We start from the raw sequence: 61,607 nt of genomic DNA, 5'->3' as shown, positions 1-61,607 counted from the left end.
ATCTCAAAAGTTTTAATTTTATTACATTTGTTGCTTAGTAAAAAGATAAAAACTTGTTAGGATAGTGTGTTTCATACACCTAAATACAATGATCATGCATTTCTTTGTTTGTGCTAAGTTTTAAGTGTGTTATACGAGAGTCAGGTTCCTAACAAGTCATTTGAAAGTTATTAAAATGTTTTTAAAATTGAAGAATCTTGAAAATAATTAGGATAAGAAGTGAAAAATAATATTGTAAAAGTGGTTTTGATATAAGAAGAAGAATAAAATGTGAATTTCCTATTTTATCCCTCAAATTTTGAATATTTTTTAATTTTTTCGTCAAATTTAATGGTCAGGGACTAAACTCGCCACTTCGCGAATAACTGAGGGACTAAACTCGCATACACTCATAACTCAGGGACTGAGTTTACACTACCCCTATAACTCAGGGACTAAAGATGCCATTTTCCCTTAATTTTATGTTAATAATTTCTCTGTATTAATGTTAATGAACATTGCTACTTTCATTGTCATATAGTATCTTGCCTGCCTGATGTGAAAAGCAACATAGTCAACTCTGTACAGCTTCATCAATTAATATGTTTTGTTTCTAATGAAAATTATGTGTGTATGATGGTAATTTGGTTGACTTAACAAAATTTTGTGAAGAAAAAGTCAAGAGGGAGTACAGAACCTCAATGGACAGCTTGGGACACTTGCAGAAATACTAGGTAAAATCATCTGCAGTCTGCAAACTCAGGCATTGGTTTAGGACTTTTTAGGTGCCTAACTAACAGGAAACACTTTAAAGTCAATGGTCATTAATAAAGAAGTACCCTTCACAGCAGTTAGGGCATCCCAGAACTTCAATCACCATATATGAAATGCATGTTTGAAAGAAAGACATGCTAACACAGAATCGAGCAGCTATAGAACATAATGAAAGATAAGTCCTCAAGAGTGATCGAAAGCACGAAAATGATCAACATTGGCATTGAAATTGACAAAATTGTTCTAGTTCCTAACATTGAAAGTCGTTGCTGAAATTTAAACAATGTAACTCCAAAACTGAATGATGCTATAAACTGGCTACAACCTTCACACCCGTGAGGAGTACGGGAGGGAAATTCCAAATTACCATTATCACGAGGGAGGCACACAAACTAAGAGTCGGCAATGGTGACTTCAACCTCGACCCCAGGTTCTATAGTAATTGACGTAATCTGTTTGACTACTTCTGGGGAGCTGAAGAGGTCAATCACCCTCTTGTGAACACGAAGTTCAAACCTGTCCCAAGTGTTAGTACCTGTAAAAGAAAATGCATAACTACAAGCCTCCATTCCAGAATCTTTTTACCATAAAATAATTGCTATAGATCACTTCCCATCAAGAATACACATGTAATCTATGGTCGTATTTAAAGAACGTGAATTCAAGATAAATGTACAGTCCATCTGATCTTGCAACAATAGTACCTTCTCCACAGGGAGACTTCCTAGTGGTAATGTGAAGAACTTTGGTGGGCATCCTCACGGGTCCCTTGACCCTAAGTCTTTTGTCCTTAGCACCTCGAACCAAATCACCGCAAACTGTTTAATATATTAACCAAACAGAAAGGAAAATCATTCAACTGAGTAAATTAGATCAATACAACTATGCCTCAGCTAAATGCAGTAACTAGAGAAATAAAATTGTTCCTCCTACAACAACCACCAGGGCTTTAACATAACCCACAACAGTTTACTTTGGATTTTGACAGTATTACTGCATAAAGTCCATCTTTTTAGTTTTTACACCACCACCAAGTCTATGACAAAGAGCTTCCATAGAAAGATGCAATAAAAACTCAAACTTTACACAATGGAACATTATGACTATTATAAATACCAATGTAATAATCAGCAAGCAACATGCTTGTACCTCAAAGCTAACATTTTTAATTGTATAGTGAGATAAATATGAAATAAACACAAAAGTATAAGAAGAGCGAGCAACATAGTTACATAATAAAGCATACACAATAAAAAGCAGCATAAATATACATTATGGTGGGTGCATATATAATATTGAGTGAGAGAAAGAGACCCTTTTCGAGGTTCTTTACGTTCTTGGAGGAGAGAGTGATTCTGATCTTATGAATCTGCTCCTGGGGCTCCTCCAACCCTGCTTTCGTCGGCTTCATTGCTTGGTATGCCATTCTTTTGCTCTGCTAACAGCAGGACAACTAAATTATTCCAATTCGAACAATAACAGTTCCAGACCACATATAGATTCAAATGAGAACAAAGATATACAGAAAATTACAAGTTACCGGATATAAATTAAGTGGAGGCGGACGGACGGCAGAAGCTGCAGTGGAATACCGTCGGCAAAGCTGCAACCCGTATCGCTGTTGATGATAACAATTTTTGTATAGGTGTATCAGACAGACTATCAGAGGACTAGGGTTTATTCAATTGGGTTGGGCTTCCAATTCTAGGGTTTATTCAATTGGGTTAGGGAGCCAATTTGTGGGTTCCTTTGTTAAATCGGTTCGACTAACCCTCCGATCTTATAGCATGAACTATTATTTGATCATTGACTAGCATTTAGCCAATGCTTCCAACCTTATAGTGTGAAGTCGTGAACTATTGTTTGGTCATTGACTAGCCTTTAGTCATTTTAGTTCTTTAGGTCATTGACTATAGCGTTTAGTCATTTTAGTTCTTCAGCATTATCCTTATAGTGTGAACTATTGTTTGGTCATTGACTAGCGTTTAGTCATTTTAGTTCTTCAGCATTATCCTTATAGTGTGAACTATTATTTGGTCATTGACTAGCGTTTAGTCATTTTAGTTCTTCAGCGTTATTCTTATAGTGTGAACTATTGTTTGGTCAATGACTAGCATTTAGTCATTTTAGTTATTCAGCATTATTTGATTCTTCCTTACAAGCCAATGCTTCCAACCCTATAGCGTGAACTATTGTTTGGTCATCGACTAACGTTTAGTCATTTTAGTTTTTCAGCATTATTTGATTTGTTTCCTATATAATACCAAATGAGTATATAGTAGTCATTTTGTTATCTATACTTTGATAACAATGTTGCTTTGTGTCTGTATATACACAATTGCTATTTTTAAATTTTGAATGACTATATATCTCAAATAGTGTTTGCTATGGTTCGGGGGGAATATGTAAATGTGCATTCAACATAAAATATTCAATTCATGGACCAAACATTAAGTATCTAAAATGGAAAAGGAGCATAACATGAAGAGACACTCTTGTACTGTATAATAATAATCCAATCCATCATTTCCAAGCAAACATAATCATGTCAAAATCACAAAATTTAGTTTAACAAAGGTTTCCCTTGGATAAAACTACTATCTTCTGTCCCTTCTTGTCATCTCTAGCCTATGCCACAAGGGTGCTAGCAGTGGTTGACTCGCTGCACATCACAAATGCAAAAATAAGTAGAGAAAATGGATCAAAGGCCAAAAGGACAAAGGAAATATGATTGAATTATTTGCTTTGATACTCCTTACTACTAACTGTGACCATAGAGCTCATTACAAGTACCCGAAAGACTCGTTTTCAATGGGAGTCTCTTCCCAAGAGAGATGGCTAATATAAGTATGGCATATGTAATTTTTTTCATCCACTCCCATTGTACAATGACCATTACATGAGGTAATATGAGCCCAAATGCCGCTCACAACACTCTTAAGTTGGCATTTGACACAATGAAATGGCATTTGACTTTTTTACTATCTCAGAATCTATAAATCAGAATATAACTTCTGGTAAGTATTGTGAAGTCTAAAGATGCCTAGAGGCAGGCTCAAGATTCGTTTATAACTTCTCATAGAGGACATTCTCAAGGTGCTTGATAAAAAGGTATACAATATAATATACTAATGCATTAGCTATTTGCAGAATTACAATGAGCTCAAGTTATTCTATAGAATGAAGAATTACATAAATAGCAGGCCAGAAGACAACAGGTAATGATCTAGCAGAAAAACAATGCATTTGAGACAACAAGAGACCAATTCACAACTACAAATTCTGGAATCTAAAAAAAATGAGAATAGAGGAAGAAATCTTACTATTTCCAAACTGGTGGGAGCTTCTTGGTCTTCTTGTAGTAGCGGGCAAGGCGGTGGATCCTGCTCTCAACCAAAATGAGACGGAACTTGGAGTCCTTGTCCTTTCTATTCCTCTCCAAGTGCTTCCTGATTGCTACAGCCTTCTTAATGAGGTGGTAGAGATCCTCTGGAATCTCAGGAGCAAGCCCTACACCCACAGCATACATCAAGCCACATTCTATCCACAAACCAAAGCCCCATAAAAGTTATAGATTGACTAACACAACACAATTATGGTCACAAAAACAATACCATGAGCCTTGAGGATACGCAGGATTTTGCTGCCAGTGACACTCTTCACCTGAGCAATTCCATGTGAATCTCGCAGAATAACACCAATCTGTGATGGTGTCATGCCCTTCTTGGCATGCTTACAAATGCTCTCATCCACCTTAAATCATTAAAAAACAATACAATACAACACAAAAACAATAACCAGTCCGTTCGAGCATTCAAATTAACGCCAGCAAAACAAGTATAATGCCTAAGAAATAAATAAAAACAAATACAGTACAAAGAAGCAATTTTTTTCCATTCATTGCAGGTGGTTAAAAAAACTAATATTGTTTTTGCTTTTGTAAATGCAAAATCAGTTGGGTTACTCACATCTTGAGGGGAGATCTTGAGCCAACTCGGAGGAGTCCTCTTGTAAGGAAGAGCTGAAGATGAGATACCCTTACTGAAATCAAACAAGTAAATCAAGCGATTATTTCAATTATAGCTCAGACAATATTATGGAATTTATAGTTAAGAAGAAAGGTAGAGAAACAGAGTTTAATTTAGGTATGAGCGAGCACATACCCGCGGCTGTGCATACGACCCATGGTGGCGGAGGTTGTGGTTGAGCTCTGACGCTAGCTGCTGTAACCTCCTCGAGTGTCTGTCTTGTCTTCTCCCTGAAACTGAAAGCTGAAACGATAACCCTAGCTATCTGAAGTGTTGTTCTGTGCTACTAGGGTTTAATTAAAGATACCAGAAGGCCCAGTGCAAGCAAGATGATCCCTCTTGTCTTGGAGCTGTAGATATCGGCCCAATGTAAAATAAAACAATAGTTATACCATGGACCCGAGTCCACCTTGCAATGTTAACTACTCGACTTGTGTCTATTTACATATTAAATGTTCACAATTCAATTTGTGAGTATTTTTTTTTTTGAAAATAAAGAAGCTAATTCATTAATCATATGCTGAAACGTTTACAATAAAGATAGATGGAATGGTCAAACATTCCTTACAGTCAGACATAGAAACAACTTCCCTAGCAATGCTATAGAAAACTTGATTCGCAGACTGTTTCACAAATTTGAAGCTGAATTCTTTGAAGGAACTTAAAACTTCTTTAATGATTTGGCCAAACGTACCCATGACTGACACTGGTTGAATAATCGTCTTGCACACCACCTGAGTATCTATTTCCATTCTTCTATCCATTGACAATATCTCCATCGGGTTGAACTGCATATCATAGTTCATAGGAGTCTCTTGTTCATTGTCATGTTTGTCATCCAGGATGAGATTCACATACGCCATGACTAGTTTTTTTGTTTCACGCATTATGAAAAAAGAACTCGCCAAGTAAACGAGAGGAAGAAACTTGTCAAAACAACGAGAGGAAAAACACAGAAACTGCAAATAAAATAAAATCAATAAAACAAAGCAAAGGGAAACAACAGTGCAAAAATAAGAGAGCAACGACCGGTAGCGATGAAGATGAAGGAGAAAACGATGAAGGCAAATAAGACAATGAAGGCGGGCGCTATCTGAGGTGGAGATGGCAGCATGGGAAGATGATCGGACGCCGCCTCCGATCCACTATCTTCACGGAGGCGGCGGCCTTGAAGAAAACCAAAGAAGCGAGAGAACTTGAATAGGGTTTTGTTTTAGGCGGCTAGGGTTGGTGGAGGAGAAAAAGATTCAATTTGTGAGTATTTAGTATGTAAATTGTGTATTTGGATTCGGGTCCACATATTGCCAAAATTAAATCAACCCAATGCTCATGGTGTAATGAATCGTAATCCAAAGCACACAAATTTGTCTCAGCTCCATTTTTTTTTATACCGCACATTGGGGCTCGAACTCATGGCAGCCACTTCGTGTACTAGACCACAAGGTTTAATTATTGATTCAATTTGCGCGTACATATATTACTAGTATAAGCCTATAAGAAGGAGAGTATTAGATACTTAACCACTTAAACGCTAATTCAACGTCATTTTCTTTGTTATTATGAGAATTTGCACAACAATTTTCCAAGGGATTGATTGTCAATTAGTTAGCTTTCACATTCATTTGATACAATTATCTATTGTTCATCTACTTAAAAAGAAGAAGAACAACCAACCTCAGTCGTGTTGGTCAATTTGTGGCAAGGTGGTCACAAAGCGGACTTTATCCGGGGCGCACATTTAGTAGCGGCGAGTTTTCCCTAAATCAACAGTGCTATTTTTACAAAGTAAACTACTAAAGATGGTTTTCATTCTCCAATAGATGGATTCATGAGGACAACACAATAAATTGTAACAAGCTGGTTGCTGACTTTTAATATTGAGGGGAACTATACACATGTTATAGTGAAGTGAATCAAGTACATGATTCCAAAGATTGAAAGGTTCAGACTACTGAAATCCAAATACACAACCCCTGAAGCATCCAAAACCCGCAAATTGTTCAATAACAAACAAATCAGAAATGAAAATAAACATCAAGGCAGAGATTTAGAAAATGCCCTTCAAACGCGCCATGCAAAAGACTAGCCTGTAGAAGGAAGCAAACTAGGAACTCCGCTTCATTCAAGGTACAACCAATAACTAATGTTGCCTGCATTTGAAGATTTAATGTCAGTATAAGCTCAAAAACATCAATGCCCCTATCCAAGGCTCGATAAACATATAAACGAGTGAGAAGAAGATATAAACAAAGAAAGAGTAATCAAGTAAATCATGAAGTTGTTCACAAGTAATTGTATTCTTAATTTCTTATAAGTTTCTGGTAAAGCCATGCCACAGTTTAATGGATCTTAAGGTGCATTACTTAGTACTTACCCGCAACATAAAATCCATACAAAGTTGGTAAAATATCAAAATAGGAGTTTTAAAGTATAACTGGATAAGTATTCAATTCCAAGCAAGCATTTCTCCTAGTATTTCAATTTTTCCTCATTCTCTGCAATAATCTATTTAACCAGTTTATGGGGACTAATTAACATGAGAGGAGTAATTCAAGAATTCGGTTTGGTATATAAGTGTGTGTGTGTGTCCATTCTATAACAGCCTATACATCGTCACTTATCTATCCCTCTATGACCCACATTGACAAGTTGAAAACAGTTTTGTACCAATTAACTCAATAGCATTGTTTTGGCCTATCATAACATGATAAAAGTCATGCACATTTGAAAATGAGTGTCAAAGTGAGAAAGAAAGCTACTAGTTAATAACAGCATTCCCTATTATAACCAATTCGGTAAGTTTTAAAATAGGTTTATAGTAATCACTTTTTTTTTTGAAACAGGTTTATAGTAATCACTAATCACCTCCATCCAATAAATCATTAGTCTCATCAATCACATCATCACTCAACTACTCAACTCCCACCCAGCAAGGCCACTCTAGACTTTTGGTCAAAAGAGATGAATCTTCACAGACTTACATAATAGGTAGAGTTCATCTTGCAAACAAAAAATTGCAGCATGCCCTCACAGAAAACTTCTTTTACTAATTGCCTCCATCAATGAAACATGAGTCCTCCTACCAATGAAGGTCTCCCAATACTTTTGGTAGTAAAAGACAATAACTTCAGAAACTTTAACAAGATGTTTACTTTAAAAGAGACAAACATAGAATAATGAGCATTGATATTGCAAAAACTGCACCATGCTCTCATAGGAGATCTTTGGACTTTCTACTCATCCAGAGACTACAGTCCTCCAAAGTTGGGCAAATTGCTATTTCCAATTATTCCTTTTATTAAGTTTCACCCAATTCAAGCTAATAATAGCATTTTCTTTTTTAAAATCCAAACTTTCATCCATCTACAATGTCTATCTGGCCTGCCTAGTTCAACCAAAATTTATTGACCTACACAATAGCATTGTTTTCTATGATCGATTTCTTTTAATTATAAACTGTGGAGTAAATTACAATAAACGCTCAAAATTGAACCAAAAAAAACAAATTCTGCTAACAATAAATGGCGAAAAGTAATGAATTATAAAGTTAATAATCAAAAGAAATGAGCGGAGCAATGAAAATTGTGAAGAATAATAGACTCACAGGAGGAAATCACTTGGCAACCATGCGAGCAATGAAGTCCTCATAGCGGATCTTGCCGTCGGATCCAGCATCAACCTCGCGGATCCACTCATCAAACTCCGCAGGCTCGAGCTTCTCCCCGATGCTGGTGAGGATGTGCTTGAGATCCGCAATGACAACGAAGCCGGTGTTGTCCTTATCGAGGACCTTAAAGGCGTCGCGGAGCTGGCGATCGAAGGGCTCGGGCTTGAGGTGCTTGGACATGAGGTCGAGGAAGCGCTTGAAATCGAACGGCGAGCTGAGCTTCTCCTCGGAGATGATGGATTTGAGCTGCGCCTGGGTCGGGTTACCGCCGAGTGACCTCATGAGGATGCCGAGCTCCGACGGCGCGATCTTCCCGTCGCCGTCGGTGTCGAACAGCGTGAATGCCTCCTTCATGGAGGATATTTGATCGCTGCTCAGATCTTTCCCCATTTCTCCCTTTCTCTGAGCTTTAGAGAAAAGCTTCGGTGAATGATGTTAGATGGAGATGAAGCAAAAGCAAAGGGAAGAAATGCAATTCATCAAATAAATAAACCTTCAACTTCTTTGGATTAATCTAATATTTAACCACAATAAAAAAAAAAAATTAAGTATCAAATTAAATTATTAAAAGTGCATTAATAAAACAAACATGCACAAAAAAGTTATCAATATTGGTGTCTCTTGAATTGAATATCATCGTGTATACATGCATAATTGTATTCCTTAATAATATTTTTAATTTTATTTTGTTAAAAAATACTCTTTTTTATAGATAAAATTTATAATCACTATTCAATTATGTGTATTGTATGAATCACACTATTGTGTAATAGTAAACAAATTATACATGAGAAATAATTTATATTACGAAGACCATGTTTAATGAAATAAATTAAAAGTGTTTGATTGAGAAGAACTTTCACCAGTGCAGTAGCCAGTAAGTGTGTTAAATGAAAACATGATTGGTAATAATTAAATTTGTGACATTAATTTTTGTATGGATACTAAATTTTCAGGCCAAATAGAGTCGTTATACCAGTTGTGTTGAAATGGAACTGCAGCTGCGCAAAATAGATGTCATTTCATCCGTCTGGAACTGCAGTTGTGTTGAATTGATACTGCAGTTGTGTTCACGGTATATAATTTAATAATTTGCAGGCCAAATAATATTGGTCACAAGTGCAATGAATATAGTTGATTGCAATATGTATTTTGGGTATGGGCTACTATTTTTTATGAGAATTAAAACAGGCTGGGCCAAACAAAATTAAAAGCACATTGCATATATTATCATTATGGGTGTGCCTACATATATAAAGTGATGGAATAATGGACACGGATAAATCGAAATGGACCATCGGCAGCCCAGCCCAAACATTTTAGTCTAAACCAATGACATTGCAACTTGTTTTCTGGCTCTAGATTCTAAATAGTGGCCGACGAAGATCGACCCGACAAATTATTGTGTCGACCATGGTTCATATAGCTGTGTGGACCGTGAACATAAGGTATATTATTTTTGTACTGAAAGTACATTATTTTTGTACTAAAGGTACATTATTTTATAGTACATTTTATAGTACTATAAAATAATGTACATTCATTACAAAAATAATGTACCCTAAAATAATGTACTTTATGTACAAAAATAATGTACTTTTTATTTATGGTCCACACAGCCGTGTGGACCATGGTCCATGCAATAATGATTGGATCGACCCGAGAGAAGGCCTTGACTCCACCTTAGAGATCCAACTTGGCGAGCGATTAATGGCGGAGGGCATTGCAAGTATACCAAGAAAAAAAGAAAAGTTTGCACACATATTTGATCATAACCGGTCACACAAAGTTAGTCACTTTTACAAGTTATAATGCATATGAAGAGAATAAAGGAAAAAAAAAATAGCCTTTTTTGATCTTTGTTCTTAAAACTAATCTTTTTTTGCATTATCATCATTGCATGCTTTTATTTTTTTCCCTTCCTTTAAAAAGTATATAAAGGAGACTTTCACATTGGGATTTGGATAATTGGATGCATATATGCATTGTCTAGTGGAAAAACTGAGAGCAAGAATCCAAAAACAAAGACAAAAAAATGAAGAATAACAAGAATTATATGATTCCACCGGTTACCTATATCAACATGAGCAAAAAAATAAAATTAATTAATTAATTAATTAATTGTGATGATCATTATCAAGGCTAATTCTATCAATACAATTTCAAAATTACTCATATACCGTATTGTTGTCTGTAGGACATATCCCCGCACCCTGACCCACCCACTCCATTCCACTACTTGAGCAATATTCCATGTGTTTGAAGTGGTGTTCATTGGACAAGCTAAGAAAACTAAAGCATCTTGCTTTTTGGTATAAAGTGTAAAAGAACCAATATTGCGTTGCACTTCTGAAGTGTTCTTAGCACATGCATGTTCGATGATGTTGTTCGTACGTTGCCATATATTGTGTTTTGACTCCTCAACTTATATCTTTAACTTTATGAAGCAATATATATATATACACACACACAGGCCATGATCGAATATATACTGGATGGGCGTGATAGCTAAAAAGATGTGAATTAAAGTTGTATTTGTCACTTCTCCAAAAGCAACGCGAAAGTGAAAAAGATGCCTACTGCTCCATCGCTTTTGCACGCCCATTTATTTATTTTTCTAATAATAACTTTTTATTGGCTAAATCCATCACAAAGAGAGTAACTTAGAGTTTGCATTATATACTAGTTCAAATGCGGACCGTGCCCATTCACAATTAAGTATGTAAAAATACATCATATATAAAAAATGCACCACACCACACCTAATAGTATATTTTTAAACACTTTATGGTGCATTTAAATGTATATAATGATGAGTGATTGTACAAGAAACATTGTCCACATGGAATCTGGAATTCCAAATAGGCAATCATCACTTTTATTCAAAAATGGAATCAAATAATATTAGTGAGACTGTACTGTATACACAGTTCATCTATCTCTCTCTATGCACTGTACTACAGTCAAAACGTACGATCTGTATCTATCAGAGAGCTGTAGTGTTCATCATTCTATTGTAGCCCTGTGATCATTGGTATAGCACAGCCATAAAAATCGGACCAAAACCTAGTTGCATTCAGCCTCCCAAAACATGTGCAACCACAACCTAAGCTAGCTGCTATATCGTAAAAGAATCTAGCCCTGCACTTCCTGGGACCAGATATGCATGCAAAGCATAAAACAAGCATGGGCATTGGGCAACACAAAATATTATAAAATCCCCCCCTCTCTCTCTCTTTCTCTCTTTCTTTCCCTTAAAAGCAACAAAACCCTGTTATGTTAAACCCATTATCGTACGTACCCAGATTGCTTGCTTGCTTTGCTTTCGTTACGGTCTGTTCTTTCCCCAAAGCATCCTATCATGCATGCATGCCAACATTATTATATATATGATAATACAGACGGTGCAGCTCTTTATCCTCAAAACCCACAAATATTATCGTCTTTTGATTTTCTCTTCTTTTCCCCTTCTCGGAACAACCCAATCCTTCCTTGTGCTTGTTACTATGTCTCACAATGCACCGTCTAATCTCTTTTTTTTTTCCACAAAAGACAGAATTTCTTTACTCTCATGACCTTCTGACCCTGGTCCAAAAAGATATAATGTTGTAATATAATACATATAATGAACCTTAATTTCTTTTTGAGTGTTAATGGTGTAAGAAAAGTTCATACGAACTGAAACAAAACGAAGAAACTGTATTAATTCAAGTCGAGGTTCAAAGCAACAACAATAGAAGGAAAAGGGACTGAAGAAAAAAAATAAAAGTTCATACGAACTTAATTCAGTACATACAGGTTGATTATTATGGTTTTTGATCTCATGAGTTGTTAGTATTTTTTTTTTGGTAAATTTACAGGGTCTTTCTCTCCGTCCGTTTAACGGTCCGGGGTCCACCCACGTTCGCTCCAAGAGGCACAGGAGCTGGCCCAGGGGAATCGTCATGAGTTGTTAGTATTAAACAATATTGGTGTTATTATTCTTAGATTTGAATTTGAAAATGTTAAAAGGAGTTGGAGTGCAGAGAATCCCTGAATAAAGGGGTTTTGATTTCATTAAAAAGGGGTTGGTATTGCGGATCATGGCGAGTGCAACTTTTCAGCATGTACGAGTATATGTAGCAGGTGGACCATGGACCTCACTATAGTTTCTTCCCAATGGACCTCACTATAGTTAATCCTCTTGTTAGAGGTCACTCTCCTTTTGAGGACCACCGTTTTATTGAATTATTACCACCTACTTCAACTTGGACAATAATTATTTATTAGAGCATTTCTAATTTTTGCTATACATTTTTCACGACATTATAGGAAACTTATTGAATATTCAAACAATAAACTAATAAATTAGATATTGCATTATAAAGAATTATGAATATTTAAAAGAAATCAATAGATTAATATTAATGAATCAACATTCTGGAGAATCGGATTGAAGTGACATAGTTATCCATCAGTCACCTAACTTGCTGTATAGGAGTCAAGATAGAATGATCTAAGGTTGTTACATTGCTAAAGTGAGCTGTCGTAATCATCTGATCTAATGGTATTCAGGGATGTGCAAACTTTAGTAAAAGTTCAGTTAATCGAAAGAACTGGAGGATTTAAAAGTTTAGCTACCAAAACATCGGTTAATTAATCAACCAATTAACCGAAAAAAAACTTCTATTCGGTTAATTTAGTAATAAAAAGTTCTGTTCGTTTAACGGTTAAAGCTTTCAAAATTTCAATTAAAACAATTCGGTCAGTCAAATGCACACCCCTATTGGTATTGATGACATGCTACCTGGTGAACCACATATAATGAGTTAATGACCAAGTTTGCCATGTCAACCCTACTTACAACTTGTCAACAAGGCACATGCAGATGCTTCGATAACTTAAGTTGTCCGTCACCCCTTTGGTCGACTCTTCTCTTGGTCTTTGCACTTTGTCAATAATAAATAATAGGCGTTTTACCTTCCTTGTTTCTGATACCTCTATTTGAACTTAGTGAATATATACAAGAGACCGAACTTATATATTATGACTTCACTATTATCACTCATTTATTACTATTGCATATGTTACTTGGAAGATAATAGATATTAGAGTATAGTGGAGCGATACGAAGCAATGCAATAACAATTATCTTTGTGGTTCGAATCCAAATTAGGTTCGTTGAGTGTGTCAAGGGGTGTGGGTTGTGTCCTTGCAGTATGTTACATGAATAATTTTGTAAGCACACCGTTAGAGTTATTACAAACCTATTACTATCGTTTAAAAAGATCTCGTGTCCTCCTATAAAAATAGTGTTGTAAACAACCAAATCAAATAAATCTTTTTTTTTTATCGACCTTTGTTCTTATCTTGTTATCGTGTTTCTCAACGATAATACTAAACATTGTTTGATTGTTAAAAAGCTGAGATTATGGTATTAAACAAACATTGTTATCTACAGGATCGTCACCCTAGTAACAACCATTTTCTGATTGTCCTATTTACAGCAATCAGCTGTAACAAGTAACAACGCAGTGTGGGCGTCTCCATAAACTTTGTCTCTTCTCCTTGTCGAAAAGAGGGGGGAGTAGTTACTTTCTCATCGTTGCAGGCTCCCTCGGTCCCAAGAAACAAAAAACAACACCACAAACATTACAGAAGCACAAGAAAGATTAAAGGGGAGCAGAAATAATAAAGTTCTATTTCAAGAGAAAATTACAAGTGACTGAAAAGCAGGTGGTACATTCATTTCTGAAGGGAGAAAGCTTCACGAAGAAATGGGTCTTTCTTCTTTACTCTTGTATCTTGCTCTGCTGTTCACCGCCCTCTGCTGGGCGCCATCTGTATGTGGAAATGCCGAGCTAAGAGCTCTGATGGACTTGAAGGCGAGTCTTGACCCGGAAAACGCATTGCTAAGTTCTTGGACCGTTTCAGGGGACCCGTGCGATCGTTCCTTTGAAGGAGTGGCGTGCAATGAGAAGGGTCAAGTGGCTAACATTTCGCTCCAGGGGAGAGGACTCTCCGGGAAGCTGTCGCCGGCGGTGGGACGGCTCGAGCACTTGACGGGGCTGTACTTGCACTACAACTCCTTGTATGGGGAGATACCCCCAGAGATTGCAAATTTGACTAAGCTCAGCGATCTCTACTTGAATGTTAATAATCTTTCAGGGGAGATTCCTCTTCAACTTGGAAAAATGGCTAGCTTACAAGGTTAGTTCAAAATCTCTGTCTCTCCTAGCTTCTGTCTTTGCCATTATGAACCAAAGGAATTGAACTATCTTCTAATGGTTTTGAGTAATATTTCTTAGAAAGTTCCTAGCTTTTGTGCTTATTCAAGATAGAATCACAGAAATGACTAGCATTTGTGCCTATTCAAGTGTATCATTGCCCAGCAGTCTGGAATACTGATAATTTTTCCAAAAGGTTGAAACTTTTAAGAAAAAAAATTCCAAGATATTCTTGCAATGTATCTATCTTTATGGTAAATGTTAAATCTCTTTAGAAAAATTCAAGCTTTATTGCTAACTTCATTTGACACCACCTAGTAACATTGAGGTAAACTTGTTTTTACTTTTTACTTTTTTAGCAACATGGCTTTTGGTGTATTCTCTGATGAACTCCTACTTTGAAACGCAGTTCTACAATTATGTTATAACCAGCTCACTGGAAGCATACCCACTGAGTTTGGTGATCTTGAGAAGCTGAGTGTCCTTGCGCTGCAATCTAATAATTTAACGGGTGCTATCCCTGCTAGCTTGGGCAAATTGGGATTGTTGAAGAGGCTGGACTTGAGTTTTAATCATCTCTTTGGTTCAATTCCTTCAAAACTTGCTGACATGCCTCTACTCGAAGTTCTGAATGTCCGCAACAATACACTTTCCGGCAATGTCCCTCTTGGTAGTTAGTTTTCTTTGTCTGTATTGCATATCATCCTTACCATAGTTCTATTGTTTTAATTGTAGATCCAATATGGGGAAAATCTAATTTTAATCACTTTTTGTTTGAAGCTTTCAAGAGATTTGTCGATGGGTTTCAGTATGAGAACAATCCAGGATTGTGTGGAGCTGGTTTCCTATCCTTGAGAGCTTGCACTTCTTTGAATCATCCAAATCCTAACAGACCTGAGCCTTATGGAGCTGATTCAAATGGTTTCTCTACAAGAGATATTCCAGAAACAGCAAATCTGAACTTAAGTTGCAGTGGCAGTCATTGCTCAACTGCATCTAAATCCTCACAGGCATCAGTTGTTGTTGGAGTGGTCATAGTTACCGTTATTGGGTCAGCTTTAGGAATTCTTGTCTTCTCGCGGTATAGGCAATGGAAGCAGAAACGGGGTGGTGCACTTGATGCATCTGATAGCAGTCTGCATACTGAGCATGCCAAGGACGTTAACAAGAAGAATGGCTCACCACTCGTTAGCCTTGAATATGCAAGTGGATGGGATCCTTTGGCTGAGGGTCGGCGTTATGGTGGGGTTCCCCAGGAGGTTTTTCAAAATTTTAGGTTCAATCTAGAAGAGGTGGAATCAGCTGCTCAGAACTTCATAGATAAGAATCTATTGGGCAAGAGCAACTTTTCAGCAACCTATAGAGGAACTCTAAGAGATGGATCAGTTGTTGCAATTAAGAGAATCACCAAAATCAGTTGCAAGTCTGAGGAGGCCGAGTTTTTGAGAGGTTTGAGCATTCTGACCTGCTTTAGACACGAAAATTTGGTCAGGTTAAGAGGATTCTGCTGTTCTAGAGGTCGGGGAGAGTGTTTTCTTGTTTATGATTATATTCCAAATGGAAACTTATTACGCTATCTAGATGTGAAAGAGGGTGATCCTGAGGTTCTTGAATGGTCCACCAGAATCGGTATCATAAGTGGTGCTGCTAAAGGTCAGTTCTAATCATCATTATTTTTCTCAAAAGAGTTTTAAATAAATCAGTTTATGCCATTTGGGAACATAAGTTTATCAGTTGAATTACAATTATGTTGTTGTATATTACTCCGTAGTATGTTAGAAGGAGTTTTACTTACATAAGCAAGTCGACTTTATAAACTTCAGAAGTATATGCTTGTTTATCATTTCAGTAGTGAACATTTAAACCTGAATTTTTAAGTTCCCTTTGCCCAATTTGGTTTATCCATATCTGTTTATTTGGTTAACTAACATCAATTCACCTCTTAACCAGGAATTGAGTACTTGCACGGATGTAAGGTGAATAAACCAGCTATAGTCCACCAAAATATATCTGCTGAGAACATTCTACTTGACCAGCGATTTAAACCTTTGCTTTCCAATTCGGGCCTGTACAAGCTTCTCACGAAAGATACTGTCTTCTCAGCCCTCAAGGCAAGTGCTGCCATGGGATATCTAGCTCCAGAGTACAGTACTACAGGGCGGTTCACTGAGAAAAGTGACGTTTATGCTTTTGGGGTTCTCATTTTCCAAATAATCTCTGGGAAGCGGAAGTTCAACAATTCAATGCGTACTGCTGCTGAATCTTGCCGGTTCCATGATTTTATAGATAAAAATCTTCAAGGGAGATTCTCAGAGGGTGAAGCTGCAAAGCTTGCGAAAATTGCTTGGACATGTACTCATGAATGCCCAGAGGAGCGACCATCCATGGAAACAATTGTACGAGAACTGGGTAACCACACTAACCTCTGCTGATGCTTGCCAAGACCTTGCTGTTGCCTGAGCAACTTTCGTGTCTTCAGTTCATGCAACAGATAGGATGCTACTAACCTCTTATTAGCACTACGCCTCTAGGATTTACTGATGTAGCTAGGATTTGGTTTCTTCCACTGGTATTAGGGCCCTTAGAGAACGCTGTCTTGTTTCTTGATGCTTTTGTAGCGTAATTACACCTTAACTTTAGCATTTATATATGCGGGATTTCTGTTGTGCTTGACTGCACTGGATCGTTGTTTTCCCTTTCTGCTCTTCCCTTTTCCACCTGCTGCATCTAAATGATCTCGAGCAATGAAATCATTTGAGTATTTGAAATGAGAATGAGATGAATGATTCTTGCAGTGAAACTGGACAGTCATGGAATGTGTCTCAACAGAAGAGTAAATTTGTTTAATGAATTCATTTGGAGAATCGCGAACCAGATAAGCTCGCTATTTACATTTGTTAAACTAAAATTATTGTCTAAGTAGCTAAGCACCTCTAATAATTGATGCAGTTGGGAGATCTAAGCTTCTATTACTCTCCTCTGAGGGGATCTGACCCTGAAAACGTGTTCTTCGCCAGTGCATTTATCTACTTTGACAATCCAGTGACCCCTCTTCTGCATCCCGGGTCTGTTAATATTCGTGTTCTTGGCAGCTGCTATTCTTGTTAGCAGCAATCCTTCTCCAATAGGCAACAGGCTAATACGCAAACTGCTGCTTCTCCATGATTGCTTGCAGAAGGCGTTATAGCCTAAGATCACAGTGTTGTTATACCTTGCACTTCCCTGAACTGATCTGAGAATTTCTTCATGGTTTTCGAGATTGCAGTCAATGGCTAGAAAATCTGCCTCTTTATAGTGCTTTGACAGCAATTCCTGAGGATTCCCAACAATGAAATCAACATGGCCAGCATTTGTTTTTGTTCCCAGAGTAAGTTTAGAACAGCACAGCTCTTCTAGCCCCGGGAGGATGCAGACAACGCGCCCTCCAGTTTGCTGAGACGCTGCTGCCAGGGCAAGCGTGATGGCATCTGCAGCACCAGCGCACGCAACAACAATCAATTGCGCGTTGTTTCCAGCTGCTAACGCTGAAATAAACTCTGCACCGTTTAGCTCTTTAGCGTTCTCTCCCTGCACCAGATCGAATCAAGTAAGCAACTGAAAATAGGCTTTTGTGGCATTTTCAGAGAATGAAAAACTGAAAAATTAGAAAACAGAAAACAGTTTTCTGCTAGTAAACAGACCCTATATGTTTCTTTCATTTTCCTAGAGCCAATTAAAAGGATTCTTGATATGATACTCACCATATTCATTGTTCTGATATAGGCTTTTGTGGCATTTTCAGCAGACCAGCAACTCATCTTCGCCGTTATGTTTTTGCTTCCCTCTCTTTATCTGTCTTTCTTCAGTGAGAACTTGAGATGACTTCAGAACACTCAAGAATTCCAGCTTTTATATAGAGTAGTGGTGGCCTGGTGGGGTGTTATTTGAGACAGTACCCAACTGGATTTAGGTAAAAAACAGATAAAAGAAACATCATGAACATGCCATGTTTAACCTTTGCTTGCTTGTCTTATTCTGCAACTTGAAATAAACTAACATGTATGTACAGTATGCCATGACTAGCTTCCAGGAAACTGCATTATGAAGATGCCTTCCTTCATAGTGATATAACATGGACCACCGGTCTGTAGAAATATATATAATCCGTACTTTATTAGCTGTAATGCTGTATTAGGAAGGGGCAGCTGAAACTTCCTTTATTAAGACAACACAAAGACTATGATTTTAATACTATTTGCTTAGGGGACAAACCAGACATAAACCATGTTATTACCTCCTCAAATATCCTAAATTTCATAGTCATTTGACAAAACCTGTGTGCTTACAATCCCAGGTCAATGCTTTCCATGGTATTATCGATCTCCTAAGCAACGTATGAGTCACATCTGCAGAGTTTGACTCTTATTCAGGAAAAAAGACCTAATCTAGAAATTTTCGACCTGCTTACCATTGGAGAAAACGTAACCCCAGTCAAGTTGGTCAGACTTATAATTACAAGCTAAGGTTATAAGTTCGACTCCTAGCAGAGCAGCCTATTGGCCTGGCCTGGCCTAGGGGGGTTTACCAGTGCACACTTACTTAAACCCGCCGGCTGTTTTACCAACTATCCGTGGAGGGCGGAAACATCCTAGAATGACAGAAAAACAATAGAATAGTTAGATGGCTGGTCAGAAGGAGAACATGTCACAGTTTGCTGTGCTTCCGGGCAGCCATGCAGAGATCCAGATCAGATCAAGATGTTTCCTTCTGCAAAGGTGCTGGATAAACATAGCTACAAGATGAATGAATTTCCTGTCGTTTGGTCTTTCTTCTTCCATTATTGAGGCTTCCCATTCCAGTGTAGGGAGTTAAGATCATGATGAATTGCTCGCACACAACTGATGTGAGTAGGTGCGGCCATTTTTCTGGCAATAAAAGAATCTTCACACGTTGTTGATGGACCCATAGGGCCATAACAGTGACAGTTCTTGAAACTTTCTTTGTTTTCTGCTTTATAAATGCATCCCTCTTGCCCATAAAATAAGACAGAAAAAACAAAAATGCAGATTTGTGGGTGTGGACAAGTTATAGTTTAATTTGCAGAATCTGCACGCACGTATGGGTGCAGATCAAGGCTGTTATTTCACGTGGATGAGTTGCAGCTAAGCTCATCATCAGCATGCAATGATCATATCAGACCCTGTTATATTATCATAATTATAATTATTATAAGTTCGTCATAGTAGAATGATTGCGTGCGTGTATAGGTTCTGATCAACTAGCTAGATAACAACTAGATTTGTGTTGTTCTTCTTCATCATCATCAGCATCTTCAATTCATCATTGATCCATCAATAATGGTCAAATTGCTTTTAGATCCATCAAGGCTGGCTGCACTATAATTAACCAACGTGCAGTGCCTTATAACTCTATCTCATCAAGGATCATAAGGAGATTATCTATAATAAATTGGCTCAACCAAAAAGGTCAATACTGGGAAGTGAAAACCAAATTAACTTAAAACATTATGGTTATAAAATCAATAGCTCGACCAACTTGATTGAATTATACTATTGTCCTTTTGGCTTATGTCCGGATTTCTGTAGTTTTTTTTTTTCATCATACCATTGTTTAACTTAGAAAAACTTTATAAATATTCCAGAATTAAAATCAAGCTAATTATGTAGCAGCACAAGTTTTTCCCTGGCCAAACGCAGCCTTGAAATATATATATTTACAATTCAAGAAGACTACTGGGAGTTAAACCCTGATCACCATAGCCATTAGCCAGTAAGCTTACTAATAAATTGCTTAACTAATGGCTATTCATAACTTCATATATTAATACAGGAAAATGTTGAATGGATCAACTTTGGTGTTTTGAAGCATTTAGCTAGCTAGGGTTTAACCGTCTTTAATTTCCATGTGATCTGACTCTGAAGACATGTTCTTCCCCGGTGGCCTCATCCACCGTCACAATCCACCGGCTCTTGCTCTTTCCGGCGGAACCACCGCTTCTGGCTACTAACACACCTTCTCCTATAGGCAGCAAATGAGCGTCGTTGAGTAGTCCCTGACACCGCCGTGACGACGACGACGCCATGCAAAGCGCGTTGTACCCCAAAACCATGGCGCCGGGATTTCCGACCCGCCGCGCCGTTTCTAGTATGGCTTCGGAGTTCTTAAGGTTGCAGTCCACGACCACGCAGTCCGCTTCCCGGTATTGGTTCCTCAGTAGGGCCTCCACGTCTCCGAGGATGAACTCCACGTGTTTTGCGTCGTCTTCGCCCAAAAATGTTCTGCAAGAGCGGAGCTCATCGGCGGAGCTGAGAACGGAGACGACGCGGCCGCCGGTCTGTTGGGCGGCGGCCACCAGGGCTCGTGTGGTGGAGTCGGCTCCAGCTGCCGCACATGCAACGAGAATGAGGCGTGCAGTGTTGCCGGCGGCCAGTGCGGAGATGAACTCTGCTACATCCGGCTGTTTTGCTCCTTTTCCCTGCACATTCAATTCATTATCAATTACTCCGAACTGATAAACACGACAGAATTGAAGAACAAACATAATTAAGGATCAAAAACTATATATATACTAACCATTTTCATTGTTTTTAGATAAGCCTTGGTAGCGTTTTCAGCAGACCAGACACCCATCTTCTTCTCTATATGTTATCCGATCCGCTTAGCTTTGAGCCAACTACACCCTCTTCCATAATATATATAGTATCAATCCATATATAAAAACAACAGTGAGACATACATAATCAATTAAGTTGGTATGACAGTTTCACTCCATGTAAAAGTTATTACTTTGATTTTTTTTTTATTTGAGCCAGCTTGTTATGGACAACCTAATTAAGTTAATTTACATATTTACGGACTATCTAAGACCATGGTCAATTAAGTTGATTCAAAGTTTGACTCTTTGTATAAGTTATTGATTGACTCGACCTTTTTGATTTGAGCCGGCTAACTATAAACGATTTAATTAAGCTAATTTATCTCTTTACCAACTAGCTAAGACCAGAAGGTGGATTTCGCCACTAATACATTTTCAAGCCGAATCTAAATTAGTGTCCGAAATTCAGCTAGTGGCAGGGTGACAATTAATTCATGTCAAAAGTAGGTAATCATAAGATTCCAAGTTAATTTTATCTTCTTGTGATTCTTTGTTAACTAAGGTTACAATGCAAATTTTACTCATGACACAAATTCAGCTAGGGGTTGTAAGCTTTAATTTTTGTATACAAAATTATTACGGAGTATATTATTAAAATACTTTAATTAATTATATATGCCAACATGCATGGTATTTTAATTATTATTATTATTGGTTGCACGCACTAATTTAATAAATGGGTTGCTATTTCCGAAATGTTCCGTCTTCGCTGTAATGTTTTGCAGGAGGAGGACAAGCAAGAACTAAAAAAGAGTTGAGCCACGGTCGTCTTTGACGGAGTTTATAAAATAAGCAATTGGAGACAAGAATCATGTTACACCTGACGACACACCCATCCAAAATTTAACGTTTGTAGATGATTATTAATTATGGATGCTCTAATTAATAAATCAAATTAATTAATGCCGTGGGTGTCCCAATTTTTTTGTCCTTGAATTTGGTAAGCGTACGGTAATTTGGTTAGCTCCAACTTAATGAACTTTTTAATTACAATCGAATTTGTATTTGGTAGTTGATATATATGGTTGGTAGGCCAAATTAAGAAATATATATACTAGACTATCTATGTGATCTATTTATCTGTCTCTTTATAATTCTTAATTTTAAATATGATAAGATGACTTATCTAAACAAAATCTTAATTAGTTGATGACCAACCTCATAACTAATATATAACACAATTTAACTATCTGTAGTCTTATGCATCATTACTTAGTTTCTTCATTCACATAAGTGCTTAATTAGTTCACCTCTTGTGTTGCATTTCGTGTTTTTATTCATGTTGTGTAAGATCGATCTCAAGAGCAACAAAATACTATATTAGTGAATGGTGAGATAACAATTATACACAGAGTATACATACATATTAGTGAGTCAAATTCATTAAATGTTACAAAGTAATTTACACAAAAGAGTACGTACCTCACACACATTTGGCGTGATGAAAGGTGGAAAAGAAAGAAAGATGAAGAAATACATTATATTGTTAGGAACCAAAAGATATATTGTCGGAGGTAGACCTAGTGCCAAACTACGGTACCATACGTACAATGAATAAAGACAGTAAGATCGCACATGCAATGCATGTATTGGCCCTAAAGGGACAACCTATCCTAAGCAACAAAACATTAATATTTTTTATCCTCTAACAATGTTGGTTTCTACTTTCTAGCAGTAATTTGATGCTGATCGATCTCTGTTACATTGTCAGGCCGGGAACCATGTACCAGAGAATAAACCGAGAAAACAATTAACGTTAATTACATTAACCAACAAGAACATAATCTAGGATTAGTGTTTCTTAACTACATTATATTCTTTCTTTCATGTCGCGTTACCTATGGTGATACATGCACCAACAAGCTGAGTTTAATTAATTTTTCTTTCATATTCAATTCGCATTACCTAAATGAAACTCGCCTTAACTTGGTCAGAAAAGTACTACAAAGGGGTAAATGATGAGTTAATCAGTCTAGATTATCTTAATTGACTAATTCAAATTTAAATAAATAAATAAAACTAATAGATAGCTCTTAAGAAGAATTCAATTTAATTTGTGGATATCAAATCAACTATTCAATTAATTTGGGGTTTAATTTTTCTTGCTATATTTTCCACGTACATTGAGACCGAACTGGGGCAAGTGTTTATACATGAAAACGACAAGTGATGGCCACCTTTAATTTTCTGAAAGTTTGATGATGATTAGTAAGCTATATATGTAGGAACATATATACATGCATGCACCATTTTATGTATGCATGCATTCAAGGGAAGCTGTGTTCAGTTTTCCCATCCTGCGGCATGGGCAACTAACTTCAATAATGTATGGTTCTGTGTGCCCTTACCGTTGCCATGTTGGATGTTGATGCATGGTCAGTGCAGTGGTCACTACTGTTATGCCTTCAAAGGAAAAATATATTATCATGCATGGAAGAAGTTATTATAATAATATAAATGTGAATTAGTCTTACTATAACTTTCAATTTTTAGATGAGATTAAATAAATATTTCATTTCTGTTTCTAATAACAAAAAATGCCAAATTAACTAATTAAGATTGAGCGGTTGAGCAGATGGAGCATGATTCTCGTACTCAAAAGTTATAAATTTGATTTTCAAAGGTTATGAATTCGATTCTTGTTAATACCTTTTTAGTCGAACCCATCACACAAGGTCTTACAAACTATTAGACATGAACAAATTTTGCCTAGTGACGCCTTCAAATAGTGATTGCGAGTTTCAAGTAATAGATCCCTAGTGTATCAACCACATATGTTTTCTCAATCATTATATACTATGAACCATGGTCTACCTTGTGAGGTAAACCACTGACATAAAGTTTATTTTTAATATAATAATTATTCCTTTTTTTTTTTAATAAAATGAATGTTATTTTTTGTGTACTGAAAGTTTATTATTTGATATACTACAAAATAATGAACATTCAAAATATTAAAAATAAATATTTATCCATAATTCACATTGTAATATGGGCTGTGGTCTATAGTATAAAATGTCATGTTTTCTTAAAACCTCCAAATCTTGATGGGTTAAAGTTCAGTTCTTGACTTCTTGGGCTAATGAGATGTCTCTACAACATTCCAAAATCATCACCTTGTAGAGGCCCAATCCTCAATGATGAATATTCATGCACGTACACATGAATCTAAATTCCCTTCCACAGTTTCACCAAAGCAACACCATTATCAACCAATACATTTTGTTTGCAGTTTTTGTTCATTCCCAGAACGGAAAAAACACTCAAGTTGGCATCATTACTCGCCACATTTATGAAAATCCACAAAATCATTATCACTTAATTCAAGAACAGAAGATGATTAAGGGACCACTCCTCCAGCATTACTGTTGTTCTACATGTTACATAAGCTAATGTTTAGGACCACACTACTAGATTGATTCCAGACATGGTAATACTACTTAAATTTTCACCTTTTTACTTCATTTTTATTCTCTGCTGATCTGAAGTGTTCTGATTGATTCAGAAAAAAAAGTGTCACATTTCTTTTTCGGTGTGCTAAGAATTTCTACCGTCGAATACAATGACTAATCTCCTCGCTAAATTGGCACCTCTTTAGGTAGGACAACTAACCCGGAGATTTAAGATTGTTCCATACCCAATGCCAAGGATATATACTCAACCACCCCAGGTTCTATCATTGTTTCATTAGTTAAACACAATATTAATGAGTTCTTCAAGCATATGAAAGGTATCAGACAAACAACATAGGTCCTAGGAGCAGTGGTTACCCACATAAGTGGGAAATAAAGATATGAAAAAGTAACAGCAATTATAAGGAAGAATTCAAAGGTGTGAGATTCTTGTAAAAAGTACTTTAAACAGTTAAAATTTCCACCTTTTACAGACATATATACTCCCTGGGCATCTTTCATTTGATTAAAGTGCATGTATTTTCCTTTGTAATATGAGTAAAGTATGTGCAGGTTGATTATCCATGGCAAAAAGAAACAATAATGGGTATTATCTTGAAGAATATTAGTCCATTCCAATAGTGTTCAACAGAAAATGATTGGAGATTATAATGAAAAACACAAAAAGGCAGATTAGAGATGCTAAGTTCAAGTTTGTTGCAATATTCCTTTCAGGTATGACAGATGACTAATGATGCATGATGCTGGCAGCCTCCATTGCTTAAGGGTTGCTCAAACAACTGTAATCAAGGCAAGCACACCAAAAAGACATGATTCTTGGAAGAAATTGAATAAACAACATTTGGATTCAAAATTTCCTAAAAAATCGCAAACCTTTCCATTCATTCCTGATCCTGTGATAACTGATGTAGCTCATTTGATGGTATCACTGTTCTGCGAAATGCCAAAAAATGGAATGGGACCTCTGATAAGCTGAGAGAAGGTTCTGCAATAAGTCATAAGTTCAAACAAATGTGCACTTTGTGCCATTGAACACTGCACCATACCGCCATTATTTTTCCCTTCAATCATTTAACAAATAGGTTGGTGTCAATCAAAACTGTTAGAGAATCCCAACTTGAATAATGGTTTGCAAAGGATTCCCATGATTTACCTGGTTAAAAGCTAAGCCTGTGATGTCGGGGTTTTAAAGAAGCATGACATGACCACCGAGAGAAAACTGTTGCAGATGCTGTTCTGCACCAAGTATGCAAAAGACCTAATCAAATATAAACATCAAGAATCATCAGTTATCTCCATCGTTGTGATAATATTAAACAAATTAGACATCATACACTAACCTTTTCTCGTACTCCAGTAGTAAATATGTAATGCCAGAGAGATTTAACGCGGGGATGGATGCCTCTTATCCCAGCTCTGATAAGTGCTATAGCTTTCAGAACACTATATATGATTTAAAATCACATTATGTTAAGTGATCAAAATGTTACAAACAGTTCTTTATTCTGCGAAATTGTAATTGTATACTCAAGCATGATTCTTTTGTCTTCTATAAACCAAGAAAATCTGATTTTTCATGCAATTAATCACAAAATAATTTTCCATTGAAAGTTCCTAGAATACACTGCTCTCCCTGTGATATTTCCAAAACCTTCTACTAGAAGCAACAAGTGGACAAACGAAATAGAATGTAAAGAATTCTAGCCTACATATCACATTTCTAGAGTTAAAGATTATAGCTAAATAGAAAAAGGTTACACTGAGCGTGCATCAACAAAGACTTCGTTGAGCATATTATCTTCACCACTAGCCATGGGAAACACTTCAGTGTCCTTATCTTCCTCGTTCAAGAAGGCATGCCTCTCGAGTTTTGCATGTGCTGCAAGAAAGATCATTCTCTGGACTCTATCGAGGCCAACCCTGGAGTGCCCTTGTGAACAAACCCACCGCATTGAGGGCCAATTACACTTAAGCCCGCATGAAGTTGCGTGAAGGAAGAGCAGCCTAACTGCAACTTTACCTAGCGACTTGAACTCTTTCAAGCAAGTCTCCCAAACGAGTCTACTGCTCTGAGGATTTGCAATCTTCATTCTCCCTGTCACTGGATCCCGCTGTTTCACCTGAACAGCCTGTGCATAGAGTGGGTCCAAGCCTTCAGACCTCCATTTCATAAGTTCCATCAATGCAATGGGAGCTTCCTCCCGTGAAACCAGCCGTGTTATGAGTTTGTCCACATCCGTCTCTTGTTCGTGTGTCAGGCACTTAAACGGTGGCAAATACTTCCCACTCGTGTCCCTTATCAAGTACAATGGATCGAGCACAAATGCAGCTGACCATGCTGGGTGATAATTTTTCTTGAACCTCCTCTCAACTATCTTCTCCACTGTTCCTTCAGCAATTCTAAATTTGACACACCAATCTTTAACTTTAACTTTCAGTGCTTCCCAGAGGGGAAGACATTGCCCAATTAATGGCCGCTCAGCCTCAACATCTTCAGCCATATCCTTGATCATCTTCACCAGTGAATGAACAGCTTCCACATCGTTCCAGAATCCAACATCCTGTATCAACTCCGCAACTTCTCTAGCAATAAGATTCTCCGCACACACAGTTTTATACGAATCGTCCAGAACTATTAGTTGGAGTATCCGAGCATAACTCAGCACATCCTCCAACATTCTAAAAACAGGAGCAGAGTTCTTGGACAAATCGCAGTGAGGTAAGGGAACTCTAATTAACCCTGGAAGCTCAACCCCATGTGACCTAAACTTAAGGAAATGATTTCTAATTTGAGAAGTACTATTGAATAGAGTGGCTATCTTGAAACAATTGTCAGTTACAGTTTTAAAAAGGGGAAGCTCTCTGCTAAAATCTTTAATCAAACTCATAAATCCTTGAAACAGACAAGACAAATTGACCATCCAATGATTCCGATTCTCTAAATTCTTCAATGCCTTGGCTTTATACTTATCTCCAACTATACCTACACATCTATGAACAACATTCCCACTTATCCCTCTAATGGTTTCCCACAAAACATCCTCAGCATACTGTGATGGCAATGAGCCACCCTTGTACACTGCCTTATGAAACACACAAGTGCCATTTGGAAGATTCACAGTAAACTTAATCATGCAATCATCCACATACCGACAATTATCGTTCTTCCATCCATCCGAAGCAATTTGAAAAAACACTGCATCCCTAATTCTAGCTTCTGACTCCATTCTTGCTTGCTCAAACTTTGAATCAAGCTTTGCTCCGGCAAAGTACTTTCTTGAAACTGCAGGCAAGCCAACATGGCTTAGGAAATCTTTGAACTTTGGGTGCTCAAGACTGGAAAAGGAAACTGAACCACAAGATTCATAGAACCACTCAGCCAACAAATTGAAAGCTGAATCAACCTGGTCCTTGCTTAGGGCAGGGCCAGGTGAGGATTTTGGGCTTTTTAGCTTTTTAACACTATCTTCCAGCTTAGCTAACGCCCCCAAATCCTCTTTCCCACCGGACAACACCAACTGGTGTTGGTGTTGAGTCAAGCCAGTATTAGTGACCATTGAATAGCCCATTTCAGTAGAATCAAGAACCCCAGCTGCGAACGAGCTAGAGGGAGAGGGAGAGGGAATTCCAGCTTGTTTAAAGCCTCGTTTCCGATGATTCTGCGAAGAAGGCGAAGCTAAGGGAGGCAACTGAGAAACGGGCCTAGCCACTGAGCCGAAATTGGAGCAAGTTCCTCTCTTTAGATGCTCAGTAGCGGTCCGGGACGGGTTTGAAGCCGAAAACGAAGCCTCACAGAGATTGCACCTCAGCTTCACGGCTTTGGGCAATTTGGTTTCCGGGTCCCGAACCAAAATGGGCTCAAGATGATTCCAATACCAAGCTCCTTTCCCATTTATAGCCTTGCTACGAACTGTGAGCAGCCCTTCATACCGCTTATTCACGGCCTTCGCCGCCCCGTCCTCGCCGGAAGACGAAACGTCAGCTCCTGCGTTCGCATTAATGCTAGCCATAGAGATAGAAGACAACCTTAAAAATTCCGTGGGAAACGTGAATAATATCTCAGAACTTCAGAAGAGAAGAATTGTGAAGAAAAGTCAGAGGCTTTTGGGTGTTTTATTGGTCCTATGTTGTTGTTTTTGCTGCTGCTACTGTGTTTGGTGTGAGTTTGGTTTAGTTTGAGTTCAAACCTCGGGTTACATTAACAACCCGGATTCAAAATGGGTTTCCGGTGTCCCCGAGCGAGCTTCCATGTCGTCGAAGTCGCCGGAAACCTGTCGGTGTTACACTGATTTCGGCGATTAGCTGAAAAAGATACAGTCTTGGAAGGAGAAAGGAAAGGGGGTGAGAGAGAATTAGAGAAAGGTTGTTGTCTCATAGCATTGGATGGAGTCTTATGTTAAAACTTTTTGTCGTCGAGAAATGGGAAGGGGGGAGAAACAGCGTAGGTGGAGGACGGAGTAGGCCACGTGCCGATGAGGCGCGTGAGTTTAATGTACCAATGGGAGTCCTATATTGTCAACAGCGGTGGGGCCCGGGAGGTGCGGCCAATGACAATTGACTCCCCCGTTATAGTCATTAGTCAACACTGTACGCTGATTACTGTCCCGGCGACACCCAAACTATGCCATTTTAGCAACAAAATTAAGGAACCACAATTCGCTAATCCACACTATTATTCTTAATTTGAATCGATTAATTATAAGTGATTTATTTATTTGAGAGTTAAAATTAAAGCCAAAATTATATAATTCACACTTTCAAATAATGATAGCATGTTTTTCTCGTCACCTAAAAAATTGATACTGCACCGTGCATACCTTCGGCTAGGTTTGTCAAACATAACATTTATCTCATAATCAACTAAGTGACATCATTAACTTTTTGTGTAAGTTTATTTCAGTTTTTAATATGTTTAGTTACTAAACCCTAAATTAATTAATACACAATATTGTTGTATTGATGTCTAGGTGATGTCATTTTTGGAAGAATTTTTTAAAAAATGTTTGGGAAGAAAAAGTCATCATTGTTGAGTGTCATTATCAGACACTGTTATTCTCAAAGGAAAATGTTAAACTAAGTAGTGCATTATTACAAAAAGAAAATGAAGAGAAAAAGAAGATATTGTGAATAATTACTAGTAGATTTTTGGTATGTAGTGAAAATCAGTTTGCTAATTGAAGTCTTAATCAACAGCTAATCAATCTTAAGCAAGTGTCATTAACTCACAACTGTCAGCCACTCCTTTCCCATGGTGGTAAGGTTCATAAATACATATAAAGCCACAATCCCATGTATCTATTTGATTTTGTTAGCTAAATAATGTCTAGCTATTTGTTGAAGGGGTTAATCAATAGTGTGACACATTTGGATGAGATGATGCTGGACTCGATCCTTAAGTCTCTGTCCAACAATTTTCTTTTAGCATTCTGTCATCGTAAGGATCGAATTGAGTTGTTTTTTTTTTTTTTTTTTTTGAATTGGTCACAATTTTTTTCGAAGATCAAATAACACACAAAGAATAATTATGTTTGTGTTGGTAGGACCTCAAAGGTACTTTATGGTTTAAGTAATGAGAGATCTGCGTAATCTCTTTAACAACCCATGAGGTTTGAGTAGTAACTTATTTCTTTAAAGCTGAAGAATCAATCGTGTCATTTTTCTTAAAATAAATAGGGTTACACTTGTGTAAGCCCGTCTCACATATCATTATATGTGATATGTGAGATGGGTCGGGTAAGTAAGAAACATTTTATTTCTGATTAATATTACATTTTTTTTTATAAGTATTACATTTTCATACTGATCTCACACCAATTTTTGTCAAATAAATAATACATTATTATTATTATTATTATTTTAATAAGGCTCTAACCTCTAATTATAAAATAATAATATGTTAATGGAAGAATGGGAGTTAGTTTGGAGCTAGGATGTCGGCAGTTGGAGATTTGTTGGGAGATTTCGTTGAGAAAAATTAAAAAGTCGATGTAATGATTTATTAGTTAGAAACATACTCAATACCGTAAAAGGTGGAAAAAAGGAAGTGAGATTTGAGAAAATGCATAATAAGAACATGGAGATATGATGGTTATGAACCATAATTGACAATTAGCTAATTAGCTTGAATTAACTAGGAAGCAAGAGTTTTAAGAGGATGGTTCATGCACCATTTTACCAAAATTGAGGATTTATTTATTTATGCGGCACTTCATCTCGTACAATTTGGGGTTAAGCGTGCTTGAAATTTCACCATCATTTGTATAGAAATTTCTTCACGAGCATCGTGTAAATTTTAAAATTTTTTAAAACAATTTCTACATGATTTTGTTTTTATTCTTTTGAGGTTTCTCAAGAAAAAAAAAATAAAGATTATTGTGATTTGTATTGAAGGAATATATGTTAAATGTATGGAAAAAATCAAGAATATAATGCTGATAATTCAAGAAAGTGGGTAGAGATAGACATGGATGTTCTAATTTATATCATGATCATTGTATAAAATACAAATCATTAATTTTACCACATGTTCAATGTGTATACAATGATTATTCCTCTGTGTGGGTAGTATGGTGGGAGTAGGGAACCAACAGAATCAAAATAATTACACTTTAATTAGTAATCTTAATTTTCAAGCTTCCATTTCATTAAAGTACGGTCCAAATTTCCCTCCATAAAATCACAATTGAATTGGATCCCCAATTATTCATATACAATGAAACATTAAAAAAAAAATTGTTAAGCAACTACAGCGGATTTCTCTCGTTACTCAAAAAAGAATCATACTAGTACAATTTTTTAATTTATAGATGGTAACTTCACTACTGTGACACTGATTCAAATTCACCTTCAGTCGCACTTGCAGAGTTTAATTGAAGTCTTATATATTGAGCTGAATTCTCATCAATAGTCGATATAAAATAACTTATAAAACATGGTAGAATGTGGTTTAGTACTTTGAAAGTAAGAGGAAAACAACAATAGAGAGCTTTCTATTCTTGACTTCTTGTATTTTTAGAACTAACATGTCACAATGTTGTACAGCAACAAAATGCTGCAAAAGCCCCTGCAAGTGAACTTTACTCATGTACTACTACTGTTCAGCGTATCAAACAACAATAATTATGTGTGGGTAATGTGACAAGCCAAGCTGCATTCCAAAATCCAAATTCGTGGCAGATAAGGTTCATAAACTGTCAAGGTATGGCCATGTAGTTTTGTCTGTCTGTTTCTCATGTAGCCTGAAGAAGAAGGGAGTCTAGCCATAATTTAAAAGAATCTTTGGGTGGTTCATGAGGGAGTAGTTTGCGGCCCTTGGAATTCTCTCCGTATAGTCTCAAACACCATCTCGTTCCATGTATCGACTGGACCTGGCATGCACCAGTGCAGGCAGTCCTGCGGTGGAGGTCTACCATCCGGGCCCCGTTTTGTGATTTTGTTAGGGTCGAGGCTTCGGTAGGGGCCTGGGTGTCCATCATGGCGATACCCAAACACTCTTGTGATGTCCATGAATTTCACCTCTGACTTGTTGGTTTTCTTCTTGATTGCTCGAGAGAAGCCAGCCATCTGTTTCTCGTGCATTATGTTGGTGAAGCCATTCTCGGCCAATTCACTATCCACAGCTGGCTTGACCTTCCCGGTGCATGATCCTCCCGTGTTCCACGCTCCTCCCTCGTAATGATCGGGTGAAAAGGAACGCACAATGGTGAGACCTCTGTAATTCGGGTGTGCAACCATGGCAGTGAGAGCTGTTTCAACAGATATTCCGAAAGCTTCAATATTGTTGATTTTCATCGGTTTAGACTTGTCTGGCCACCAAAGCTGTCCCCCCACAATCTCGTTGTTTAATATGTAAACTGATTGCTTCGCAAACCAGTGACCAGAGGAGAGCACAACAATGTCAAACTGGGGAATATGTTCCATGAAGCCCTCATCTGGAACGTCAAGGTGGAGTTTGGTCACTCCTGCTGGAGCATAATCAAATGGCTCAGATGTTTGATTAACCAGCCACGAGGACCAGATTCGCACAATCATGGTTGATGTTGATTTGAAATAATACCGTTGCATTTTTTTGTTCCCACGGTTTTTTGGAGTTTCATACTGGAAATAAAAAGAGAAGCATGAAATGAGATTGAGAAACATTCGTACTCAGCAAGTAACATGATTGCTCACACACATTGTTATTGCTTAGACACACGCTTTAGCATTTAGTTACACATATAAAAACAAGAAAGCAAGAAATAATGCAAGCATACATGGCATCTAACTAAGATGTGAATCACAGACAAGACAAAATTGTCAGGATCAAGTGAAATGTTTGAGATGCAAGTTATGTACCCACCCCGTTTAGCATGCTAGAAATTGAAAAGACTAAAATATCTTGTCACACATACAGACAGAGCTTTCGAATAACCACCTAGATAATTTAACGGGAAATGGAGAAGACTAAAGATCCAGCACCAAAGTGAAGGAAATCAAAAGCAAAAGTTACCATAACGAGAAACACAGATAACATTATATCCCCAGAGAATGCTTCTTGACCATACCTGCCAAAGGATACACAGCATGGACTCCATCTGGTTGCGGGCAACTGAATCACCAACGTAAGCTAAAGTCTTCCCTCTCATCAACTCCAAGAATTGCTTTGGATTGAATCGAGGGAGGTCACATTGAGTTGGTTTCCACCGCCAGTTCTCATAATCTTTGTCTGGCCTTCCATTTCCCTGGCAATTCTGCATTTGTGTAATGATTGGGCAGGAGTTGTTCGTGTACAATGGTCCAGTTGAATCATAAATCCATTTCCCACTGTACAAATCACACTCTGCAACAATTTCAAAAATGAACCCTACGTTTAAAAAGACTATTTCATCTTATTGGCACAGTCATCAATATGGAAATGCAAACAAGTTTCATTCATTTATATGGCCTGAACAGCAATAATTCAATTAGCTAACCCTACTTATATTCACCCGTATGCCTGTGTGATGGCGAAAATTTGTATAATGAAAGCTAAAATCAAATTGAATATATATATATATATATAGAGAGAGAGAGAGAGGGTTTAACACACCTGAATTGTTCAATTGAGTTGCATCCTTCTTTCCATCAAGTTGACCATCAGCAACAGGCTCTTTCTCCACTGACTTTGAAGAAAACTCTCTCAATTTACTATCCTTGGCTTGAGAATCAATTCCTGTAACATTTCTCGGAGGGTCAACACACGCTCCAGCATCCTCGCGGACTAAACTATTCTTTCTTGAGTTATCAACACCATAGTAATGCCCACGAACAGCAGAAGCAATAGGCCCCGAGGTAAGAAACGATGAAGCAAGAAGTAAGAACACACCAAGGCCCCCAACTGAAATCAAAATGGACACTAATGTCCTCGGATAGGGTCCTGTTGCACTGTCTTTACCTGAAGCTGTAGTCATCCTATCCAAATTTAACAACTTTAGCAAACCCTTGAACTCCAACACCAGCCAACCACAGAATCATATATTAACAACAATTCTAAAGTAACTATCAGCTAATCTGCTCAACCTACTTGCTTAAGTAGCAGAAATTGAAAACAACACATTCTTAAACTATAAAATCACAAATATAAGGCCCCAAACAACATACAAATCAAATTCTTAACTATAAAATCATAAATATAAGTCCCAAGTTACAAACTTTCTGGTCAGTTAAAAGATTTACTACAGTCCCAATTAACAAACACGTCCAGCATAAGCATGTATTTTCTGTTTCCCTTTAGCAACCACAACAAAAGCAACCTAGCTGAGATCTAAAAAGCTCTTACCTTTTAAGATTTGAGAACAGAAGCGCCCATATAACAGATCCACTTCGAATCTTGAAATTCAGCCAAAATTTATAGTTTTGAGGCTCTGGGCGGCCCTCCAGTGTATTGTAGAGCTTGGGAGAAGATGGAGTAAAAATGTAAAATGCAGAGAGATAATGGTGGAAAGGAAAATCAAGAATGCATAGAATCAGAAGAATGGATTTGGGAGAAGAAGAATGGATACACGGAACGAGAATGTAGTAATTACTACTCAGTAGTCTGTACTTGCCGGGAATGGAAATTTACAGATTTGCTCTTTAAACAATCAATTAAAATCCTTGTTAGGGATTAGAGTTTAGAGAAGGGGAAGACCAGAGTGAATGTTCAGACTGGATCCAGGTGGCAAGCGACAGTAATTAATGGATTTCGACGTTTGATCGTAACGTCATGTGATACCGCGATGTCAACCGTTTCAACGTTGTCTTATAGTTGTACGGAGTATTTAATTTACACGGCGTTAAAACGCCGTTATCGTCCTAATGATGCAGGTTTTCGAGTCCAAATCAGAAATGGACTTGAAAACGACTTACTCATATTGGTTCATTAAGTTTGAAAATAAAGTTATAATGTTTAAAATTAAATGAACCGTGGTTCTATTTTCAAAAAAAATAAAAATGAACCGTGGTTCTAATTCTGATTCAATTACATTCCGAATCATAAACTGTCAATTCAAGGTTAAAACTGAATCCCGAATTATAAATTGTCAATTTGAGATCAGAACCGAACTATAACTCAAGGTTAAAACTGAATCCCGAATTATAAATTGTCAATTTGAGATCAGAACCGAACTATAACCAGTACTAATTCTCGTATGTTTGTTTGTTTTTCCTTTTGGTACATGTTTTATAATGTAGCATGTATCATGTTTTGGTGAAAGAGCACTGATATGTTTCGTAACGAATCTGCAAGCCGTCACCGGTTCAACTAATTGACTAAACATGTCCGGTCAAAAACTGAAGCAAAGTGGATAGGTTGGTCTGGGTTGCTATCATCTTCTTGGATTATCCAAGTTTTGGGATATTAATAAAGCATAACAGCGTACTGACCTAATTTCTGAACCATAAAATGGTGTTGTTGGGCACGTAGGTTTAGGTGCAGAAGCCGCTAACCCACTATGTTTCACACTATTTTTTTTCTTATATATGTATATGCAAGATTTCAGCGTCAGACAAGAAACCATTGACATTCCAAGATGGCAGAAAACAAGGTTCCTGAAAGTTGTAACAGCAGGAAAGAAAGACAGCCAATTTCTGTACCATTTGTTTGGGAAGAAAGGCCAGGAGTGGCAAAGAAGGATTGGAAGCCGGTTGATAAACCTGTAAAGAAGTTTGTTCCTCCGGTGAAGCTTGTAGCTTCGATCCCATTTGAGTGGGAGGAGAAGCCGGGGACGCCACTTCCCAGCTTCCCACTTCCACGCCCATCTGTAGAGTCATCTTCCCAGGAGAGAATCTTTGGCTCGGTGTTGCCTACCAGAAGAGAGGCTCAAGGTGATGGCGACGATTACTGGATTGGTGCTGGTGGTGGTGGTGGGAACGACAACAGTGGTCATCTGTGGGAAGCTTTTTGTTTTGAATCAGATGATGACTCCTTCAGCTCAGCGCCCTCTTTGCTCGCTAATGGCTTGATATCAACCTGGGAAATCTCGAGCGCTGTTCCTGTGGAAGAAACTGTCATGAAAAGTCCACCTTCACCAGTTTCTGAAACAGGCAGCACGAGCAGTTATGCAACGGGCACTACTAGCCTAGTCGGGACTGCTTTCTTGGAGAAACTCTTTCCTTTATTATCACCTGAGTTAAACTCCATTGAACAACAGGTTAGCCCCCGCTTAGAGAAGGGCAGTTCTCAAAATCCAGAAATATGTGACACAGGTTCAGACTCAGACGGTAATAGCAGCACAATAATAAGGAAACCACTGCTAACACTAGGAGACCTTATAATGATGAGCCGAAGAAGAAGCTATCAGAGAAAAGCTAACCAAATGCAGAGAGAGCGTATGCCTATGGTAATCCTCTAGTTTTTACACTAATTTTTTTTTCAAAACTATACTATGTTTCATGATAAATTACAACAGAATAATATGCCAAGCACCAACAGAGAGAATTTAAAATGGAAACGTCTTATTTTACCATCCTTTGTTGCAGAAATTCATAGAGAGGAGTGCTATTGGATGCTGCATGTTTGGAGTTGGAAGAAGCGTTGAAGGATTGCACACCAAATGGAAGAGGCAATTACAGCTTCTGTAAAAATAACCCTGAACTTGTTTCATGATGTTACATAGCATAAAAACCGATTAGTTGTGTGCTTTGTTAAGGATCTCAAGGTGTTACCCTATACCTTTCTAAAACAAGAACCTGTTGTACACATTCCAAATTCTATTGTGCAATGAAAGATATAAAGCTTGCAATGACATGAAATCGCACTGCAATATAAATGCTAACTGTGTCCAATTTACAGGAAGAAGTGGAAAAAAGGCAAGTAGGCAAAATGATATTAATTAAAAACTCTAAAACACTTCAAGCAGGAGGTTTACAGCTTTCAACAACTCGTTTTATCCTTTCAACAACTAAAGGAACATCCTTCTCTTGTAAAGTTGCAAAGCAACACCTGAACCATCCAGGTTCAATACAATGGCAGGCTGATCCAGGAGTTACATTTATCTTAGCTACAGTTAAGAGTTTATCCCATAACTCAAGCTCTCCCTTCTCATTGTAAGGGTTGATTAATCTACTCATGTTCACCCAGCAATACAAACCTGCATTGCTCTTCGTACATTCAATTCCTAGTTGATTTAGACCTGTGACAAATAAGGCATGCATTCTCCGCAATCTCTCTCTATTTTCCTCGAGGAAATCCCGAATAAATCTAGTGTCTGAAAGCATTGAAACTAGCAACCTCTGTGTAGGAGCTGAAACTGATGAAAATCTTGTTAACTTTCTTGAAGCAGCCAAAACATTCTCATTGAAGGAATATATTACCCCAACCCTGAAGCCTGGAAGACTAAGGTCTTTAGACAGCCCATAAATTATATGAACCCTTTCCCTGTCAGAATCTTCCAAGTCTAGAATTTCTGCCATGCTTACAAACTCTTCATCGCCATAATTAGAACCAGCAAATATTTCATCTGAGATTATATGGATGTTTTTCTCTCTAGCAAAATCTAAGAGATCGTATAGCACTTCTCTAGTCAGCAGGTTTCCAACAGGGTTGGAAGGGTTGGAAATGAGTATTCCACGAACTTTTTGCCCACGCTTTCTAGCCTGGTTAAATGCTTGATCCATAGCTGTCATACTCAGCATGAAGTCATCAGAGCTACGACAGTGTACAGGAATTAACTCTATACCAGTTCGCCATCTAATATCCCTATCAAACCTGCATATTGATAACCTAGTTAAATTCAGTCCAGTCCACATATACATATATTCACACACATAAGCATAAACTAAAAGAAAAAGAATTGCAAAAATAAATAAGATTACTGCATGATATGAAACTGACTAGAAAGAAATAGCTACTACCCAGGGTAATATGGTGTTGGAATAAGAAATGCACTCCCCTGGTCAGCTAAGCAAAAGGACAGTATCTCAACGGCAGGAGTTGCACCAGAAGTTAATACCATTTGTGATGGATTATAAGAAACTGCTCTTCCCATGACCTCAGACATGAAACCTGCCATGGCCTGAAGGATTAAGACTGCATGGTTAGACAGATTCAGTATTCCTTCAAAGATCATATTTGGTTAAATCCAAAGTTGAAACAATATGAAATCTCAGTGAACTATCAACTATCCAAGGACTGAAAAAGTTAATCCTTTCAAATTAACAATCCAAACTCCTTGGTTAATAAAACTGCTAGCCATGCAACTTCCTAGCATCAAGAGTGATCATTAAACAGCATTACAGTAATATTAAGTAAAACATTTTCAGAAAAATTCAAGCTTTAACTGAATTAGGATCATAAGAAGCATAAATTGACAAAAAGATTACCACTTTCAGCTCCATTAATCCATCAAAAGGCTGGTAGGCAGCAATTCCGGAAATATTCAACCCACCACCAAGGCTTTCAAGTGCAGAACCGTTCAAGTTATTTGAAAGCCACTTCTCTATCAAATCCAGCGATAACTTTGAGGGGATAAAGAATGAAAACAGCAGAAAATAATTGAATTTCGAATCAAAAGATAAGTAAACTACTAAGAAATTAACCGACTTTGAAGAAATAACGCAACGAGAGCCATATTGTTACCCTATTTTCAGCTAATCCCAGGTGCATAATCCCTTCCGGGTTATTCAATTCATCGTACGGGTCGTCTCGGAACCTATCCATTCCAATGTAGTAAGGAGAATCATTCGGCTTCGCAATAGAGCTAGCCCTAGATGAGAGGTGGGCCCGCCCAATGGAGCCACGAGAGGACAAATTTAGGCGCGAAGACGTCCGGGGTAGCTCGGCCAGGTTGGGGGATGAGGTGGAGGGCGTGAGAGGATTGGAACCGCAAGAAGGGCGAGGCGAACGGTGTCGTTTATTGTAGAACTGCAGAAAGTAGAAGAGAGCGCAAGGAATGAGTGAGCCCAGGATTAGGCCGCCCCTCCCTTGAACTACGCCTTGTAAGGGGACAATGAGCTTCATGCCTGTACTGGATGATGCCTTGCGGGTCTGGTCTTCGTTGTTTGGATCCGGGTTGGCGTAGGTGGACCGGGTCATGTGCGTCGCCGGCGATTCCTCGCCCGGAACGGCGGCTTCGATGATTGAGAACGAAAAGGGAAAGGCTTTGGATTTTGTTGGTGGAGGAAGAGGAAGTGTTTGCTTGGTGGACGAAAAAGATTGGATTCTCGATTTCGTCCAAGGAATCTTAATTCTCAACCGAAGTTTATAGCATCACGAAAATGCCCTTTGCCAACTAAGATTTTACACAACTCCATGTACAAAAATACAATATAATTTCATTGATTAACAATTTTTTTTATTGGGGCATTGAGTAAATCTTGCTAGTATTGATTAAGAAATTTTTTTTAATGATTATTGTTAATGTAAATAAACAAGTATATTTGCTACAACAATGATAATTCATAGCTTACGTTCTTAGTTGTCTCTTGCAAACTATGACATCCTTAATGATCTGTCATGCACTCAATTCTAGATCAACCCACATCACGCCCCTAGTCTAACTTGATCCATTATCACGTCTCTGACATGTTACTCTAATCTAATGACGCTCTTAATCTCAATCCAACAATGATAAATCTTGCTAGTATTGGTTAAGAAATTTTTTTTAATGATTATTGTTAATGTAAATAAACAAGTATATTTGCTACAACAATGATAATTCATAGCTTACGTTCTTAGTTGTCTCTTGCAAACTATGACATCCTTAATGATCTGTCATGCACTCAATTCTAGATCAACCCACATCACGCCCCTAGTCTAACTTGATCCATTATCACGTCTCTGATATGTTACTCTAATCTAATGACGCTCTTAATCTCAATCCAAGAAAATCCGACACATCATTAATGAATAGAAAAAATATTAATATATATATAAATTATTATAATTATTCCATATATAACAATATTCACGCATGGCGTATTTTTGGTATTTTAGAACTTTCTTAATTGGCCATATATGTGCCTATATTTATTGTTTTAAACTAACCATAATTCTTTTGTATGCATATATGTTTAATAATCATTTTAGATTTTTACTATTTTAGAGTAAAATTTAAGAAAATCTTCCAATATATATGCATTATACTCTATCTACAAAAGTTTGACTAACCTTTCAAAATATTAAAATAAAATTGATGGCCTACCTAGATCCGATCCATTATATTCATGATATTAAATGTAAACATTGTATTTTGTACTAATGGAGATTTGTCCAGCGCAGCTTTTGGTAATTGGTAGGCAACATATTACATATATACTAATACTAATATGGGTAGAATATATGAATTTGGAGAGCATGGGCGTTATTGTAATTAAAATTAAAGCGCCACCGAATCACCTCATTTTAAAAATTCAGCGCCACCGCCCCGCCTCTGCAAAACTATACGATTATTTTGCGCTGCTATTCGGAGCTACATACTATACGTAGGAAACCTCATTCATCTCTTCTTTCAATTCGTCTATTTTCTTGGTAGGTAGGGTTTAAACCTTGTAAACCTCCGCGACCTGCTAGCTACATATATGATGGAGGAATCCATATCCATTGAAGAAGAACTACTGCATGATGATGAGCCTTCGTCGTCGCCGGAGATTGATTCGCTATACGAGTTTGATGCGTCTCAGTTCTTTGATTTTACTCGACCGGAGTCCCCTTCCGAGGCGGAACGAGCCCAGCGGTGGTTCCAAGACGCCGGATATTACCCACCTTCTCGTAAGATCGAATAAGAAATCTGTTTGCGAATGAATTGAATGTTGGCATGCTGTATGTGTTTATGATTTACAAGATTTTTGTTTATATATATGATGATTTCTTGAACTTTTCAGCTTTCTTTTTTAAGTTAAACTTGAAAAATATCATTCCGATAGAAGAAGCAAAGGAATCTCCAATGTCAAAATACTGCACTTCTTCATCCAATGGCAAGATGATGAAAGGTATGTACGAATAAATAATATCTTTTTTTTTGGTAACTGACTTGGAAAATTCGCAATTACTATTTATACAGCCTTGTGATACTAACAGAAAGATTACAAAAAAATAAACCACTCACATTATGAGCAGAACTTGTAAAATTTTTATTATCAAGTCAACTTACCAACTTGACTAGAGTTGACCCTCTGGTATAGTCTTATTCGCTGATTGTTTCATATCTTCAGGAAGAACATACAACGATCAAAGAGTTGAGGATACTCCAAAAGCTAAATCAAAGTCGACGATGACAAAATCCTCCAAACCCAGGAGCTCATCAACCTTAATGAAACCTACGGCTAGTCAGTTGGCCAAACAGAACCATGCAGTACTACTGCATGATAATCAAGCTACCAAAAGGCAAAAACTGGAGAGTGGTTACGTGCGTAAGGTCTGTTACGTTAAGTTGACTCATTTCTGCATGCTGCACTCATGTATATATATATATATAGTTCCATTCTTGAAGTGTTGTTGATCATGGTACGTTGGGTTTGATCTTGATGGCCAGGTTGCTGATTTGAAACACCAGACTTCGTTACTGCACAAGTCTTCCAAACTGGTAGCTAGCTATGAAAATTTTATGATCATGTTACAAGTTTGAATATATATAAGAGCTTATGAAACATGTTAGAACCTTAATTAGATTCATTCTATGTTGTAGGGTGGATTATTGTCTCCTGCTGCAAAAACAATACATTCTAGGTTGAATGTTACAGTTCCCAGATAGCCTCACTTAGAAACTCGGCGTAGGGCACAATGGCGGAGGTACTATTCTTCATCTCTTCCTCCTATCTAACCACTATCCGATGGTATGCACTGGATTCTTCATCTTATCTTCATCGTGCATGTTTCCAGCTAAAGAAAATATATGAATTGTATATATGTAGGTTCAGGTCCAAGAATGATTTAGGCTCAAGTGATCAGCATGTTACAGAGAAACCCATTGCCTTTAAAGCCCGGGCAATAAACAAAAATGTTGGTACTTTTAACATTTTGTTATATATATTCTGGAAGAGAACTGTTCCTCATCATATACATGCATATATACTTTCTGCAAAATCCTTATTATACATTTTCATGCTGTTTATAGATTCCAGAGTCTCCTTCAACCCCCCAAATTAAAAAGAGCACACCCCGATCACCAGCGTCTCATGTAAGTACGTGATTTATTCTTGTGCCTTTCTGATCTGGTGTATTTACCAGAAGACAATGGAGATGAAGAATGTTGTTGTTTTAGCACGGATTATATTCACAGATTACTGGATTACATTGTTTAATTTATCTGACATGCATTCTTATAATATGCCATAATCATCTCAGTTTTCTTCAGGAATCCAAAGTTTCAAATGATGGGAAACTTTTGCAGCATCCACCAATTGAGTTATTTAGTAAGGTATTGCATTGAGTATAATTCATTCATTAGAATAAGTTCTGGATTTAGTGATTTCACCAAATCCGCTTTTTTTATTTCACAGTTGTCCCTCAAATCTGACATGGATACTAGCGCAGTATCCCAGCCAAAACATCATCAATCTGAAAAGGTGAACTTAAGGAAGCATGGCCAAAAAATGGATGAATGATTCACATGTAAGGATTAAAGAATATGTTTCTGAATTCTAGAATACAATGAAGAATGCAGAAACTTGTTGTAAAACCAGGCCATTGTGAAGTGGAGAGGATATGAAACCAAAATAGTTAGATTAAGCCATAGACAGAGTACAGAGTAGCATTACTTGGTACTATACAGGGAAAGAGGAAAAGAAGATGCATGACAGTACAATTTCCAGCTGATAACATCTATTACTACAAAATATATGATCAGAGACTTTCTAGGCATTCAGATATTTCTTTGATCAGTCCTAAACCGTATATCAAAACAGCCAACTGCAACAAAACTTGGGTTAACGAACCTTACACCTTCGGATTTAAAGTGTGTTTTTGGATATGGCTTCCCGGAATCTCACCAGCCATTGTGCATCAGAGGAATTGCCATCCTGCTGGTTTTCAGTCTGTCCCTTCTCTACCAAAAACTGTGCATAGTTTATGGATTTTGGTGGCGGCAAACAAGGCTTCAGTGGAGGCGGTGGAAGCAGCGAGGTGAGGACCCTAACAATTTCATGCATTGTTGGCCTCTCTGATGGTAGCCGTTTCGTGCAGAGCAGTGCAAGTTGAAAGGTTTTACTGACATGGCTCAAATCCGTGCATGTAACTGATACCTCGGAGTCCACAGCCTCCATCACGGTGTTGTTATCTGCCTTAGACAGTATCTAGAACATGAATAACATAACTTTTTAGTTGCAGCAAGTAACAAACTGTATTCTTGACTAAAATTTCCATTTATGCAACCATTACTAGTCAATTGTTTATAAAACTTTTTAAGTGATTATTTGAGAACATACCAGCTGATGCAAGTTCAAGTCATTGTCCACTGGCTTCTTTCCTGTCAAGAGCTCTAAGAGAACAATCCCAAAACTATAGACGTCTGATTTTTCAGTTAGTCTGGAAGTCCTGGCATACTCTGGATCAATATAGCCTATGGTGCCAAGAACATAGGTTGAAGTATGAGTCTTTGCTGAAGATATGCATTTTGCAATCCCAAAGTCCGAGAGATGAGCCTCGAAATTTTCATCCAGGAGAATGTTTGAAGATTTTACATCCCGGTGGATAATTCTTGGGTTGCAATCATGGTGTAGATACGCAAGCCCCTGAGCAGCTCCAACAGCAATTTTTAGACGCGTCTCCCAGTCAAGTTTAACCTTCTTAGAGGGACCTGCTGGTATATGAAATTGTTGAACAAAACTAGTGAATGCCTAATTTGGCATGGTAAGACAAAAAGATATCATCTGATTAAAAGGAGAACTTACCATGAAGAAGATCCCATAGTGAACCGTTCTCCATATAGTCATAGAAGAGGAGGTTCCCATGGGGAGACAGCGAGTAACCATGCAAACTAACAACATTTCTGTGCCTTATGCTGCCAATTGTATTCAGTTCGGTCTCAAACTCACGCAAGCTATAGGGATGCTGTGTGTAAATTCGCTTAATGGCAACTGGTCGGGAATTTTTCAGATGACATTTGTATACAGTGCTTGAAGCACCACATCCAATTACGTATTTCTCACTCAAATTCTCAGTGAATCTCATTATGTCCTCATAAGTATGAATAGCCATATCCATGTGAAGAACTACAAGTTTTGGAGAACCTGATTGAGCCAAGTGAGAAGAGAAAAAAAAAATTGTAAATGAAACTCTATAGTGTTGAAGCAGAAAAAGAGAATTATTAAGCAATGTTATACCTATAGTACTTGTAGGTCCCTTCATGAAATGTGGTGCTTGGTTGGATTTGTAAACTGCAACTATCACCATGGATAAAAGAGCAATGAATCCTAGTGTTATGCATACAACTGCGGTTCTAGAAAAAACAGCTGCAATAAGAACATAAGGAAACAATGTTAGCACAAAGGCAATAGGAAAAATTTAACCACTGAGGGTGAATTTTGAACGAGAATGTAACAAGATTGTACCTTTAGACTTTGATGCACATGGATCACATATGGAACCACACCAGTTGCCACAGAGTAATGGGTTCCCGACGAAGCTAATGAGAAGAAAAGCATACGTAAGGAATAGAGATTTATAAATGACTATGACGCAGATTACTTTTTTTAAAAAGCTGAAAGGATGCCAAGATGGTACCAAAGCCAAGTCTTGGGAAAAGGTTTAGCTTACCTGTCAGGAGAAAACCGGTAAAAGTTCCTGCTAATGGGAATAACACCACTGAGATTATTGTAAGAAACATTCCTGGTGAAAACAACAATAATCAGCTTCACAGAAGCAACATATACATCACATATTTGGATCACTAAGATGTGATAAGAACATACAGACTGACAAGGCTCAAACAATTAGTTAGCTGTTCGGGAATTTGTCCACTGAGATTGTTATTTGTAAGAGAGCTGCAATGATAGAACAAACAGCATCAGAGGCAATTTAGAAAATCATATCTAATGATAGAAAATGTAGAAATGCAAATCAAATAGTTTTACAGTGAGCCAAGGTTTTGAAGTTGCCCCAAGTCTTTGGGGATAGCACCAGAGAGTTTGTTGCAAGACATATCGCTGCAATAATGAAATCTAATGTCAATGGAAGAGAACTCACAGCTCCAAGATTGAAACATCAATGTAGCGGTGACAAACTGCAGATCTCTCTAAATGGAAACTTACATAATCTGAATACTTCTCAAATTCCCGAATTCAGTTGGTATACGCCCAGCAAGATGATTGTGACTTAGATTCCTATGATTCGTCAGAGGATGATCAGTACATTCCAGATGAATATAAACAATGTTCAAGCACCTAATATTTACATCTTACAATGTAAGAAGATGCTCCAAATCACCAACAGAAGCAGGTATGGATCCAGAAAATTCGTTGCCAGAGAGATCCCTAAAGGAAGCCATGCACAAAATCAGCATAGAGGATTGTTAGAGATAGAAAAGAATGAAAGACAGTGAGAAAGTTACAGTGTATCAAGATTTATTATACGCCCAAGCTCAAAAGGTATGGTGCCCTTGAATTTGTTGGAAGAAAGGTTCCTGAGGATTAAAAAGAAAATTGTTGACATCAATATGCAGGAACAATTGCATAGTGAATAAATTTGGTACTTTAGTCTACAGCATACAAATAAGTCAGGCTTTCTAGATCCCTGAAACCAGAAGGTATGGACCCGTTCAAGTTGTTTCCATGCACATTCCTAAAAAAAAGACAATGAAAAAAAAAATAAGATTAAATAAAATCAAGGAAAGATTGAATACAACTAATTCAGAGGTGGCTTAAAGTGTAGCTGTAAAAAGATGAGTCAATGTCTTACAACTGGTTCAGAGCCCTACAAGAGCTTATGTTTTCAGGAATAGGCCCTTCCAGATTGTTGTTTGCAAGATTCCTGAAAGAAGGCTGGTTATCAAACCTTAAAAGAAGAAATTAAACAAAACAAGGGGGTGGGTGGGGCTGATGGTTCTGGAGAATGTAGAGATAAAATAAAAATAATTCAGACTCACAGTTCAAATAATTGCTCCAATTTCCCTAGTTCAGAAGGGATTCTACCCACTAGTTCATTGTCATTTAATTGCCTGCAGAGAATGCCGAGAAGCTTAGCTAAAAATTTCATTGATACAATTTATTTTCACTGTGTACGAATAGTTAATACTCCGTATCTTACAAGTAACTAAGTTTTGACATATTTCCCAATTCTGGTGGGATTGAGCCAGTAAGCTTGTTTCCATGGAGGTACCTGAAGAACAATATAGATGTATCAGAATGGGAAAAGTACAATAGGGAAAATTTTTTGAATTTGATTGGGATCTTACAGCTTCCCAGTGTAGGACAGATTGCCAAGAATATGTGGAATTGGCCCTTCTAGTTCATTCTCACTTAAGTCCCTTGAGAAGACAAAGTAAAAAACTTTAGCACTCTGAAATGTAATTCAAAAAGAATGATTATAGCAAACAGGAAAAAGACAAAGGTTGGTACTCACAGAACGGCAAGTGCTTGCATTAGACCTATAACCTCAGGAATTACACCTGAGAGCCTATTGCCTTGTAAAGACCTGATAGAAAGAATCAGATGCACCCATTATCCCAATGCCAATTAAGGATAGATTCAGTAAAACAGTATACAATCTAAAGATAAAGACAAATACAGTTGTCAATGATTAAAGACTTTGACTCAAAAAGCAATTGATCCAACTTACAGAGTTGCAACTTGCAGAAATCCAATATTGTAAGGAATCTCTCCAGTAATTTGGTTGTATGAAATGTCCCTAAAATCAAGAATCAGAATATTCCACCAGTTAATAAGCATAAATAAGCAAATTTGCTCCATAAAAGAGGTGCCGAAGATAACTTACAAGATTTCAAAGCTTGTACAATTGCCAATGTTATCTGGAATTGTCCCAGTCAGGTTGTTGCCCCGTACATCACTATATGTGGAATTATAAGTTCAGGTCTAGAGAACACTTAAAGAAATGTCTTAATATGCTACATGGGAATAAAGCAAAGTACATACAAATACCACAGGCCAGTCAACTGGCACATATCAGGGGACAGCGTTCCAGTTAAGTAATTGCCTCGCAGACCGCTTAAAAAGAATTCATAAACACCACAAATTCAATTAGAAATTACGTCAAAGAAACAATTAAATGTTTTTAAAGATCCATCTAGGAACCATTTAGACATCCATAAGCATTGTCCAAAGCATTCAAAATCGACACCATTAGTTTTGCACTTACAGATATTGCAAGACTTCATTCCAATAGATCAATCTTGGAATCTCACCACTGAGTTTGTTTCGAGCAAGATCACTGTGAAACCAAGATCACTTAGAACACACTAAATACATTCTGCAAAATTGAAATCATTCCTACTGCATTATATTGATTTCTGTAGTACAACTACTTACAGAGTTTTCAGGTTGGGAATCTGTGTTAACGTTGATGGGATGGGTCCTATAAGTTGGTTGTTCTTCAAGTTTCTGTATTTGAGAGTGGCTTAGACTAACCGAAACCAGAAAAAAAGATAAACTATAAACACATCATGATCATGATTTAACAAAGCAAGCACAGTGTATCACTCACAACAACTCGAGCTGCTTTAGCTTTGAGATTGAGAAGGGTATATCACCATAGAGCAAATTATCAGACAGATCACTGAAACATAAACCAATTCAACATGTGAGATTCTAGAACTTATGACACAGCATTTTCAATAAGGCAAACATGTTTTAGAGAGTTAAAATTTACAGCAGAATCAACGAAATGCAGTTTCCTATCTCATCTGGAATTTGACCAGTTAATTGGTTTCCTTGAAGGTCTCTGGAAAAACCATTAGAATACATCAATAACATTAACCAATAAAACAAACACTGCAACAAAAAACCATTAGCAACAGAGCAAAAACAGCCAAAGTAACATACATAGATTGCAGATTCCTTAAATCGCCTATGGCTGGTGAAATTTCACCTCCCAAGTTCAGATTTGACAGGTTCCTTCATCCAAAAACAATGGCATTACATTCTTGCATATAGTAGACTAGTGACAAAATACTAATACTAAAAGCTCAATGCTAATAAGAACTCGAACTACCAACACCAAGCAGGGAAGATTAGCTTACAGAGAAACAACCGACATACTAAAATTGCCACAAGATACACCCCTCCATGAGCAAAAATCTTGGTTGTGGACATCATCCCAGTCTAGCAGCACATTAGCCACATTGCTAAAAGATTCTTTAATATACATAAGTGTTTTACCTAAACACGGAGAAGAAGAAAGATTCTTTACAAATTACAATCCATTCAAGAACATCATTCCAAAGTCTAGAATCAAATTAGCGTCATTCCTAAAAGATGCTTTATTATACGCCACTGCGTTTCCTAAGCATAAAGAACATAACTTTACACAACCCACACAACAAAAATTAAAACACAACCTCTTCCTCCCAAACAATGCCAGAAAAAATGGAAATTTACACCTCAGCCCGGCACAGTACATTAATACTCACCCTCGTCTCCGATACATGAAGTAAGATGAAACGAAAGCAAAATGACACACAATGCGCAAGCAATAGCAAACTTCATCTTCCTGATCCCAGGGAACAAATAAACTTTCTCCACTATTCCGGGACAGACGAAAAAGCAAAAGAGCAAGAGAGAATGGGTTTTATCTCAACGGAGAGGCTAGCTAGCTAGCTGATACCTATTAGGCTATTAGCTTAGATTAGAGTGAGTGCTTTGTTTCTGTGTGTCTCTCTCATAGTGGCATGATAAAATGGAGTGTACAGCGTGAGAGAGAGAGGGGGGGGAAGAGAAAACAGAGCACAACAGAAGCAGGCATTTGGCGTGAAGTGTAAGGGGGGGAGAGAGAAAGATAATAGTGTGATCCGTGGATAATAACAATGGTGTGTTTAATGTCACACGCAGACAGACAACAAACAAGAAAGGATAGTTGTAGAGAGAAGAAGTCTGCTCCCTCGCTGCTGTTTCGTAGTTAATAAACGGCGGTGAAGGGACGTTAAGGTGTGACTGCTGACTAGGTTGGGGTGTGGCCGCAACCCCGTACGGAGCCTTTCCCGTTCCGACTTTGACAGCTAGCTATGGTCCTATGGACTTCCCGGTACCTTTTAGCCACGCGCCGGGCAACATTTGCTTCCCGTTCTGTTATTACATAACACTGAATAAAAACTAGAAATAAACGGTCGTGGTGCATCACGCGTTTCTTGCGACTAGGATAATTGGATATGGCCCCTGCTCTCCTGCTCCAGGGTCCCACCCCAATCAGACAAAACATTTGATAAGATTAGATTATGATAACTCAACTGAACACAAGTTTGACCTTTGTTCACTGTCCACAAAAAACTCTATATGTAGTTTAATTTTATTTCATAGTCCTAACATATTAATTAATTATTAGTTTGACATAGCAATAAACATTCTTTCTCATTTTCTTTTTTTTTTTTATTTACATGCAATTAATGCATATTACGTAATAGAAGTAATTTTAAATTACCCATAGAATTTTGTCATTATCCAGGTAAATCCGTGGATGAATTTTGAGGTGAAGTAATAGGGAAGACATTCTCAAATCCCAAACAAAGGTGTTGGAAGAATATAATGGGAATAAAACATTATAGTTTACGAGGATTTTGTTTGCATGGGAATATGTTAAGACAAAATTACTTTTCTCCCAAGTAAAAATTTACTCCCATCCGATCAAGTTTTGCATTGTTGTGTGTATGACCATAGTAAAACTGCATATATGCATTTCAACTATATATTTTCCTTTTCATCAAATAGGAAGATTTTGTTATGGTCAGATTGAAGATTTTCTTTTAAGGTTTCAATTCTTCCCCTCCCCCCACCCACCCCCACCCGATCATGTACTATTTATCTAGATTTGTTTTTTGACTCACTAGAACTCAATCGCAACAAGCCATTTCAACATTTTACCCTATTTAATTTTCATTTTTTTTTTAATTCATAGAAGGGATATGCTCTTATAAACTTTATCAGCTACCCATAACTTTTTTTCTTTGAACACCAAGCTCATCTCCTTGATAAACTTGCAAAGGCTCTAGGCAAGACATTCATAAAGTTTGTAACCACATTATATTCTCTATAAATTCTCTATAACTTAATGTTCCATTGGCACTTTAAAACTCTTCCATAGTCCTCTACCAAGTTAAGTATACATTCACAGGAGGCCTATTAATCACGTACGTTATCACACTATCAATATAAAAAAAAAAATTATGAACAAATATCAATATAAGCTCCAATTAATCAAGTATATACCTGCTAACCATTATTTGATATTTGTTTGTGTCAACATACATTTAGATATTATTCAATTAATAATAATATTTTTTTTCAAAAAGATATACTTTTTAACCTTATTTTTTGCGTGGGTCAAACCTTTTTGTTGAGTTGATATGGTAAAGCAAAAAGTGAGGTGTTATTATATCTTCTTTCGATTTCCTTGTTTACTTTTCTGAGTAAATAAAATATAGGCTTTCCTTCTCTTTATCCCATCAACCTGCAAAAGCCAATTTGAAATTCAAAGCTTGCATGCATGCAACGCAATAAAGTCATAAAATAATTACCAACCAACGACAAACGTTAATTATTAATGCTGGCATAATTGTGGTCAGCACAAAAAAGGGTGGTTAGTACGTATAGTTTTCCATGAATAATATAATTGATTGAATAATTATTTATTTTCTTTAGAAAATTAAAGAAAAACAAACATTAATTATATTGATCCATCCAACCAGACATAACCTGCGACTATTGCTGCACCCAGGCAATTCATGCTTTATATAACTCAGATCAGTTCAGCTCATGAATAAAGCTGTATGTATAGTATTCCATGAATCGGAGTTACCTGGATTAACCACTTCCTCCTCCAACTTCTTGGGTATTTACAATGGAATCTTAAATTACCCATCATAGATTGTGACAACATCACAACATTACTCAATAATTACTAACGGTATCAAGATATCTAAAACATAAAACAAGAATAAAGAAGAATAGTTTACTTGATTCGGCCGAGACTCCGAGAGTCTACGTCCATGGGAGCAAAGGAAATATTTTAGTAATTAAAATAATATATACAGTACTTTTAAAAATAATATATACAGGGTTACAATTACAAAGACAATTCTAATGTTATATTTACAAAATTACCATATCATATCGTGCCACGGGGTGCTGCCCCTCACCCCAACCCACTCAACAAATCGAATTCAAGTTCAACTAACCACTAAATCAGGTGTTATTTGCTTCATTGCACTCACTATACTCTAGCACCTATTATCTTTCAGTAACATATACATATATATATATATATATACTATTGTACTAAATGCATGCATGTATAAGTATCTCAACCACGTCAGTACTATAATAAGCTATTTCAGATAAAGTTTGAATATGAATAAAGTTTGAATGAATTCTATTATTTTATCATTAAAAGCAAGACTAAATATTGATTTGGGACAACGGGATTATGTTAATTTGGTGTATAATGTCTGTGGAGGGTGGGGTTTAAATTACTGGCGGCTTCATTGCTTTGGGAATGAACAAAATCTGATCGACTTTGGAAGTACATTTTATATTGGCAATATAAATCCAAACAGCAAACGAGGAAAAGAAGAATCACTTTTTCAGAGGTTGATGGGATGGGATTTCCATTTTCCCTTGCCCCAATGCTTCATTAATCGCTTAGCTTTATAGTATATAGCTGCCAACACTCAGCAGTGCCGAAACATGAAGCCAGTCAGCGGCTTCTCCGCCGTCGTCACCCGCTACTCTGTATTATTTTGTATGGTGGTGTAAATGTTTATGTTTGCCCGCGTGACGGAGCCTAGTCCGTATAATGCATGCATGGGCCCCCCGGTCACCTTGTTTGAGTGTTTTTATTGTCATTTCGCTTTCGCCTCAGCTTCTATGTACTACTACGTACCTACTCCAACATAATAATTCACCACTAATGTGGATTATTTAATTATGTTCATTTTAGTTGTCGTTAATTAATGATATGTTTCGTTTTAACTACAATTCATTTATATTATGTTTGACATAATATATATGATTGGTCTAATATAAAACTCAAAGTATGCATGATATGTCGATATATAAAGAAAAATATTACATTTTTAATCATTACAATTGGTTATTTTGGTCTGCATTAAAGTGAAAAAGCAGCTCCTACAATATTTTTAAAAATAAAAATCAAACTCCAAGTGGATGTCATATAATCCACACAATAATTTGCTTTCCTGTTTACATTAATTAAAATGTAAATTCAACTTTGAGTTAACAATCACTAAATTACTATCAAAGAGTCGAAGATGGGGTATTACCCATCATTTACCTTCTTATGAACTTTAAAAATAGCTAACAACGAATCACTTTCAACTTCAATTGTTAAAAATTGTCGTTTGTTAGGTTACTATAGTCCCCGTAGCCATTACATTGCTTCAATTATAAGGTGTTATTATGTGTCATTAAATTGACTTTAATTTGGTCAAATCATACTTAAATCAAATGTACCATATTTAGAGTATCATTGACAATAGTAGATGGAATACATTATGAGAAAACAACTAATAACAATATTTGTTTAAAAAAAAAAAACCTAATAACAATATTATTTCAAAAAAAAAAAACACAATATCAATAATTAGAAAATGCAACATCATGTCATAAGATTTTGGGGGGTTACATGATTTGTGTTGTTCCATAATTATTGGATAACATCAAACTATCAACACCACAACTCCAATAATCTCATCTACCAATAATTGTTAAAAAAAAAACAATAATTGTTGCAAACACATGTTTGGACTTGTTCGAGATTACTAATATATCCTCAACTTCTTAATCAACACATTAAATTAGGTAAAGTAGTTTTTGGTTTTGGTTTTAATTAATCAGAAAACAGTGGGCAACAGTGTTTTTTTTTATTGTTGCATGCCTTTAAGTGATTCTCATACCCTGTTATGTCTACCTTTCATTACTGGTTCGAACAAAAATGGAGATTTTTTTTTACTAAAGAATGGTTAAGTGAATAGAGTATATTTTTTATGTACACAAATTACGTATTTTTTTTTTTTTGAAAAACACAAATTACGTATTTAATTTTTATTAATATTATTTTGATTGATTTTGTTATTGTACAATATATTTTTGGTATAATTTATACGGAGTATCTTTTTATGTGATTTATTATACATTGTTATATGTTAGTGAAGTTTGTTTAGTACGGAATATATACCTTTGAATACGAGATTATGATTTTTTTTTTTAAGAAAAAAAAAAGTAGGTTGAAATGTGGTCAAAAAAAAGAAAAGGAGAAACAGGGGTAGGTGTGGGACCTGGAAGAGATTTTAGTTGACAGGAATTAAAGTGGGAATTGATTATGGCATCATAGGACCCGTGATCCCCGTCAAATCCCTACTCTAGGTTGTATCACCTTTTACCCTAATTATCCTATTAAACTATACAATAATTACATTCTTGGTGGATACTATTTATTACGGAGTACTAACTAATAATATAATATTATTATTTTCAATATATATATTTGTTTTATAGTATTGCCTTTTGTTATAATCCAATATTTGTTTACACATACTTTCTCAATATGTTTTAATCACCCATTTGGGAGAGTCACAGTTATACCGCTGCTGCGTGATCACAAAGTCTTTGTTGATATATATTTGTTGTTGTTGTTCCTTTATTTTATTTATTATTATTTTTTCTTGTGTGGGGTGAATCCAAAAATCTTCCTAAGTGGGAACAAAAGATTAAAAATGAATGAGCCGAGTCATTAAATTGTTGACTAGCTATTAAAAATTAAAATACATCAAAATGAGATTTAAAAAAAAAATCAAATTATTGCTACCCAAATTTCTTAAAAAAACATTCACCACTACTTCTGAATATTTTTTTTTTTTGAGTACACTTCTGAATATAATTCTACCTCAATATTACTTATTCATTTGTCCTTCACTCACCCATCAAAGACATTTATATTGTATACCCTATTTTCTTTACCGTTATAGTTGCATTAATAATATTGTTTACTAACTATCTAAGATTGTTGAGGGCATTAGTTGCTTATGTCTCTTTCAATAGGTCGGCTGCTCCACATCTACACCCTCCATAGTATTATTAATCCACTCCACCTCTCTCATCTATCTCTCTCTCTCTATAAGAAGCTAGGCTAGGTGATTTGGGCCTATATGAGTTAGAGTTATGGGCCATAACATGGGGAAAAGCAAAACAAAACAGAAATGGGGTTTGCTGATTGGTCCACTCCCCAATTTGGGCCATCTCATAGAATGGACTATATTATATACATGCATGAGAATATGAGATACATTTGAATTCAAGAATATAATTGGGTGAATGTGAAATCAAAAAATTTGTATTTTTGTGTTTTAGTTTCCCAATAAAACAACGATGTGGTTGTGAATTGTAATCCAATAAAACTTGTCGGCAGGCAGCGTCTGTTTTGTTGGTCGTCTTACTATGTTTTCGGCAATAAGGAAGAAACGATACACAACAATACTAATTAATAACAGATCAGAGTTGTTCTACAAAAAAAAAAAAAAAACAAAAAAAAAAAAGCAAAAAACAGATAAGAGTTATGTTTATAGAAAATGTTACACTTGTGTGAGACCGTCTCACTGATCCTTATTCGTGAGACGGATCGGATGCGTGAGCTGAGGTCGACACACAGTTTAATTTTTATTTTGTAACATATAAACAAATGGACTAATTAAAGATGAAGTATGAAGTCTTTAATTAAATAAAGATGGGCAACATAATAATTAGAGGATCAGAGCATGTCATTTTCGTTGGGACGCAGGTCGTTTTCGATATGACAGGACATTAACATTTGTGATGCTACATGCTAAAACAACATACTCCCTAATATTTTATTGTATAATAAAATGTTTAATTGTTTGAATGATTCTTCTTGTGGTAGTTTTTTGACAATGGATTGTATTAAAATTTTCTGATTGTTGTGAAATTGAATTCATCATCGCATAAACTGTTGTATCATCTCTGATTGTAAAGAAAAAGTATATGTCTTATTATTTAAGCTAACTCATATTTTGGTTAAATTTATATAAATGTAGTATTTATAAGTTAATTATATATATACAATGTGCTTTACAATATATATACATTAAAAGGGGATAAGGGTGGAAGGAGCCATTGCTCCCATTGTGGAGCCATCCGTGTTTGTATTATTGTATATAAACTATAAAATAGGACTACCAATACTCAAGCTATAATCACCTTTAAAATGGTAATAGTGTTGTCATTACCACATATGGTAATCATATCGTCAAAGGCAAATGAAGGAATCTCTCAACAGTATCACTAGCAGTTTAGCACTATGTGATTAAAGGACAACTTAAGTGCAAATGTGATTAAAGGACAACTTAATTGCAAATATAGAAATATGCTTTCACTTTATTCGCAGTTTGGAATCACATTATTTTATGATTCTTTGTCATTCTCTCACTCATTTCCGAATTCTTATCTGGCAATTAGAAGGGAAAGCCACGTGGAAAACAAGACTAACCCCTCAATTAATCCGCAATCTCGCCTTTAAACAACTCCATCTTTCTCTGCACTAACTTACATTTTTTGTAGCATCTGTTAATAGAATACTTTCTCAACCAACTGAAGCACACCTCCACTGGGAATCGAACCTGTAATTCCTCACTTAAGAGGGCCACAACTATGCCGCTTGACAAGGTCTTTGACTACACTCATACTCTTAATATAAACACTTTTGGTAAAATCTACGTCGTAAAAATGGTTTATTCGTAAAAATGGTTTATTGTAACTTGACGATAATAAAAATTGAAAGTATATGTAATAGAACTCAAATTATACGTGTGTATTACACTCTTACTCTCCACATAGACGGTTGACCATTTTTTTTTCTCCTTCTCTATAGCTTCTCTTTCTCCAGTCATCTTCCTCTCCTTCCGGCGGTCGCCGCCTCCTCTTGTTTAACGGAGGCGGCGACCGTTCCCTTCTTCCTCAGGCTCACCGGTCATCTTCCGTCCCTCATCGCGCCTCCGCCTTCAACCACTGCATCCGTCATCGCACTTCCGTCTCCCACCATCGCAGCAGCTTCTCCACCTCCTATCATCGCAGCTCATCCGCCTTCCACCACCGCAAAACTTCCCCACGCAACTGCTCCGCCATCCTCCTCCGTTTCTCTTATCCTACGCTGATCTCCCTTTTTTCATGTTTTTGTATTCCAAATAATACACCTCTTGTTGGTGTTATTTTATGGTATTTTATTGTTGGTGTTTATTTCTTGTACTTTGTTCCTTCTGCATCTATTTGCAGTTTTTTTGTATTTCCCTCTCGTTTCTTTGACGAGCGTTTCCCTCTCGTTCTATTGACGAGGTTTGTATGGAGCGTGATAAGTTTGTTATGGTCATGGCTTATGTAATACTCATCCTGAGCGTACTAGTTGACAATTGTAATATGCCTCTTCTGAACAATGATATGCAGTTCAGTTCAGTCGGTAGGATGCCCACTGAAGAACCGATCAAATACACAAGGTCGGAAGTGTACCTTCTGTTGGGATTATTGTCTATGGACTTCAGTATGGATATGAAGACTCAGGTGGTCTACAAGACCTCACACCCACGAAGAGGCTTGTCTACATTTAGCAAGACCATCAAAGAAGCCTTAAGGTCCTTTAAGGATCACAACTTCATATTTGTAAAGCAGTCTGTGAATCAAATTTTCATTAGCTTAGCTAGGAAAATTGTTTCTATGTCAGATGGCATGAAATGTCTTATCATTTCATTGAACCTTGTTGTAATCGTTTCTAATGCTTATTAATGAAGTTTACCTTTCAAAAAAATAAAAAAATTGTGAGTTAAACACTTAAACTCTATTGGTCGGTTTGAGTTAATTCAAGTTTTGTGAGATTTTAATTAGATAGTACTTTTTCATCCATTAAATTACCGAAATTTTTTTCAAAAATTATATTTGATAGGGATAATTTTACTATAAAAATTAATTAGCATGTTTTGTGTTACCCTAGAAGCATAACAATTAAATTACATAGAAAATTAATTAACATGTAAGATTGGTTTAAATTTTTCTAATTTTTTTTAAATCTCTAATATATCCTTACTATATAAGAAATTTTTTTAACATGGCAATATGTCAATATGTCATAAAAAAGGTTAATATGAATAAATATGATAGTAAGCCAAAAAAATTACACTCTCTTTGATGAGATTTACTTTAATTAATTGATACAAAGTATTATGGAATGTCTCAATTGATATTATGGAATGAGATTTCCATTAACCTAAACTTTACCAAGTAAAAAATTGTACCAAACCTTTTAAATTCCCAAAAAATTACTTTCCTTGGTTACTAAATCTCTCTTAATGTGTTTTAAAATTCTCATAGATGAGACTACGAAGTAGGAATCTTATTGGAGTACGATGTTTAATAAAATTTGCAACAAAAAAAGTATGGGTGTCGGCGAGGTTTTGCAGGGGATTAGCGTAGTTTGACACATGGCTCTTTGATCAATGGCTGCCGCTAATGATTTAAATGCCTTCATCTTCGTTTAACGCACCATTCATCTCGTACTCACGTACTCCATTTCCCCGTGCAGTGCTTCCCACATCACCAATTTCCGGTCAACTTCGCCGGAGTTTCTTTCTTTCTTTCACCTTCTAAGTTAAGCCTGACCCGATGCTTCCCGACTCTGATAAAGATCTGAGAAACACGTTGTTGAGGTATTTCTCTTTCTACCACCCCGGCGCATGGCTTCTACTCTCCGTCGTCCTCCTCCAGTCTTTGCTCCTCTTCTCCGCCCGCTCTCTCCCCTTCTCCTCCATCGCCTCATACTTTCAACACTCGTATCCTCGCCACAACGCATCTTTCACGGCGGCGGCGACGACAACTTTCTCGGCTGTACCTTACGCCTCTGAAGTTAACGCTACAAATGACGGCGTTGAGTGTCCTTTTGGTAAAGTGTATATCTACGACCTTCCAAGAGTGTTCAACGCTGATTTAGTGGAAAATTGCGGGGAATTGGACCCGTGGCACTCGCGCTGCCAGGTGCTGTCTAACGACGGATTTGGGCTCCCGGCCGCCGGAATTTCGAAGATTCTCCCGGAGAATCTCGCGGGGTCATGGTTTTGGACGGACCAGTTTGCACTGGAGCTTATCTTCCACAACCGCATGGCTAATTACAAGTGCAGGACCACGGAGGCGGAATCTGCTACGGCGTTCTACATACCGTTCTACGCTGGACTCGCGGTGGGTAAGTACTTGTGGCCTATCAAAGTCAACTACACTAACGAAGACCGTGATCGGGATTGCAAGATGATGGTTAACTGGATCCAGGATCAGCCTTACTGGAACAGATCGAACGGCAGGGATCATTTCATCACGATGGGGCGCATCACATGGGATTTCCGCCGGAAGGAAGGTATGAATTGGGGCTCTAGTTGCATATTCCTGCCCGGAATGCGCAACATCACGCGCCTGTTAATCGAGGCTCACCCGTGGGACTATTACGACGTCGCTGTGCCTTACCCCACCGGATTCCACCCCACCACCGCCGCCGACATCACCCGCTGGCAGCAATTCCTGCGCACCCGTCACCGCAACACGCTATTCTGCTTCGCCGGAGCGCCACGCCGGTTAATCAAGAACGACTTCCGGGCTCTCCTCCTCACCCAGTGCAACCACTCCGGCGCGTGCCGAGCCGTGGACTGCGGCGGCACGAAATGCTCAAACGGCACGTCGGAGATTCTGGAAAAGTTTCTGGACTCCGACTTCTGCTTGCAGCCCCGGGGGGACAGTTTAACTCGGCGGTCAACGTTTGACTGCATGGTGGCGGGATCAATCCCGGTTTTCTTCTGGAAAAGATCCGCTTACTATCAGTACCGCTGGTTTTTCCCGCCGGAAACAGAGAGCTACTCAGTTTTCATACACCGGGATGAGGTGAAAAACGGGACCTCAATAAAATCTGTGCTTGAAAAGATAAGCAAAGAAAAGGTAAATGAGATGAGAAATAAGGTGATTGATTATATACCCAACATAATATACGCAAAACCCAATGCGGGTATAGAGGGTGTCAGAGATGCCTTTGATATTGCCATTGAAGGAGTACTGAGAAGAGCTGAAGAAGGACACTAGCAATGGCAATGTCTCCGATATATATATATAGGCAAAGGAGTTGACGGCGGTTATGTTAGTTATTGAGTAGGAATTGTTAGTTATACGGTTGTACTAAAAAAGTTGGAATTTGGTAAAATAAAAATTCATAAATGAGTAAATTTTGCATGTAAAATTTTCTTTTTTCTTTTGCAATATTGTAATTGTAATAATATAATAAAGATGAATTGTTGAGCATTGGCGTTTCCTATTTCAAGGGAGAGTTCGTTAAGGTAGTTAGCCAATCCGACGGTGAGCATGGATTGGATTGTCATGGGGCATTTACATCCGATCCAACGGCTAGTACTTGAACCAACTTGGAGTAAATTAATGTATAAACCCTAAACCCCTGATTCTGCCATTGCATTGGAGCTGTGAGAATCTTCCCGCTATTTGGTAATTGTGGTGTAGTGAATTAAGCTGTGGCCTCTGACACTCCAAATGGTTAAGAAGAAGAATTCAAAACCAAACAACCGAAGCGTTAGACTTTGAGAAGAAAGAGAAAAAGTCAGAGGAAGATAAGGGAAAATCGGAGTATGATTCGGAGAGGCCGAGTAAGAAGCGAAAGGCTTTGGAGATTGATAGCATCGAGGAGGTGAGGAGTGCGACGAGGCCGATGAATTTTAAGGTGGACAAGAAGAAGAAGAAGACGAAATTTACGGAGGTGGTGGATAATGGTGTTGAGACGGAGGAGAATCCGAGCTCCATTTCCAATTTTCGGATTTCGGATCCTCTGCGAGAGGCTTTGAAGGTTAAGGGAATTGAATATCTGTTCCCGATCCAAGCTACCACTTTTGATATCATTTTGGATGGTTCCGATTTGGTTGGTCGAGCTCGTACTGGTCAGGTATATATAATATATGATGCATCTAATTCACATACTCATTTACCATTGCACCTCAAACAATTCTTCTTTTTCAATATTTTTGGTTGAGCAATTATTGCTTAATTCTAAAGTTCCAACCACAATCAATATAATGTTCTTTTGTTTTTGAAATTTAATTTGCAGGGTAAAACCTTGGCCTTTATCTTGCCTATCTTGGAGTCCTTAAGGAATGGACCTGCCACAGCTACTCGAAAGACTGGTTATGGGAGAGCTCCTAGTGTTCTGGTTCTCTTACCCACTAGGGAATTGGCTCTTCAGGTTTTTTTTTTTAAAGACATCTTACATAAAGAAACCATGCATATTCTTTAAGTGTTTCTGAGCTTTTTTATTCTTAAATTTTGGTGACCAATAGGTATTTGCTGACTTTGAATTTTACGGTGGGGCATTGGGGCTGACGTCCTGTTGTTTGTATGGAAGTTCTCCCTATGCTCCCCAGCAAACTAAATTGAAAAGAGGTGTTGATATTGTAGTGGGTGCTCCTGGACGCATCAAGGTAACCTTTTTATTGGTTTATTAATCTTAGGTTGAGCTTGTCTTTTTTATACATTTCGGGAGAAGGAATACTATTTTTTCAGAAATTGTGGTGCAGGATCTCATACAGAAAGGAAATATTGATTTGGCCTCATTAAAGTTTCGTGTTCTTGATGAAGTTGATGAAATGCTGAGAATTGGTTTTGTTGAGGATGTCGAATTTATTCTAGGTATATATTCACAGTTATAAGTCAGTTTGTTGCCTAGTGTTTCTGTGTCATATCACTCTTAGTGAAGCTGCTAGCTTCCTTCATGTGTAGTTCTTGGGGCACTGAAAATGTTGCTTGCTACAGTAGATATCCATTTCAGAGAATTTTGTTTATTAATGATCATGCCATTCTTTCCTTTATTTCCTTTTTGAAATTTAAAAGGAAGTTTGTTACCAACTTTTTTTTTCTGTTATACCACTCTTAGTGAAGCTGTTAGCTTTCTTGGTATGCAGTTCTATGGGCATTGAAATTTGTTGGTACAGTAGATATCCTTTTCAGTGAGTTCTGTTTATAATCATTATTAACAATCTTTCTTTCTTTTATTTCCTCTTTGAAATTTAAAGGGAAGGTAGAGGATGCAGGACAAGTCCAAACTCTTCTCTTCAGTGCCACTTTGCCAGATTGGGTGAAACATGTTCGTTTATCATCAATATTTCTTGTTGTCTTTCTTCTTAAATGGTAACCAGAACCAGTGAACAGTGGCATGCTTTAAGTATTCAATTAACAAAAATT

At 37.2% G+C, this 61,607-nt stretch overlaps 13 protein-coding genes, 1 long non-coding RNA gene and 1 pseudogene across 18 annotated transcripts in view; 5 read left to right on the top strand and 10 right to left on the bottom strand.

Annotated features, from left to right (window-relative positions):
* Window positions 1-943: 943 nt before the first annotated feature.
* On the bottom strand, window positions 944-2,484 carry LOC116012482 (40S ribosomal protein S20-2). Its single transcript, XM_031252024.1, has 4 exons — window positions 2,294-2,484; window positions 2,068-2,188; window positions 1,458-1,571; window positions 944-1,288 (listed from the first exon to the last, which is right to left on the bottom strand). Exons 2-4 carry the CDS (start codon window positions 2,177-2,179, stop codon window positions 1,146-1,148), a joined length of 369 nt encoding a protein of 122 aa, XP_031107884.1. The 5' UTR covers window positions 2,180-2,188; window positions 2,294-2,484; the 3' UTR covers window positions 944-1,145.
* A 681-nt stretch (window positions 2,485-3,165) lies between these two features.
* LOC116012057 (40S ribosomal protein S13-like) lies at window positions 3,166-5,076 on the bottom strand. The gene is made up of 5 exons (XM_031251527.1): window positions 4,917-5,076; window positions 4,722-4,794; window positions 4,368-4,506; window positions 4,077-4,263; window positions 3,166-3,415 (listed from the first exon to the last, which is right to left on the bottom strand). The coding sequence occupies exons 1-5, from the start codon at window positions 4,937-4,939 to the stop codon at window positions 3,382-3,384; spliced, it is 456 nt and encodes a 151-aa protein (XP_031107387.1). The 5' UTR covers window positions 4,940-5,076; the 3' UTR covers window positions 3,166-3,381.
* Window positions 5,077-6,572: 1,496 nt separating this feature from the next.
* On the bottom strand, window positions 6,573-8,921 carry LOC116013321 (probable calcium-binding protein CML13). Its single transcript, XM_031253004.1, has 2 exons — window positions 8,386-8,921; window positions 6,573-6,931 (listed from the first exon to the last, which is right to left on the bottom strand). The coding sequence occupies exon 1, from the start codon at window positions 8,836-8,838 to the stop codon at window positions 8,395-8,397; it is 444 nt and encodes a 147-aa protein (XP_031108864.1). The 5' UTR covers window positions 8,839-8,921; the 3' UTR covers window positions 6,573-6,931; window positions 8,386-8,394.
* A 4,992-nt stretch (window positions 8,922-13,913) lies between these two features.
* LOC116013318 (probable LRR receptor-like serine/threonine-protein kinase At5g10290) lies at window positions 13,914-17,327 on the top strand. Its single transcript, XM_031253002.1, has 4 exons — window positions 13,914-14,637; window positions 15,064-15,324; window positions 15,435-16,307; window positions 16,605-17,327. The coding sequence occupies exons 1-4, from the start codon at window positions 14,205-14,207 to the stop codon at window positions 17,084-17,086; spliced, it is 2,049 nt and encodes a 682-aa protein (XP_031108862.1). The 5' UTR covers window positions 13,914-14,204; the 3' UTR covers window positions 17,087-17,327.
* A 143-nt stretch (window positions 17,328-17,470) lies between these two features.
* Window positions 17,471-18,513, bottom strand: LOC116013320. Its single transcript, XM_031253003.1, has 2 exons — window positions 18,395-18,513; window positions 17,471-18,221 (listed from the first exon to the last, which is right to left on the bottom strand). The coding sequence occupies exons 1-2, from the start codon at window positions 18,449-18,451 to the stop codon at window positions 17,613-17,615; spliced, it is 666 nt and encodes a 221-aa protein (XP_031108863.1). The 5' UTR covers window positions 18,452-18,513; the 3' UTR covers window positions 17,471-17,612.
* A 2,034-nt stretch (window positions 18,514-20,547) lies between these two features.
* Window positions 20,548-21,284, bottom strand: LOC116012935. The gene is made up of 2 exons (XM_031252601.1): window positions 21,228-21,284; window positions 20,548-21,129 (listed from the first exon to the last, which is right to left on the bottom strand). The coding sequence occupies exons 1-2, from the start codon at window positions 21,282-21,284 to the stop codon at window positions 20,548-20,550; spliced, it is 639 nt and encodes a 212-aa protein (XP_031108461.1).
* Window positions 21,285-25,282: 3,998 nt separating this feature from the next.
* On the bottom strand, window positions 25,283-26,159 carry LOC116011758. Of its 2 annotated transcripts, XR_004097094.1 has the most exons (4): window positions 26,063-26,159; window positions 25,876-25,980; window positions 25,596-25,783; window positions 25,283-25,501 (listed from the first exon to the last, which is right to left on the bottom strand). It is a non-coding gene; the product is annotated as an uncharacterized LOC116011758 (long non-coding RNA). The 2 variants fall into 2 exon arrangements; XR_004097093.1 differs by having other exon boundaries at window positions 25,283-25,783.
* Window positions 26,160-26,276: 117 nt separating this feature from the next.
* Window positions 26,277-29,306, bottom strand: LOC116014160. The gene has a single exon (XM_031254163.1). It carries the CDS (start codon window positions 28,730-28,732, stop codon window positions 26,477-26,479), a length of 2,256 nt encoding a protein of 751 aa, XP_031110023.1. The 5' UTR covers window positions 28,733-29,306; the 3' UTR covers window positions 26,277-26,476.
* A 2,280-nt stretch (window positions 29,307-31,586) lies between these two features.
* On the bottom strand, window positions 31,587-34,897 carry LOC116014260 (protein YLS7-like). Its single transcript, XM_031254282.1, has 4 exons — window positions 34,519-34,897; window positions 33,790-34,151; window positions 33,266-33,540; window positions 31,587-32,819 (listed from the first exon to the last, which is right to left on the bottom strand). The coding sequence occupies exons 2-4, from the start codon at window positions 34,148-34,150 to the stop codon at window positions 32,010-32,012; spliced, it is 1,446 nt and encodes a 481-aa protein (XP_031110142.1). The 5' UTR covers window position 34,151; window positions 34,519-34,897; the 3' UTR covers window positions 31,587-32,009.
* Window positions 34,898-35,630: 733 nt separating this feature from the next.
* On the top strand, window positions 35,631-36,964 carry LOC116013605. Its single transcript, XM_031253452.1, has 2 exons — window positions 35,631-36,559; window positions 36,699-36,964. The coding sequence occupies exons 1-2, from the start codon at window positions 35,750-35,752 to the stop codon at window positions 36,798-36,800; spliced, it is 912 nt and encodes a 303-aa protein (XP_031109312.1). The 5' UTR covers window positions 35,631-35,749; the 3' UTR covers window positions 36,801-36,964.
* A 63-nt stretch (window positions 36,965-37,027) lies between these two features.
* On the bottom strand, window positions 37,028-39,379 carry LOC116013604 (probable aminotransferase ACS12). The gene is made up of 4 exons (XM_031253451.1): window positions 38,797-39,379; window positions 38,541-38,675; window positions 38,073-38,233; window positions 37,028-37,926 (listed from the first exon to the last, which is right to left on the bottom strand). The coding sequence occupies exons 1-4, from the start codon at window positions 39,250-39,252 to the stop codon at window positions 37,071-37,073; spliced, it is 1,608 nt and encodes a 535-aa protein (XP_031109311.1). The 5' UTR covers window positions 39,253-39,379; the 3' UTR covers window positions 37,028-37,070.
* A 1,360-nt stretch (window positions 39,380-40,739) lies between these two features.
* LOC116012934 lies at window positions 40,740-41,977 on the top strand (annotated as a pseudogene).
* Window positions 41,978-42,860: 883 nt separating this feature from the next.
* On the bottom strand, window positions 42,861-48,980 carry LOC116012109 (LRR receptor-like serine/threonine-protein kinase ERL2). 3 transcript variants are annotated; one of them, XM_031251578.1, is made up of 27 exons: window positions 48,737-48,980; window positions 48,347-48,485; window positions 48,150-48,221; window positions 47,977-48,048; window positions 47,812-47,883; window positions 47,637-47,708; window positions 47,467-47,538; window positions 47,244-47,315; window positions 47,086-47,157; window positions 46,930-46,998; window positions 46,714-46,785; window positions 46,547-46,618; window positions 46,399-46,470; window positions 46,238-46,309; window positions 46,051-46,122; window positions 45,862-45,933; window positions 45,704-45,775; window positions 45,555-45,626; window positions 45,405-45,476; window positions 45,228-45,299; window positions 45,066-45,137; window positions 44,911-44,982; window positions 44,706-44,779; window positions 44,478-44,606; window positions 44,046-44,384; window positions 43,581-43,954; window positions 42,861-43,448 (listed from the first exon to the last, which is right to left on the bottom strand). In XM_031251578.1, the coding sequence occupies exons 1-27, from the start codon at window positions 48,810-48,812 to the stop codon at window positions 43,107-43,109; spliced, it is 2,910 nt and encodes a 969-aa protein (XP_031107438.1). In that variant the 5' UTR covers window positions 48,813-48,980; the 3' UTR covers window positions 42,861-43,106. The 3 variants fall into 3 exon arrangements, with proteins under 3 accessions (XP_031107438.1, XP_031107439.1, XP_031107437.1); XM_031251579.1 differs by having other exon boundaries at window positions 43,581-43,951; XM_031251577.1 differs by having other exon boundaries at window positions 43,581-43,951; window positions 44,046-44,606.
* Window positions 48,981-57,774: 8,794 nt separating this feature from the next.
* On the top strand, window positions 57,775-59,664 carry LOC116012816 (xyloglucan galactosyltransferase XLT2). Its single transcript, XM_031252490.1, has one exon. It carries the CDS (start codon window positions 57,996-57,998, stop codon window positions 59,448-59,450), a length of 1,455 nt encoding a protein of 484 aa, XP_031108350.1. The 5' UTR covers window positions 57,775-57,995; the 3' UTR covers window positions 59,451-59,664.
* A 145-nt stretch (window positions 59,665-59,809) lies between these two features.
* Window positions 59,810-61,607, top strand: part of LOC116012812 (DEAD-box ATP-dependent RNA helicase 7-like) — a 4,513-nt gene continuing 2,715 nt past the window's right edge. For both annotated transcript variants that reach the window (XM_031252485.1, XM_031252486.1), the window contains exons 1-5: window positions 59,810-60,315; window positions 60,478-60,612; window positions 60,707-60,847; window positions 60,944-61,055; window positions 61,439-61,509. In XM_031252485.1, coding sequence (XP_031108345.1) covers window positions 60,085-60,315; window positions 60,478-60,612; window positions 60,707-60,847; window positions 60,944-61,055; window positions 61,439-61,509 — 690 coding nt within the window. In that variant the 5' untranslated portion in view covers window positions 59,810-60,084. The remainder of the gene's footprint in view (window positions 60,316-60,477; window positions 60,613-60,706; window positions 60,848-60,943; window positions 61,056-61,438; window positions 61,510-61,607) is intronic.

This window comes from Ipomoea triloba, chromosome 3 (assembly GCF_003576645.1).
Source record: "Ipomoea triloba cultivar NCNSP0323 chromosome 3, ASM357664v1".
Taxonomy (NCBI): domain Eukaryota; kingdom Viridiplantae; phylum Streptophyta; class Magnoliopsida; order Solanales; family Convolvulaceae; genus Ipomoea; species Ipomoea triloba.
The sequence above is the reverse complement of the archived record's forward strand: the minus strand, read 5'-3'. Positions and strand labels throughout refer to the sequence as shown.

Bases quoted from the DNA above. Each gene is read 5' to 3' on its own strand.
- LOC116013318 (XM_031253002.1), top strand. From the start codon at position 14,205: ATGGGTCTTTCTTCTTTACTCTTGTATCTTGCTCTGCTGTTCACCGCC. The intron at 15,325-15,434 runs GTAGTTAGTTTT...TTTTGTTTGAAG, and splicing joins TTCCGGCAATGTCCCTCTTG to CTTTCAAGAGATTTGTCGAT. The intron at 16,308-16,604 runs GTCAGTTCTAAT...CCTCTTAACCAG, and splicing joins CATAAGTGGTGCTGCTAAAG to GAATTGAGTACTTGCACGGA.
- LOC116014260 (XM_031254282.1), bottom strand. From the start codon at position 34,150: ATGACTACAGCTTCAGGTAAAGACAGTGCAACAGGACCCTATCCGAGG. The intron at 33,541-33,789 runs GTGTGTTAAACC...AAATTGTTGCAG, and splicing joins AACTCAATTGAACAATTCAG to AGTGTGATTTGTACAGTGGG. The intron at 32,820-33,265 runs GTATGGTCAAGA...TTTTATTTCCAG, and splicing joins TGCTGTGTATCCTTTGGCAG to TATGAAACTCCAAAAAACCG.
- LOC116013604 (XM_031253451.1), bottom strand. From the start codon at position 39,252: ATGACCCGGTCCACCTACGCCAACCCGGATCCAAACAACGAAGACCAG. The intron at 38,676-38,796 runs GTAACAATATGG...ATCCCCTCAAAG, and splicing joins TGGGATTAGCTGAAAATAGG to TTATCGCTGGATTTGATAGA. The intron at 37,927-38,072 runs GTAGTAGCTATT...ATCAATATGCAG, and splicing joins CCAACACCATATTACCCTGG to GTTTGATAGGGATATTAGAT.
- LOC116013321 (XM_031253004.1), bottom strand. From the start codon at position 8,838: ATGGGGAAAGATCTGAGCAGCGATCAAATATCCTCCATGAAGGAGGCA.
- LOC116012109 (XM_031251577.1), bottom strand. From the start codon at position 48,812: ATGAAGTTTGCTATTGCTTGCGCATTGTGTGTCATTTTGCTTTCGTTT. The intron at 46,471-46,546 runs GTAAGATCCCAA...ATTGTTCTTCAG, and splicing joins CTGTCCTACACTGGGAAGCT to GTACCTCCATGGAAACAAGC. The intron at 45,627-45,703 runs GTAACTTTCTCA...GGCTTCCTTTAG, and splicing joins ATAATAAATCTTGATACACT to GGATCTCTCTGGCAACGAAT.
- LOC116012482 (XM_031252024.1), bottom strand. From the start codon at position 2,179: ATGGCATACCAAGCAATGAAGCCGACGAAAGCAGGGTTGGAGGAGCCC. The intron at 1,572-2,067 runs GTCTCTTTCTCT...TATATTAAACAG, and splicing joins CGTAAAGAACCTCGAAAAGG to TTTGCGGTGATTTGGTTCGA. The intron at 1,289-1,457 runs GTACTATTGTTG...TTTCTTTTACAG, and splicing joins GAAGTCTCCCTGTGGAGAAG to GTACTAACACTTGGGACAGG.
- LOC116014160 (XM_031254163.1), bottom strand. From the start codon at position 28,732: ATGGCTAGCATTAATGCGAACGCAGGAGCTGACGTTTCGTCTTCCGGC.
- LOC116012935 (XM_031252601.1), bottom strand. From the start codon at position 21,284: ATGGGTGTCTGGTCTGCTGAAAACGCTACCAAGGCTTATCTAAAAACA. The intron at 21,130-21,227 runs GTTAGTATATAT...TTGAATGTGCAG, and splicing joins ATCTAAAAACAATGAAAATG to GGAAAAGGAGCAAAACAGCC.
- LOC116013320 (XM_031253003.1), bottom strand. From the start codon at position 18,451: ATGAGTTGCTGGTCTGCTGAAAATGCCACAAAAGCCTATATCAGAACA. The intron at 18,222-18,394 runs GTGAGTATCATA...GATCTGGTGCAG, and splicing joins ATATCAGAACAATGAATATG to GGAGAGAACGCTAAAGAGCT.
- LOC116012057 (XM_031251527.1), bottom strand. From the start codon at position 4,939: ATGGGTCGTATGCACAGCCGCGG. The intron at 4,507-4,721 runs GTGAGTAACCCA...TAATGATTTAAG, and splicing joins TCAAGATCTCCCCTCAAGAT to GTGGATGAGAGCATTTGTAA. The intron at 4,264-4,367 runs GTATTGTTTTTG...CTGTGGGTGTAG, and splicing joins GCGTATCCTCAAGGCTCATG to GGCTTGCTCCTGAGATTCCA.
- LOC116012816 (XM_031252490.1), top strand. From the start codon at position 57,996: ATGCTTCCCGACTCTGATAAAGATCTGAGAAACACGTTGTTGAGGTAT.
- LOC116013605 (XM_031253452.1), top strand. From the start codon at position 35,750: ATGGCAGAAAACAAGGTTCCTGAAAGTTGTAACAGCAGGAAAGAAAGA. The intron at 36,560-36,698 runs GTAATCCTCTAG...CCTTTGTTGCAG, and splicing joins AGAGAGAGCGTATGCCTATG to AAATTCATAGAGAGGAGTGC.